This window comes from Thermobia domestica, chromosome 8, assembly GCF_964235325.1.
Source record: "Thermobia domestica chromosome 8, izTheDome1.hap1.1, whole genome shotgun sequence".
Lineage (NCBI taxonomy): Eukaryota > Metazoa > Arthropoda > Insecta > Zygentoma > Lepismatidae > Thermobia > Thermobia domestica.
In genome coordinates this window covers 46,196,320-46,268,408 of record NC_137461.1, presented here as the reverse complement: position 1 = coordinate 46,268,408, position 72,089 = coordinate 46,196,320, and the positions used below count along the sequence as shown (strand labels likewise).

The window sequence follows — 72,089 nt, the reverse complement described above, 5'->3', positions numbered from 1 at the left end:
AGCTTGTTATTGTGAAATTGCAGAATCTGCTTTTACTACATCAGCATTTTTTCTCAGCTGACGGACTTTTAAAGCTCAACTTTACATTTATGTCAAAGACAGTTTCGTAACATATCGATGAGTGTTACATTTTTTCAATCAAGTTTAAGGAAAATGAATCACATTTTAGATGTGTTAATTTGAATGTCGTAAGAAACTAACGAGTCAACGGTATGATGTCATTATCAAAATTGCGATACTAGATGTCGTAACGATTGATGTGTAAGGAGAAAAACGTGAATAATGTCACAACCAATCAGATTGCTTCTTACATCACGTTTCGGCTCATGATGAAAGCTGTGTTTTCATTGGTTCTCCGTGATGTCATTGATTCATTTTCCTCGTTTCTGATTGGCTGATAGTGATGTCACTTTATAGTTGAACACGTTTTAGACCTAAACAAATTTCTTAATTTCATTTTCAAATCCTACTTCCACGAAGATCTTGAATGAACGTAGGTGTACCTCTAGTGACAGCGTGACTTTACTCCGTTCCTTGAATTTGAGGTAAGTATCGACTGCGTTTTCTTAACATCAATGGAGTGTTTTTTTGCATGAGGATAACATTGTTATCATTGTTTTATTTTAACACGAAATATTTAGCAAATGGAAGAATAACCCTCACTTACTTGACCGGGGATCGAATTAGGAATCCCACACATTAGAAGTAAGCACGAGAAAATTGTTGATTTTGGTTTAGCGTCCCTTCAGTAGTGGGGTGCTAGGAATACAGCTTAATGTTGAATTTGAGCGCATACTGGGTGTTGAACCCGGGCCACATCCCACACATTAGAAGTAGGCACGAGAAAATTGTTGATTTTGGTTTTAGCGTCCCTTCAGTAGTGGGGCTAGGAATACAGCTTAATGTTGAATCTGATCGCATACTGGGTGTTGAACCCGTGCCAGAGGAACGTAACGCTAACCACTTAGCTCAGTTTCTGAAAGTAAACAAAGAAACTACGCACGATTTTGTTCCCTACAACGTGAGACGTGGACCTACAGTTTAATGTGGGATCTGATCTCCCGCCGAGAAACGAATTCGAGTCTTTCTTGTCTTAGCTCGAAAAAAAAAAAAAAAGCAAGCGCATGAGATTTTGTTTTCGTTTCATGTTCGTCATATGTTTTAAAGTTCAGTGTCAGAGGAAAAATGCTTACTACTACAATGATTCTTTCAGCACAGTTAGAAAAACAATTTCATTCATTCTTTTTATCACTACAGAAACTTAGGTCATTTACATGTTGGTCCCGGGTTTGATTTCCAGTATGACGACAATAAAACGTTTCAGTAGTAGAACTATTTGAGATATGATCATTCTTTTAGGATTGATCGTGTAGTCATTTTGATAATGTAGTGATCTCTGAATTCAATTTTAATTCGTGCTTTTTTTTTCTCTTTTCGTTTTAGATATTTGTTTTTCTTTGCCTATTCCTTTTTTGCTTACCTTACCTTTTTCCTATTTGAATATGGCTACTTCTGGCTTTACTGTCTTGCGAGAAATCAATAGACATTATCGGCGTTTTAATCTTGAAGGACGAATGCTGGAAATTCAAATTAATGCTCCGACCAGTGGCACCGATATTGTGGAGTGGGTTCAGACCTCCTTTCAACAGATGTTGGATTACTTATTGGAAAACGTCGACGAATCATCGATGGTTGGATTATCGATTTTATCCCACGATGAGAAGAACAAACCGTTTTATCTATCTTTCCGGCATGCAAGTAATTTGACACTGGAGACTTTATGGGCTTCCTTTGATCGCATCCTTCAAAGTAACGATAGTTTTCTCATGAACGAACCGTTCATTGTCCATTTTCATCATGTGGATGTGCCCCGTGGATTTGGAAGAATGCGTCGAGGTCTTTTATCAAACGACGAATTATTAAAGTGCAAGAAAGGCATTCTACGAGTAAAAAACACCGACAAGAAATGTTTAGCGTATGCAATTGTGATTGCTATTGGCCTAAAGAAATATAAGGATACGAACAAGAAACTGTACAGACAATATCACAACCAGAGCAAGTGTGTTGTTATTCCAGCCGTACATGAACTTTTGTCCAGATCATCAGTGAATTTAGATCATGGGGGATCCGTGGAAGAATTACGACAATTGCAACGCTACTTGACAAATTATAAACTTACCGTATACACCAGCTTTTCCGGAGAAGATATTCTGTATGAAGGACCGGGTGGCGAAGACAAGATTCCAATCAATTTAATGTGCATCAATTCACATTATGACATCATCACGTCATTAACAGCCGTTTTTTCTACTGTGTATTATTGTGCTGCATGCCACAAAAAATATGATCATCTTAATAGACACGTCAAGAACTGTTCGGCCATGTGCGAGAAATGTTTGCAGAAACCGCCATGCAGTAAGATCAATACGGAGAAGCAGTGCCTAGAATGCAATCGTGAATTTTATGGTGAAACATGTTATACAAATCATCTAACTGTACCATATCATAAAGGCCAGCCAATATGCAAGATGGTGAAACAGTGTGCCAAATGTCTACGCATTTATTCGTTTGTCCGTACAGGGGAAAGAAAACATGATTGTACAGATTATTTTTGTAATGTGTGCCGTAAACACGTTACGTCTACCCACCAATGCTACATGAAGCCTGATACGACTCAATTAAAACCTGGAGTTCCATCAGTGTTACATGCCAAGAAAGCTATGATTGTCTTCTATGATATCGAAGCCACACAGGATACTTTCTTCGATGAAGACACGTTCATTCATAAGCCCAATTTACTGGTGGCCCAACAAGTATGTTACAACTGTGTTCAAGATGAAGATATACATCATCCGTGTGAAGTTTGTGGACAGCGAGAACATATTTTTCAAGATGATCCGATCAATGCCTTTCTTGCGTATTTACGTCAACCACGACCCAACATCAAACTTATTGTATCTTTGGCACATAACTGTAAGGGATATGATGGTCATTTTATTCTTAAATCTTTAGTGGAAGAACATGAATTGAAACCTACTTTGATCTTGAACGGAGCAAAAATTTTAAGCATGAAAGTGAATCACTTATCGTTTATTGACTCCTTAAATTTCATGCCAATGGCTTTAAGTAAATTATCCAAGGCATTTCATTTACCAGCGACCAAAGGATATTTTCCACACTTTTTTAATACTGCTGCAAATCAAACGTATGTGGGAAAATTACCGGACATCCATTATTATGGTGCAGATGAAATGAAAGTGGATGAACGAGAGAAATTCATGACATGGTACAACGAACACCAGAACGATACGTTTATTTTCCAAGAAGAATTGGTAAACTATTGTGTCCAGGACGTCAACGTACTTCGATTGGCTTGTATATCTTTCATGACCACTTTTGAACAAGAAACTCACGTCAATCCTTTCCTGGAGGCTATCACTTTGGCGAGTGCGTGCAATTTAGTATTTCGACGAAATTTCTTAAAACCCAATACTATTAGCATTCTTCCTGCACGAGGATACCGTCACAGAAACAATCAGTCACGGATTGCTTTGCAGTGGCTTGCCTACATGGAGGAAAAAGAGGGCCATCCAATTCTACATGCTGCGAGAGGAAAAGAAGTTTATGTTGCTGGTTTTCATCTGGACGGTTACTACAAAGATCCTGACACTAAAGAGAAACACGTGTATGAATTTGAAGGGTGCAGATTCCACGGCTGTCCTCTATGTGTCCCTACAGGCCGTGATCAGCCCATTTATGACAACTCCGAAGAAACAATGAACTATCGCTACGAGAGAACACAGCGTAAAATGAAGTTATTACGATCCATGGGATACAAAGTACATGAAATGTGGGAATGTGAATTTCGTCAAGTGTTAAAATCCAATCCAGCATTGGCCTCTTCTTTAAGCACACATCCTTATACTAATAAGACACCATTAAATCCAAGAGACAGCTTCTATGGTGGTCGTGTTAATGCCATTAAATTGTATCACGTCGCAAATGAAAATGAAGGCGAAGAAATAAAATTCTTGGATATCGTTTCCCTGTATCCTTATGTCAATAAATGTGGACGGTATCCAATAGGGCATCCACGAATATATCTACAGGGAGATCCAGAAATGCCCGACATTCAAGATGTCAACGGATTGGTCAAGTTGAAGATTTTGCCTAGCAGAAATGTGTTTCATCCAGTGCTGCCATTTCGCTCAAATAAGAAGTTGTTGTTTCCACTTTGTGCTGCCTGTGCCACAGCATTAAATCAAGATTCTGAATGTACACATTCGGACAGTGAACGAAGTCTAACAGGAACATGGGTGTCCTATGAAATTCAAAAAGCCATTGAACTTGGGTATCAAGTCATTGAAATTTATGAAATTTGGGATTACGACATCACCGTATATGATCCAGAAACCAAGACTGGTGGATTATTCAGCGAATACATTAATACATTTTTGAAATCTAAGCTGGAAGCTTCTGGATGGCCTGCCAATTGCGTCACCGAAGAAGAAAAGCTGCAGTATATCCAAGTGGTACAACAACGGGAAGGCATAACTTTAGATGCAGCAAATATAATGACAAATTCAGCACGTCGTAGTCTTGCAAAACTCTGTTTGAATGCCTTCTGGGGACGACTCGCTATAAGAGACAATTTCAGCGAAACGACCATCATTAACGACCCCAAAGAACTGTATCAAAAATTAACTGCTCCAGACATAAAAGTCAACCAAATTTTACCTGTTAACGATTCGATGTTATACCTTTATTGGCAGTATGAAGATGATGTTCCAGTACAAAATCACAATGCTAATGTTGTCCTTGGAGCATTTACAACGTGTCAAGCTCGTCTGGAACTCTACAAATATTTAGAACTTCTGCAAGAAAGAGTGTTATATTTCGATACAGATTCCGTGATATTCACGCAGCGACCATCAGAGCCCACAATAGAACCAGAAGTATTTCTTGGTTCAATGTCAAATGAACTTGAATCAATTGGACCAAAAGCATACATTAAAAAATTCGTGTCTGGTGGCCCAAAACAGTACGCCTTGGAAATCTACAACCCCGACACGAAATCAACCAGTTATGTATGCAAAATTCGTGGATTCACACTCAATTATACTGCAAGTCAAAAGCTAAATTTTAACAGTCTGGAGCAAATGATCATAAATCAATCGAATGAAAAAATCTCCATTAGCACGCCGCACAAAATTTACAGAACCCACGATCATCATCTTGTCACAAAACCTGAAGAAAAGAAGTACAGTTTCAACTATAAAAAACGCCGATTAATACCAGACACATACGAGACATTGCCCTATGGGTATAAAAAAGCCAGAACAGAATAACAGCCATATTTTTCCCTAATCCCACCAACATCACCTCCCAAAGACGGGGCAAAGAATCAACGCAACCCGGGACATGCTTCAACGAGGCCACAGCGGAAACAAAACTCAGATGACATCACCTTGCAGAAACCCGTGAAGAAAAAAAAAAGGAATTCAGGTACGTCACATTTGCGTTTCTTTTCTCACCTCACTCTCTCTTGATCAGTTTGTTCGATGTTAATAATCTGTTTTTCTTCTTTCACAGGAAACAAAATAAATATTACCATGTATATTCATATGTTTTATTTTCTCTTTACAGAATTTGTACCCGTCACGGACACGTCTTCCTTTGAAGAAAAAAGAAATTCTGTATTCATTTTCACATGCTAAAAATAAATGTACAAAAACATGATTCTGTGTTTTATTTCCTGTACTGCGATTTCAATTTCTTTTTTTCTGAATCAGTTTACCGGTAAAATAAATCAATGTTTTACGAAAAAAAAATCAAACTAAATTTTTGTTTCAGAAAATTTTTAGTGTACGAAAAAAAAATTGATTCAGAAAATTTTTGTGTACGAAAAAAAAAATGTTTTCAGAAAAAATTTTTGTGTACGAAAACAAAATTCTGTTTCAGAAATTTTTTTGTGTGTACAAAACAAAAACTGTTTCAGAAAAATTTTTATGTACAAACAAAATTCTGTTTCAGAAAAATTTTTATGTACAAACAAAATTCTGTTTCAGAAAAATTTTTGTGTGCAAAACAAAAATCAGTTTTCGTCAGAAACTGCTCCGACTAAATGAATCGATTCATTCTGATAGTGTTGGCAACACTGGAAAAATTTCGGTAAGTATCGCTCAGACCCTGAGTTACAGCGAACACAACTAGATTCGAACCAGCAACCTTAAATGTCTGATTCATCTCTAAATACAGCCAACTAAACAATAAGATTATGTGTATACGTCAATGCTTTGCACTGAGTCAACAAGGTTTTCTTCAAGGTCAAAGTTGCACACGAAGTAAAAAAGATGACAACGCAGATCTTCTATCTTTCTATATGAAACATAAACCTAGTATAAACTGCTCGCACTGAAATGTGTAATGTAACATAATCTGCTCGTCTTCTTTTCATACGCGAAACTGTTCGCACTGAATGGAGTACGGCGGCTCAGCGCTTCAATCCACAACCAAGTAAGTTCATGTTTCCTCCTATCATTTTTTCATCATCGTTTCAAGGGGACGTTAAACTCAACATTTCTTAAACTAACACAAAAAATCGAACTCGGGACCATGACATAGTAATCAACAAACTGAACTTCTCAATGGGCCATGGTGACTCAGCTCTTATTTCTGATGTGTGAGGTCTCTGCTTCAATCCGCAAGCAAGTAAGTTTATGATGTTTTCTCATTTCTCATCATCGTTTCAAGTGGGACGATAACATTTCCTGAAACTAACACCAAGAATCAAACTCGGGACCATTGCATAGTAATCAACACACGTGTACGATGGCTCAGCGATTGTCTCTAGTGTATGAGGTCACTGCTTCAATCCTCAGTCAAGTAAGTTCATGTTTCGTCCTATCATTTCTCACCGTTTTCGCGGGGACGTTAAACTCAACATTTCCAAGAATCAAACTCGGGACGATTGCAAGGTTCACTCCTAAAGCGGAACAAAATGCCCCCTAAAAGGGAACGAGGTGGACCACCCAAATTTTGTAGTAATATATATATATATATTAGGGTCCAGTACTATGATACCAAATGTTTAAATTTGGCAATTTCTAAAACTTAAGGGGCGGGCCAAGGTACCATTCCCGGGGTTGCACATATGTACTCATGTTTCATAATAGGGAATGGACTCCTATACATGGCCATATAACCATATAAGGTAATAGGATCTCATCCAAGGAAATGAATTAGGTCAAAACCCAAACACGTGATACAACGTATTGCTTACGTTTATATTTTGGCAATTTTGTACCCCTGGAAGGAAACGAGATAGACCACCGAAATTTTGTAGTAATATATATTAGGGTTTTATACTATTATACCAAATGTTTAAATTGGGCAATTTCCAAAATTTAAGGGGTGGGCCAAGGCACTCCTGCCGGGGTGCACAAATGTACCTATGTCTTACAATAGAAAATAAACACCTGTATACACCCATATAACTATATAAGGTAATAGGACCTCATCCAAGGGAATAAAATGAGCCAAAAACCCAAACATGTGGTTGTACTAAAATTTTGACAATTTTGTACCCCTAAAAGGGAACGAAGTGGACCACCGAAATTTATAGTGATCTATATTAGGGTTTTATACTATTATACCAAATGTTTAAATTGGGCAATTTCCAAAATTTAAGGGGTGGGCCAAGGCACTCCTGCCGGGGTGCACAAATGTACCTATGTCTTACAATAGAAAATAAACACCTGTATACACCCATATAACTATATAAGGTAATAGGACCTCATCCAAGGGAATAAAATGAGCCAAAAACCCAAACATGTGGTTGTACTAAAATTTTGGCAATTTTGTACCCCTAAAAGGGAACGAAGTGGACCACCCAAATTTACAGTAATACATACTAGGGTTCTATACTATTGTACCAAAATGTTTAAATTGGGCAATTTCCAAAAATTGAAGGGGTGGGCCAAGGTACACCTCCCAAAAATTTCAAGGGGTGCACCAATATACCCATGTCTTATGAAAGGTAATGAATCCCTGTATATGCCCATATAACCATATAGGATAATAATACCTCATCAAAGGGGATAAATTAGGTCAAAAACCCCCGAAATTTGAATTTTTGGCAATTTTTTACTCATAAAAGGGAACGACATAGACACCCAATACTGATAGAGGTACATACTGTGGTCCTAGGCTACCACACCCAATTTTTAGATTTGGCAATTTCCAAAATTTAAGGGGTGGTCCTATGTACCCCTGCCAAAATCTAGAGGGGTGGTCCTAAGTACCCCTAGGTCATTGACACGGGCCAGGGACCATGGGTCCTGGGGGGTGGTCCTATGTACCCCTGCCAAAATTTAGGGGGTGGTCATAGGTACCCCTAGGTCATTGACCCCGGCCAGGGACCATGGGTCCTGAGGCAGGGACCCAGGGGCCAAAAAGTTAGGCAAAGTGCAGCCCATACTACTCATACACACAGTATATTTTTCTCAACAACTTTGTCGAACAATACACGTTTAAAATATAAATTATCTCTACATACTGGATACTTACGTAATTATCTGAATTATCCACTTGTTTTAATTTTTCACACACTTCGCACCTACTACAAATGGCGGCCTGGCGGGAGATTTCTAAGATTAGAATTTTGTGCCACATGTTGGTAGAAACTAGAACTGACAGACTTGCTACAAAGTTGTAGCAAGCCTACGAGGCAAGTAAAATCTAGCAAGTGAAAATTAAATTACGACAATTGTGGGTAACTCTTTCTAAAGGCCTGCAGCAGGTGTACAGTGCACGGAAAGTCTAGCAAGTTAAAATTAAATATAGTGAAAGACTTGCTGCAAACCAACATGTTATTAGGGATAAAACTTTCCTGGGGGATTTCTCGGTACTGGTACTGTCATAATATAACGAATGAGCAAATCAACCAGAAAATTTTGTATAACTTGTTTTCAATAGGAAATTAAAAGCAAACTTTCACTCAAAGTCATAGTCGTACTTCCAAGAATATCTATTATTATAAACCCTGTGAAAACTAAAAAAATACATATTTCCTCTGCTGCTATTTGATGAATGAAGATGAAATTTTCAGTTTGAGTTCAACACAAAATAGGACACATAAATACATTTTATTATTCACCTAGTTTGCAGTGTTGCTACGTAATAAATAAAAGAATTGCGTGAAGGGACTTTTTTGTTAGGGAAATTTACTTAATTATCTCTCAATTATGTTTTCTTTGTTAGCGGAAATGTCGCGTTCATTACGTAAACCGAAAGCCTTACCCTCTTACAAATCGATCGACCTATAACTTGTTCCAGTGTTGCACTAGCGGTCAGATCTATGGTCATTTAAACAGATCCCATGTAAATATACACGGGTGCTAAAGGGTTAAGGGCCCCAGGACTCAGGTGTTGCATTTATATGCTGATCAACAATATATATTTTTTTTTTGATTCTACGGACTCTAAGGAACATTACTAATATAGTGGCAAAAATTCCCTAGTGGGGAGGGGGAGTTATGCCTTTGGCCCACTTTCTATTGAGGTTTATCAGGAAGAAATAACACACAAAATTACGAAGTTGATTTCCTGGCTATTATAAGATATGGTCAGTGGCGTATTTAGGGGGGTGGCTTCCGGGCTTAAGCCCCCCCGAAATCTTACTTAGTATAGTAAAGTAACTGAAATATCTTGCAGAATTTTCACATTTCCAGGCAAAGCCACCCCCGAAAGTTAGCAAAGCCCCTCCCGAAACAAAATCGTAAATACGCCACTGGATATGGTTATTGGTTTTCGGCACGTAGACAAGGGTAAAGCAGTAGAACGGTTTTCGAATTTTATTTCGCCACCAAAGTAAGATGCTGAAATATTAGCTCCTTATTTGCTTTCAGAATTGCAAAATAAATAAAATAGTTAGGTCTTCATAAAAATTCACCGAAATTAATTGTACTAACTTGTGACGGAGCTTCTGTTTTGTCTGGTTCTATTCGGGGAAGTGCAAGCAATAATGAAATAAACTTTTCCTAATGCCGAATATATATGTATACATTATTATGCTCATCAAGTTAATTTGGTTATGAGCAGAGCTCCACAAATAGAGATGTAAGGATTTTCTTTTCTAATTTGCAAGGTATTTGCACATTTTCTTTTATCTGGTAGTCCACAGAGAATCTTGGGTTCAGTAGTTCAGAAATGGTTCAGAAACGCAAGTAATACTCGTTGGAATTTTATATCTAGAAGTGTGAATATCGTGCCTGATCATGAAAAAGACATCATCCAGTACATGCATAAGATACTAACTATGGATGAGACAAAAAAAAAAAAAAAAAAAAAAAAAAAAAAATCAAATACAATCCATCAGGCTGATGCCATAAAAAAATCTTATCTTTCAGCACCTTCAATTTTAGGTTATCTTTCTTCGGTAAAACAATGTTGTTTGTACAAACTCTGTGCGGGCAGCTTCAAAAGAGAATTTTTTTCGTCTTTTGCACAACAGCGAATTTAAACTTTGAAAGGAACGTTAATGCAATAAGAAATTAAATTGATGACGAGAGAATCAATGAAATGGAATCTACAAAAAGAGATTCAAAAGAGAGAAAGAGTGACAGCACAGGGAAACAGAAAAATAAAAGAAGCATGCGATGCCATACTTTGCAAAGCAAAAACCCGATTTAAATTCACAGGACATCTCATGTCAACAATGTTCGCAACAGATACACAGGGTGACGCCGAGTCGCTGGCACATTTCAATTTTGAATATTGCACAAGTGTAATAACTTACATTGGTTGGCGAGATGGAAACAGGAAGAGGGAAGAACGCCACATTATATGTTCAATCGCAATGCAGCATTGGAGCACAGAACATCGTGTTACCTCAGTTCGTACTTATTACGAAACTAATTGTAAGTCTGTAACAGAAATGCAATGTTTTTTCTACACGAAACTTTAATGTTGGTCTCTGTACGTTCTCAGGAGTTCGCACTATTCCTGAAGCTCTATGTTTTTCATCCAGCACACTAGCAATCTCTTAAAACTTCTGCAGCCAAGCCAATATAGTACAAGACGGACCTTACAATGTCGACCAACATTAAATTTTCGTACAAAAAAAGTTGCACTTCTGGCACCAACTTAGTTTCGTAATAACTATGAACTGAGGTAACACAATGCTCTGTGCTTCAAAGTCCCATCGCGATTGACCATATAACGTTGCATTCTTTCCTCCTTCGACTCCCAACCATGCGATCCAATATGCCTATAAGGTGTTACGCCTGCGCAATATTCAAGTTTGAAGTGTGTCAGTCGTCTCGGCGCCACCCTATATTTCCAAAGTTTACCGTATTTTTAATTTTCCTAGATAAACTGTGAATAAAGTGTGCTAAATTTTAAATGGGTTAAAAGGATAAATTTTATTCAGAGAATGTCTAAACCTTTCTATTATCTATCATGTTGCTCTACATCCTTAACTATTTCGCAAGTGGAGTTTCTAAATTATCCGCTCCAGTGGTTAAGCAACGCTCCCTATTCCATGATGGAGCATTATATTACTCAACATCATTCAAAAGCTATACTCATTTACACGGATGCCTCTAAACAGATAAAAGTAAGACGATCCCAAGTTGGGATTGGGATTTACATCGGTTATTACAAGCTGAGCATTACGCAAGTGTTGCTTGGCTACACTTCTATATATATGGTGGAAGCTGAGGCAATAAGAGCTGCGCCACAATGTGTGCCATATTTAAAACCACCAATTAGCTGTATTTGTAGTGTTCTACGTCACCTTCTTACTATCACAACTTGCTTATTCTAACTTAATCATAGTCAACATTCAATAATAGGTATGTGGAATACAAAGCATAGGACTTTAGATAACTTTATATACTGCTCTTGACACATAAAAGATTTCTTGTAACGTGGAGGCCGACCGATTGAGTAAACAAGTAGTGTTTTCGTCGTCTATTCAACTGAAGTTACCGGTCACTACCTTTATCCCATATTTGGTTGAGTTGAGTTGATTTTTAGTTTAGCGTCCCGTTCAGCAGCGAGGCTATATGAGACGTGGACCTACTGATTAACGTGGAATCCGAACCACATGAGCTCCCGCCGGGAAATCCCATATTTGGGAGGTCAACAGTAGAGAGAATGGAGAAATTGTCAACATCAGGCTAGAGATAGACCAGGCAAGTAGAACTAACCCCACAACATATTTCTGGACCTACCGTCCAACTTGACCTTATACTCACCATGTTTTAGACTGTAGTCTTCGGCTTAACATCGTCAATTTTTTTTGTACAAAATTATCTCTAGGAAACTGAGATATTCCCATGTGTTATTGCCAATAGGGAAATACAAAGTAGAAACTGGATCCAATTGGCTAAGGATAGAAGTCAATGGAGAGCTTTTCTGAACGCGGCATTGAATTTCCGTGTTCCATAGGCCATAGAGTTAGTTTTTATTGTCAATAAGAAGTTGGTACTTCTAATCACCTAATGTATATCTATCTATATACACATTACTATCGACCTGTATTTCTTTACTTCCTTGCATCCTTTGCTTATATATGGTCTAATTACATTATGCAACATTCTCTAACTTAAAAAAACACCACTGTATGCTATTATGTACTTAAGCTTTTTCTACTTAATAATCTTGATCTGTAGTCATCTACAGCAGCACCATTCTCTTTACCTGTGTCTTATAATTTTTTAATCTAAGCTAACTAAACTCCTGAGCAAATTTCCTATACACCTCTTTTCTTATGGTTTTTGTACACCGTCAAAGAAAGCTTGAACAAGACCATTCAATACCTCAAATTTACACGTTCAAAGGAATATTGTTACAGACATTTGAACAAGAATCTCGAATGAACTTGAAACAATTTTTACACGATCATAGAGTATTGAATCATGTTTTGTATACTTGTTGATAAGTGGCAATCCAAAACAAGTTACCGAAACTATGAAAAGAAATGAAAGCAAAACTGCGTACTGATTTTGCTCAGACCAGCGCTTGAATAGCTATAATATTAGCATTTCTTTCCGAACTTTCTGTAAGTTCTTGGAATTTAATAGATTATTAAATCGTTCAGAAACTAAGTCAATTAATTTTGTAGCAACGAAATCGTATTTTCACTATGTATTTACTCCCTTTCACATTAAATGCGGGTTAGGTTATCTTACGGTAAAAGAGTAAAGTGCTATCTAAGTATAAAATCATTCCCTGTACTAAGCTTTTTTAAAAATCTGATTTTTCACATGACGTACTGATGACAGAATAACACCAAAGAAAAATAGAGAACTGTTTCCCAAAATTGTTTGTATCACGAGCAATGACGACCTTTTTATGTTATTTATGCTATGACATCGAAGATAGTTTGAAGAAAAGGCTGAAAACACTGGAAACCGATCGAAGCAATGATAATACTTTTTTTTCCAGCTATTGGACTTACCGCCCATATCTGCATCAGACTTTCTTCACAATACAATAAGATAATATATAATCATTTCCAGGGTACTTCAGTTTGCGAGCATATTATCAATCTTTACGCTATTATTTGATAATATCCCAGATTAATAACAGTACAAAACGTCATATTAAATCTAGAAAAATCAGCTATTAATTTTTTATTTGACGGGCTCTGTTTTTTTTAAATCTACACCCGATATTCTTGTATATTAAATTCTCATATTAATACTTATATTTCTCATTGCTGAAACTTTAACAATAGTTATGGGCATGCAAGCACAGTAACAAACTTTGGCGTGGGAGACCCGGGTTCGATTCCCGGCGGGAGGTCATGTGGTTCGGATTCCACGTTAATCAGTAGGTCCACGTCTCACATAGCATCGCTGCTGAAAGGGACGCTAAACTAAAAATCAACTCAACTCACAGTAACAAAGTAAATCGTGTATATTAAAAACAAAAAAATAGTAACAATATCTTCTAGCGAGTTGTTAGCTTTTGTTTTACTGCTTGTAGACGATCCAAGAAAGCTTGAACAGTACTCTTGCTCCAAACAATTTAAGATTATTTGATGAAAAAGACGACAGCACTGCCGTCATTTTTGTCTTGAATTCAATAGTTTCGTCCAAGAAATTATAAAATACAAAACATTTGTTATCTGATATCTGTTTGAGCGGCAGTTGTTATCTGATATTTCAAATGTGCACTATAATAATAAACAAAAGCTAATATCTGCGGTGGAAGATATTGTTAGTATTTTTGTTGATAATATACACGATTTGTGTAGTTATAGTGGTTGCATGCCTATAATTATTGTTAAATTTTGAGGCAATGATATTTATAAGTATTAATTTTAGGATTTAATGTACACGAATATCGGGTGTAGATTAAGAAAGAAGACAGCAAACTGTCTTTTTTCTCTTTGTTTGAAGCAATAAAACTTTATCAAAAACACAATATAATAAAGCATCAACATATATTTCCATTTTTATTTTTATTTTTATTTTTTTAAATCACCGCAGCGCTCAATTCCTCTGTAGACGACCCTCCATTCTTTCGAATTCGGACGTTCAATCCCAGTACGTTAGGATCGTTCGCATTCGCATTTTTTCGTCGCTTCTCGCAATTCGCAGATTGGAACTAGTCGAGCACAGACAAAGGATATATATATGCTTTCCTTTGTCTGTGTAATCGGGGAACTTTGTCTGTGTAATCGGGGAACTCCAATTTATTTGCATGTGCTGGGTAATTCGCTTTTGGTACATTGGAAGCGCAGCCTTAGATGTTTCAATCTCCTTGGTTTTATGACTTTGTAGGCAGGAACATAAATAGGGGAGGGTTCCCTTCTGCCAGCAGCAAAGTGAAAGTGAGGGAATTGACGGCGTTTTAAATTGTAGCTATAGGAATAGGTTTTCCAATATTATTTGTAATTTTGGAAGTGATAGCTAGTATTGCTTTTATATCTGGTATTTAGTTCTAAGATTTATGTAAAAATGGCAGTGACATTAAGTGAAGGCGCATTGCAGGTAATGGACTACTATTGTGTGAAATCTTGTTTCAAACGATTAAGAACAAAGAGAATTGATTGGGTTTGTTTGATTTGATTAGTTACGAGTTCACTAATTTTGCAATAATTTCTTTAGTTAGGTATAGATTTAGTATAAGAGTCCGTTGAATAAATACTTCATGTATAATAAAAAAAAAATGACATAATTTGCGTGTAACATTTTACATTCATTTTATGGTGTAGCCCAAAGTTACACGCACCACATTTTGCAAAATTTACAAGTACAAATTTGTTCAGATAGAGATTATGGGTGCCACATTATAACATTGTCCATCAATTATTAGATTTTAAATAATGGGTGAAGTTTTACTTTGGTCATTTCATTCCATGAATTTATTCTACGAAGCTTATTCCGTGCAGTTTTACTATACGGGTCCATAGTATAAGTAGTAGTACAACTAGGGGTAGCAATAGGAGTAGGAACGGGTTAGAAGCCCCGTAGGGGTTCGTTGGATTCTGTTCTCGACATAAAATGGGCAAATTAAAGATTTCCCCATATTTTTCTGCCCATTTTACAATTTATAGGTCCGTATAGTAAAACTGCACCGTGAAGTTTGTGCAATTATTTTAAACATTCCCAGATTCAAATGCTGATAGATTTAGAACTATGGTAACTTGCCAGGCCGGTAGTCAGCCCAAAAATATAGGAGGGGGGGGGGATCCAACCATAGTATAGTCCATCACTATATTATAACTCATTTGGAAGCCTGCCATGAGAATTTTAGGGGGAGTAGTAAAAAGTTAGGGGGTTCGGCCCCACTAGACCCCTGGAAACGGGTCTGTAATTTGCCCATCCTAATCCAAGGTTGTAAATTACTGGTCCACCTTCACTGGATGCGGGTCAGTGATATAGATGATCCAGAAGAGCCGAAAATCTATTATTAGATGATCAGAAGAAAATGATACACGTTTTCGGATCTTCCGGGTCACCTATACCACTAACCCGCATCTCCTTAGCCCCTCCGACAAAATCACAATTTTCTATATAAATATAGCAGGACAATCTTCGACTATTTCAAAAAACCTAAAGTGTTATTATTTTACAAAAAGTTAAATACTTCTTCAAAACGTGGGGGGCAAGTCCCCCTAACCCCCCGACAGCAATAAACATTTCTACACACGTATGGCGCAAAACCCTCTAACCCAAAAAATTAACATATTCTTATTTTAAAAACGTAATATGTTCTCCAAGAAGAGGGTTAAAATATTCTTGAAAAATATAGGGAGGCAAGCCCCCAACCCCCACAATAATAAAATGTTCATTTAAAAAGCAAACAAAAAATACTTTTAAAAAATCACATGACAATGACGTATATACTCAGCCAATAACAATATTACGAACTAACACATAATTGCCCACAGAAAACTGAAGACATACCCAACTCATTCACAAAATAGTCAGTGCTAATAACACAATGGATTACATCGAAGGTCTAACATTTGTGAACTTCGGGGAAAAAATTCGAAACAGATAGCAAATGCATAGAGTTCTCCAAAACATAGGATTAATACCGAGTGAAAATCAAACATTCGAATGTGAAAAGTGCGTAAACTTAATGAAATCTGTAAAAGACAAAACTGTAACGCTAAGCTACCGATATAAATGCACCAACCGAAAGCTTAAACACAACGAAGAAGGGTGCACAAATTCTATAAACCCAACATGTAATACCTGGCTGTACACACGAAACTAAAAGGGACCATTAATCTTGAACCTACCTTAATACACGTCTAAACTTAATCACATTTGAAATGTGTAGTGATAAAATAAGAACAAAAAGCTACAGTAAGAACCACCATATTTCTCTTCCGGCACAAAGAGCACAAATAAACAATAAGGAAACCGAACCAATTTATTAAAGCCAAAGTAAACATAAAAGTGAATGAGTGAAAATAGGAACCACGTATTAGACTATACACAAAGGTTGGCAGTCAGGGTGGAAAAAAGTGATTTTTTAAAAGAAATCATTTTTGATGATTTTTTTGATTAAATCAAATCTTTCTCCTCGTATAATACAAGTCGCGAACTGAAGAAAAAGCATTACGAATTAGTATTAAATGCCAATTATACCATTGAAGTGAAAGTATTGGGGTTGAATTTTGAATTAATCCCCAATCGTTAACCTATATCAATACCAAACAATGTTTCTTAACAATTTTAAATTATGGCTTTTTTTTTGGGGGGGGGGGGGGGTAAATTATAGACTTTCAGTCAAGCATCATCCCTATTTATCCTAGGATCATTGTTCATACCTTCTTCTCTTCAGAACAAAACAACCTTTAAAACGGTAACATTCACATTTTCCCTATCATGTCCCTGAAGCGGAAAATTTTGAGAGAAGTCGGGATTTTTTCTGATTTTTTTTCTTTATTTATTTATTTATTTTGATCCCTTCTGGTCTCACCAATGTTAACACACAGATCTCAAAATCAACTGGGAAATACTAAGGGTGTACTAAATATATGTACAAAATTTCAAGCTTCTATCTTGAATAGTAAGTGTGGGAAAAATATTTAACAATGAGCTACGAACATCCCCACAATACCCCAGATGACCTGGATGTAATATAAAAATTTCCTCAGACATCCTTATTTATCCTAGAATCATAATTTGTACATTATTCTGTTCAGAATAAAACAGAGTTTCAAACGGTACCATTCAAATGTCTCCATCCTGTAGGCTATCTGGGGCTGGAAAATCACGAAAAAAGGGATTTTCTTTTAAGAAACATCTTTTTTTATATATATATATTTTTACCCCTCTGTACCGCCTCTGTTTAAAGGCAAGGATCTGAAACAAATCTGAAAAAATACTAAGGGGTGCAGTGAATGATTGTTCAAAATTTCAAACTTCTAGATGCAAAAGTAAGCCCGCGAAAAATAATATCCCCAAATATCCCAGATTCTCGCATAAAACAGGATCTCAGGTAACAGTTTCCTGATACATCCCTATTTATCCTGAGATCATGGTTCATACATCATTCTAGGGGCTGCGGTGGCTCAGTGGTTGAGCGTTCACCTCTAGTGCTTGGGGTCCCGGGTTCGATCCCAGCCCCGCCAAGTGGACTTTGTGGTGGACAAACACCGTATGCGTGGGTTTCCTCGGTGTTCCCCCGTTTCCTCCCACTTTCTTCATTCCGCCATTTCACTCATCTCTTATCATCACCGTCTCCTTTAGCCTAACCGGCATAACCGTGGGACGTAAAACTCAAAAGATTTCATTACACTTTCATACATCATTCTCTTCAGAATAGAACAGCATTTCCCAATCGGTGTGCCGCGGTGAAATCGAAACAAAATTATTAATTCTATAGCAATCAGATTGCAAGACATAAGGGAAAGTGTATATTTGTATTTCACATTACTATGAACCTCTACTATGAATCTACAATTTTAAGTTTCATACCGTGTACAATTTTAATGTTGAAAAAAGTATTTGTTATCATTGTTATGACCATTGTTGCTTCTTTATTGTTGCAGACTATTTCGTAGCTTGAAATTTTAAAATATCATTCAATGCTTTCGACAAAGCAAACATGCATACAAATTGCCTACATTTGTGTCTTAAAAGTAAAAGAGATATATTTGTCCGTTCGTTATTTAATGATCTATCTTCTTAATGAAAGGTTGGATACAGTTTTTGAAAAAAAAAAAAAAAAAAAAAAAAAAAAAAAGCGTAGTTTTGCAAACCAGAATCCAATGTTTCATTGAATTGTTTTCTGTTTTTAAGTTAGAATGAAAAGTAAGCATAATATTTAGCCATGGGGGAAAACCAGTGATTGAGCTTTCTTCTCTGTGAGAAAGATCATTAATCACAGAAAAAAATACCACGGTATTTTATATTTACAAATAATATCTATGAGTGTGCCCTGAGAATTCGTTACAATCGTAGTGTGCCGCAAGTTGAAAAAGGTTGGGAAACGCTGGAATAGAACAACCTTTCAGATGGTACCATTCATTTGTCTCCATCTTAGGCGGCAAAATCACGAAGAAAGCTATTTTTTGTTAAAAATAACTTTTCTTTTTCATTTTTGCCCTTCTGGACCCCCTGTTTCCGCGTAAAGATCTGAAATCATCTGAAAAATACTAAGGGTGCACTGAACGAGTGTGCAGAATTTCAGTCTTCTGAATGCAGGATGTAGGCCCGCCAAAAATAGTAAAAATAGGCACAACAAAAAATATTTTGTAAATTTATGACGTCATCACATCCTATGTCTCGACGCAGAGAGGCGTGAAAGCATATGTAACGTGCTCTACAATGCCTTCAGTCCTGAAAAAACGAAGTGAAAAGCTTTATTGGTACTTCTTTAATCGAATAATGGAGATTTTATCCTATCACCTAAAAATAGGTGATATAATTTAAAAGGTTAAGCGTTAAGAGTGGACTGGAGCTTTGCGAGGATGCCGTGAAAAATGGGATAAATTTAACATAGGATTTTTTCAATTTTGCATGATATCACGACCTACACTGCTCGTTTGGAGAAAATCGTAAAGCAGGGTTATACATTTAACAATATTATTCAAATTCATGAAGTATTCATAAAGTATGTGTGTGTAATTTGCTCAAAATTATTAATTTCATTTTTTAATTCCCCATAAGGAAATGAAGATTTACCACTAAACCCGATACCGCTTTTTAGAGAAAGTAATGAGAATTAGCAATTGAGGTGCATACCTTCATAATCTTTGATTCGTCTTTATTGACCCTAAAATTTTCTTATTTCTTATTAATCATTATCTACAGAGAAAATGCTAATTAAATTAAAGAGTGCACATTCTCTTAGTAATTAATGTTTAAAAAGTTCGGCATTTTCCCGTTAGATGACTCTGTTCAAAAATGTAGCCGGAGGAAGCAGGCTTGCGTTCGTCTTCCGCGACCGGGTATTTACAATTGCTGTCCGATGCCGACACACCGCGGGTGGTGGAGGATGTCACCAAACACAGTATGAGCGGTTATTTATTGCTGGTCGAAGGAAAGTGGGTGAGAGTGACAGATCTGTAGTTGCCACATTTTTTTCTTTTTGTGTTATTTCTAAAGTTTTTTTTTTTTTTTTAAAAAAAGCGCTGTATTAAAACAGAATACCTAAGAATTTTGTATACGAGGAAACGATTGCAAAATTGCTAATATATATAAAAAAAGTGATCAGTAAGTGATAATAATAATAAAACCTAAGTAGGTTTTAAATGACCACATTTGATTTTTTTTTAATTAACTACTGAATCCGTAATGATTTAAAGAAACAAGCAATTGGAATTGTGCAGCCCAAAAAATCATGATTATGACAAAAACACAATAATAAATTCACGCAATGTTCATTTGTAATTTGTACTTGAGCAAATTAAGCCTAATTTATTGTTAGTATATATAGTATTAGATTAGTGTTGCCTCCGAGATGGTAAGTATTTTGTAAATTCGAGATGAGATTAGAAAAAATGACAATTCTCGTCTCATTTTCGAGACTAGAATCGAGACGAGAGATAAATTTCACGAGTCTGACAGGCAACTCTAGTTTATCCCAGTCTTAGTTCTCAAATTTTGTTTATTGATACATGAATCATAGTATAAAAGTCATAAATTGATCAAATGATTGTACTAACACAATGTAGAATATTTATCATTTTTTAAAAAAGATACGCAAGTCATTAAACCATATACTCCAATGTTAAATATGGTTTGAATGTTATATCACTCCCTTCATGAACCTCTCGTTACGCTCAAGGATTCTGATAACTTCTAGATGAAATTAATACAAGTGAATTTTAAAACTACGGAAGACTCCCAAACCATCTGAATACAATACTCAAACTTCGAAGTAGTCTACATCTACAACTGGTTGTAATAGAGGAATAGTATCAAAGAAAGAACCTGTTCCTGAGTTCATATTAGATCTATATTTATTTATCTATCTATCTATCTATCTATCTATCTATCTATCTATCTATCTATCTATCTATCTATCTATCTATCTATCTATCTATCTATCTATCTATCTATCTATCTATCTATCTATCTATCTATCTATCTATCTATCTATCTATCTATCTATCTATCTATCTATCTATCTATCTATCTATCTATCTATCTATCTATCTATCTATCTATCTATCTATCTATCTATCTATCTATCTATCTATCTATCTATCTATCTATCTATCTATCTATCTATCTATCTATCTATCTATCTATCTATCTATCTATCTATCTATCTATCTATCTATCTATCTATCTATCTATCTATCTATCTATCTATCTATCTATCTATCTATCTATCTATCTATCTATCTATAGATAGACAGATAGATAGATAGATAGATAGATAGATAGATAGATAGATAGATATAGATAGATAGATAGATAGATATAGATAGATAGATAGATAGATAGATAGCGATACAGCATCGAAAACAAGAGAGCATAGATGAAAGGATAAAAATCTGAGGAAAGATACTATCAATTCGCCAATGCATATTTTTGGCAGCCATGAGAATTGTGCAGATTACTTCTACACAAGAAAACAATGCCCAAATGAAAAGTGCATTGTTCCTGAGTTGAAAGGGAAAAAAATGAAATGAAATCTTTGAGTTTTACGTCCCACGGTTATGCCGGTGAGGCTAAAGAAGACGGTGATGATGAGTCATGAATGAAATGGTGGAATGAAGAAAGTGGGAGGAAACGGGAGAACCCCGAGAAAACCCACGCACACGGTGTTTGTCCACCACTAAGTTCACTTGGCGGGAGCTGGGATCGAACCCGATACCCCAAGCACCAGAGGTGAACGCTCTACCACTGCGCCACCGCGCCCCCCTGAGTTGAAAGAATGTGGGCTACTTGAAAAAACTAATAATGTAGTAAGGCAGCTGAGTTTACACAGCAGAAGCCTTATTCAAGATGTCGACAGTAACCCAGTAGAGCACTACTACTCTGCAGTGGCAAAGTTCCTTGGAGGGAAACGAATTAATTACTCTGCTGGTCGTTCGCATGCTGGTAGATGTGCTGGTGCAGTAGTACGTCATAATACTGGATTTGCCTTAAGCTTCACAAGAAAATGTATAACAGTAGCCCCAGTGAAACCTCAAAGAAGTGCGAGACCACTAGAAAGAGGAAGATAGAAGCCAGGATTGATTCAGTGGAAAAAAGTGTTGGAAGTCTCTATTTCATGAAAAGAAACCGGATCATGATGCACATTATGGAGCACAAGCTCAAAAACCTGATTTGCCTTCTGCAGATTTCGAGAGAATACAGGGAATTCTTACATAATCTTAGGAAGTCAGATGATGAACGTAAAAGAATAGAGAGGATGACAGTAGCTCAATATCAAAGTGGCGAATGGCTGGAGCAACGTAGGAAACTTCTTACAGCTTCGTACTTCGGTCGGGTATGTAAGATGTTACCCACAACGAGTTGCAAGTCTTTAGTTAAGGAAATTCTCTACTCTAATTTTGACTGTGACGCTATGGCGTATGGAAGAATGAGCGAAGAAAGAGCGAAAAAGGATTTAGGAAGAAGGTTGGACGTTAGTATTGCTGAATGTGGACTCTTCATCGATGCTGCAGTACCTTTTCTTGGTGGAACTCCTGATGGCCTTATTGGAGAAAATAGTATCGTCGAAGTCAAGAACACTTCAACAGCAGCTTCCTTGACACCCGATGAAGCTACTCGTGCAAAAAAAAAATGTACAGTGTGGAATGTATCGAAAGATGGCCAAATTTGTGGCATTAATAAAAGTCATAATCATTATTATCAAATTCAGGGTCAATTGCATATTACCCAAAGAGATTATTGCATCTACGTAATGTGAACCCCTCTCGGGTTGAAAAATGAAACTATTGAGCGAGACAGCACATTCTGGAAAGAAAACATGCTTCCTCAGCTTGAGCGCTTTTATATGAACTGCCTTCTTCCAGAATTAGTAGATCCTCGCCATAGTAGATCCATGCCAATTAGGCACCCTTCTTACATATTAGAAGCCCAGGAAAGAAAGCAGTTGGCCCGTAAGAGACCATCAGAAACAGAGCCATCAACGTTTCAGACTGATTTCAAGACGGTGGAAAATCTGTGGTTTGTGAATTGTAAATTTATGTAGCACAGGTAGTAGCTATTCACATTCTTATATGTCATTTTATTAGGATGAGAATTTTATCTCTTTGTGAGGATTTTGTCTAATTTCTCAATTCCCAGGGAATTCTTACATTTTATTTTCTAATTGAGATATAGAGCATCTTATACTTTACATCTTAAAATTCCGCACTTTATGTTGAACAGTAACTTCCATTTGTAAATTTCTTGCAAGAAATCATTAAAAAAAAAAAAAAAAAAAAAAAATTCCCTTCTTTTATAAGTAAGGTATTGACACACGGATAAATATTTACCGCAGGATGTAAAGTATAACCTGCTCTATACAAACGATAAGCTTATGTTATTTAGCATTTTACAATTACAATTCAGGAGTTGCCAGCAAAACCTCCAAAACTAGGAACTATACAAGTGTGCGGAAATGAGAAAAAGCATTTTAGAATTGTATACTTTTAGAATTGTATACAGGACAAAATATTCAGTGTTCTAACATGAAATTTTGATGGCAGAAGCACAAGATACTCTAAATTTACTGTGTAATTTCTGCGGCGATCCGATGTAGTTTCAAAATGGCGGCGATTTTAAAAAATGATCGCCGTATTTTCAGAGGCTTATACATCATGACCTGTGGTGCTTTTTTACAGAATCGCTAGTCTAATTACGTGCGTTTTTTTTTTCTTCAGATTTTGGGGTTTTGCCGGCAATCCCTTAATTGTACATTTGAAAAAAAAAATCCTGTATAAAGTATGTTTTATTTATATATTGCACTATACAGTATTTTCTCTATTGTTGCAGTTTCTCAGATACTTCATTTTTTTTAAATATGTACTGTATTTTTTGAAACCATGTGTTATCACTCAGCATGTACCGTGGTATTCAAAAATATGTCGCTTGTCTTATGGACTATGCATAAGAAATGAGATTTTTTGATCACCACTGTACAATGTAGCCATGTATTAGTTATTTCCTTTTGTGTAACTGTATTTATTTGGAACAGAAATGAGTTTTTACGTAATTTATATATTGATTTTCTATAAGTGCTGGGTGGTACGAGCTTTCTTAAATAACGTGGTGAGATTTGACACAGTAAAAGCTGCTTGCTTTACAAGTTCGTTTGGTGCATTATTTAGTCTATTTTGTTTGCCTTTTTGCATTAAACATTATATATCACATGTTTTGCTAACGTGTGCAATACCTCAGAATTACTAACAAATTAAATCCGAAATAAGAGTAGATACCAAATTCTATATTGGGATAGGTTATACAAAAAAGCCCTTGGATACTTATGTATAACATGAATTTTTAATGAAAATGATCATTTCATAGATGCGGTATGATTACCAATTATTCGTTCTGTTAATATTGTGATGTGTACAAATAATAGGAAATTTATTGGCTTTGCTGTTTTTTTTTTTTTTTTTTTTTTTTTTTAACGATGCTGCTCATTTCATTCAGTAAAGTTTATGTGATGATTTCAGTGTCATAAAGACTTTAAGCTGTAGATGTGAATATTTTATTGTGTTATTTTAGATGGTGAATGAAAACTAAGATAACTTTCTTCTGAAAGAAAAAGGAAAGAAAGAAAAAGAAGTAGATCCTCCCAACTAAGCTTTTGTGAATTGAGAAAATGCATAGCAAAATTGGTCGGGATTCGACCCACCCACCTCCTGATTACCGGTAATCAGAAGGTACGTGGTTCGAAACCCGTTCAAGACAGAAATGTTCTAAATGTATTTTCTCAATTCACTATCTACATAAGGTTTCTATGGAAGAAAACATAATGTTTTGTGGTTGAAATATTCCAAGTTCTGAAGGTAGATATAATGTAGTTGACCACCGTAATCTTGCTTTTATTACTCATATCATGTAAATAATATGATAACAACTGTATACTCTCATTAAATTGGAACTTGCACGAGAAAAAAAAAACTCAAACTATTTAATGAAATCTAAATCTTTGTAATAATGGAGGACCAACTCTGTAAATCAAATTCATATATAAGTTTATTGTCACGTGAAAATTTGTAAAAAGGAGCACAAGGATATAGATTTTGAAAACGATTATAAATAAATTGTAACATCTTTTAAGCTCATTCTTAGGTCCATATCAGACAAAAAGTGAGCGAGCGATGTTGTAGATTGGTTGCTATTTTTCAAGCTCCAAATTTTGTTACTGAGAAGAACACATACACAAACTACCCCCAGTAATCCGTGAGGTTTTATTTATTTTTTTTTTAATGTTTTATCTGTAATGGCATAAAAGGAAATATGTAATGATATATTTTTTTTATTTTTTTTTTAATATTGTTTTTCAGGCTGAAATCATATCTTTAAAATGATTTGTCGCTCTGTTGCACGTTCCAGACCTCCAGAGTGGCATAGTTGTCACTTTGTCTTTGTCAATCACGCGCTTTCTCGTTTTGTCTGACATTCGCCTTAGTCCTACGATTTAGTTTCGTGATCCATTTACATGGAGGAACAGATCTATAAAGAGAAGAAAACAAAGGGTGATTTTCAGTTTACTCTTACTATTGATTTGCAAATAATATGTGATTACACAAATCGTGCACATTAGGATAGCCACATGGATCAGGATTTGAAGTAAGGATGCACAGGTTCGAATTTGAGTTACGAAACAAGGTGCTGATTTTAATTTCGGAGTCTGGAGCGGTTCGATCTTGGTCGCGATCCAGGAATTCAAAGCATATTCAAAAAGTTATTTTAATAACTTGAACGTGTTTCTTTATTTTAGTAACATCGCGTTGCGAAGCCCGAATACTACTTCACTTCTACCAACCCTTTGTTGTTATATATAGTCTGGAGGAAATTCATCGAAACAAAAAAATTCAGTATGTCAGATTACTGGCGCAAATCCCGGGGGCATGTCCCCTCCAATCTTGGAACTGGGGGGGACTGTCGCCTCAATAATCCGATTTGAAATGTGGTTTTTGGGGAGAAATGTGATGATTTGTGTCCGATCGTCACAAAGGAAAGTGAGATGAAACTGATGTCCCCCCACAATAAGCCTCAAAATCGCTTAAAAAATAAACAAACAAACAAAAAAGGTTATGGGAACGGTCTTACCCTCCCCCCTGAATGTTGAAGACAGATTTGCGCTGCTGTGTCAATGTTTCTTGAGTGTTTCTTCCTAAATTGCGGGTGCTGAATCGGAATTTCCCTGTTATACAAATGTACACCTTGAGCATTTTCAGTAATTCAAGATGACGCCTGTAAAAGTGATGATAATGTTTCTGAAATATTTTATCAATATGGCTACCGATTTTTTTTTTTTTGGGGGGGGGGGGGATTCCAACAAGAATGTAAAAACGTATATGAAATTGATGAAAAACAAGATATCCAAAATGGAAAATTCAGATTCAGGACCCTCAAGCTAGGTACACTCATGTCTAAAATGATTGTCGCATATCTATAACTGTCTTCTTGTAAGAATAAAATTTGATAATGATTTTGGAGGCTACTTTTAATACTGATGCTATGTGAATAAGGGAAATGTATATTTGTGGTAAATTTCATAGGAAAAGAATTACAAGTACGATAATTGGAATGAGTAAAACAAAACGTTGCTAAATGGACAAGAAAGTTTTATTTTTGTTTTATTGTTTTTTTTGACATGAAATTTGCCACATACATGTCTTTGCCGATTATATACATACTAACATTATAAGAAATACCGGGCGAATTCGTTATCAAACTATATTCCTTCAACAATCAACAACAAATTTATAGATATGCGACAATATTTTGGACATGAGTGTACATACTTAGGTATAGTGTAATTTTGGGTTAGGTCTTGACGTTTTTTCCTGACACAACAGCTTAGTAGAACAGGCTTTCCGTGACGATTTGCAAGCATCAGAATCCCGGCCGTTTGCGCTTATAGGTCTCCTGATCCGAGGCTATACAGAGACGAGACCTACAGTTTGAAGTGGAACCGAACCATTACTTGGGTATTCATCCGAAGCGTTGGACTTCCAGCAGGGTTTAAACCTGCGACCACACACGTCGAAAGGAGGCGAGAGTTTCCGGTCTCAATCCGTGGATATAACGTCGAGGTAATGACCAAATATAGTGCTGAGACGCTGTTTATTTTCTCGCGCGGCTTGTGCTTGGAAGTCCTTGGTTTGATCCAGAGTAGCTCGTTGTGAGAATCATAGAGCCTGGTTTTAGTTACATTTCGTTAGTACAAGTGAAGAAAAAAAGTATTAAAATACTAAGTATTTATTTTTCACAGAGTATAGCGAAATAGTCGACTTGCACAGCATTTGTGTTTTTTGTTCTTACGATAACTGCCGCACACGAGTACCGATTCGAATTAAACTTTCACACATTCCTTATTATGGTTCAAAGTATAAGTCAAGTTTGTTGGGGAAGAGAATCGTACAAGGGTAGGAGGTGAAAACGCCTCTAGAAGTGCAAAGATGTAGAAAAATGAAGGTAACTCATATTAAAAATGAATTTAATGACTATTTTCTGTTATAAGAGCTTCATAAATGTGCAAACATACTATATATGGCTTCCGAAAATGGATTCCAGAACTATATATGGTTTCGGAAAAGAAATAATCACGTCTTTTAATTGCTGTTCAATCTCAAACGAGAAGCAGCATTTGTTGAAAGAAAAATAGTTGCACCAACATGAACGAGAAAAAAAAATTGGCGACGAGAATGAATTCAATCTTAAAATATGTAGAAATAATAACGGATCGCCATTCTTTTGAATTGATTTTGAACTTAACATCCTCTTTAGCAGCGAGGCTATATGAGACGTGGACCTACTGATTAACGTGTAATCCGAACCACATGAGCTCCCACCGGAAATCGAACCCGAGTCTCACACGCCAAATGCGCGTATGCTAACTTCTTAGCCACGAAGGAGTTCTCGCTACTCTTTGTACATGAGTGAAAAAAAGGATAAATGCACGTGGTTTATTCTTTGGTTTGGGTGTGACGTACTGAACATAAGAAATATGAAATACTGACGCGGAACTCTTTGAAATTGACGATTTATTACTTTTGTTTTCCACGAGCTGTCAACAAATTGGACAGTGAGGCATATAATTGACATGCGACATTTCTTTTCAAATGTAATGTAATGTGTTTTTATATGCCTGAAGATAACGAGATAAATTGATTGGGAAATCCATTAATGAGATATTGGATTTCAAAATTATTATTATTTTCATTTTCTAACATGAAATTGGCAAAACGAAACAAATACGCATTCTCTTCTGTGTTCAAATCGAAAGCAGGAAAAAAAAAAAAAAATACATGCCATCTTTCCAAAGCGAGCCCAAGTAAGTTTTTTTTTTTTCCGCATCGAAGCTTCCTGGTCACCAGTCACCACGGCCTTCTCTCTCTTTTGAGGGTCATGGCTCACCCCCGAAAGAATGGTTAGCAGATACTCCTCCTGTAAGGGCACCCTGCTGCGTTCAAGAAGGGGTGGAGAGAAACAGCCAAGACATATGCCATATACCTGGAGCTTCTGCCTTCCGCCACAAGGCGCTGTTTGACAGTTCCAAAAGAACAAGAAAGCTAGAATGTAGAATCTGAATCATGCTCCAGTCCACTCTTAAGGAAAAAGTACAGCAACGCTTATCAAAGTGACATTTTTTTTCCCACAAAAGTTACTGATATTTGGCAGGGGCATTTTTTAAAGGAAATTGTAACTAGCTTGCGGCATGAAATACATAAATTTTGCCTAAAGTTATAAAATCTTTAAAAAAAAAAAAAATTTAGAGGGGATAGGACACTTCTAAATACGCCCTATTATCTGAGAACAAATATATAGACGCGCACACAAAAGAATCTTCGTCTTAAATGTCGATGGTGATTTCCCCGTTGGAATAGTTAACGATTTACAATATAAACCCTATGTTACGAAGAGAAGAAACCAGGATTGTCCTGTTACCCGTTCAAAACGGGATTTTCCCTAATCCCTCTGCATGACACTTGTTTTCATACTATGCTGTACATACTGTACATTTGAGTCTCATTGTATTATGATTATCATCTTCCATAATCGAAATAACAGATCATACACAGGACTTTACTTATTTTCACTTTAAATTACTTCGAAATTTGATTTAAATCAACGATTTTTATTTAAAAAATCAAGTGATTTAAATCAGACTGATTTAAATCAATCCACTTCACTTTAAATTACTTCGAAATTTGATTTAAATCAACGATTTTTATTTAAAAAATCAAGTGATTTAAATCAGACTGATTTAAATCAATCCACCTTGTTGGCAAGTAGCTCAAACCAACCTGAACAAAAATTAAAATAAAAATACTTAAACTAATACGAATAGGTAATATGGAACAAGCCTTCGAACCCACCGAACAAAAGCAATATATATCTGAAAATAATGAAGAGCATAATAAATAAATGGACTATTTTTAGCTGAAGGGATTCAGAAGCACGTAAAGAAGAGAAGATTTACAGGAAAAATGAGTTGAAGTAACGGAATTGTAATTGATTTCTGTATTATTTAAGAAAGGAATCGTATTGCTTGTTGTAGCACTGAGAAATGCAAAATGCTGTCGAGACTATATCTACTTACTGGAAGCGCACATAAGGGAATATGAATACAAATGTGCAAGTAGTTAGCCCTAACCTAACATAATCAAACCTAACCTAAACTAACTTTATAATAATAGAAATAAGGGAAATTTTTATCATTTTTTCGAAAATAAAGCTGGACCTCTCTAACGATGAAACGATCGCCTAGATATTTATGTTATTATTCTCTTACGGCGCGGCATGTACTCTTGTTGCATGACAATATTGGGCTTGTATTTCATATGTTAAGTATTATACATTAATTGTTTGATAGCCCAGACGCATCGTGTTTTATATATTCGTGGCGAAGATCCAACCCAACCTTCGTCTTGTGTTTACCATACATATAGTATACGGTGAATTAAAGTTGCTAGGAGAAATTAATTTTGACATGTTACTGGATATTTTGTTGCGTTTTCGTGGGGGACCGAGATACTGCGGTACTAAGATTTTTCTTGTTAAGATATTGTACTTGATTGTTTTTGATTTTCCTCATTTATTGTTTGACAAAGTGCATCAGGAATTTTCCATTTTGTTTCGGGTCACCCTTGAGCCGTCCCTAAACGACATTCAGTTGTTTATTAATGGAATCTACGATTAAAAACAATAAACATTTCATTTTAATTTGCTTCAAACCAACATGTTCTGGAATTATGCATTTTCCCAACAAATTTTCTTCCTGTAATAACTCCCAAAATGGAATATTTCCGTACCCAGGTTGATTACTTTTTGGCTTACTGTGGTATCAGGAAATCATCTTCCAAACGCTGTTGGAGATGTTTACAAACACCTTGTAGATAAATGAATAAAACTTGTCGATTCCTAGCACTTGATCTACAGTACTCTAAACCAAAAGGGCTTTTTCATGTTCGGGGAAACTTTTTTTTAAATATTTATCTGAGTAAGCCACTGTAGTGGTTTTAATGGTAAAATTATTTATTCTCATCACTAGAGGCAGCATGATGAATCATATTGCTTTTCGTGATAGAATTTCAAAAAATCCATGGAATGTGTAGGATATGTCGCCTAGTATTCTGTACATTATTTATATTATATGTACACTCATATGATCTTTGATAAATTAGTTTTATTCTCTTTCAGACAATAAAGACTGGACTACGGTATACGGATCCTATTATTTTGCAGATTCTTGTAAGTATCTTTTTTTTTTCCTGCTAAGAATCTAGTAAACACAACTGTATTTCTGAAAATTAAAAAAATGAAATCTTTAATAAGTTTAACAGCCCACGGTAATGCCGGGTAGGCTAAAGGAGACGGTGATGAGAAATGAATTAAATGATGGAATGTGGTAGCAGCGATAATACGGGAGAGATTATCGTTGAATAAATGTAATACTCAATGTCCGAAAACGGAGAGATTTAATTTAAATAAATTAGAAGAGAGCCAGGTAAGAGAGGAATACCAGATTGAAGTTTCGAATAGATTCTCGGTTTTAGAAGACTCGGAGTGCACTAGTGTTGAGGATACTTGGATTGAAATTAGAGATAGCATTAAAAGTTCAGCAATAGAAAAATTGGGACACGCGGAAATACGTAGGAACAAACCATGGTTCGACCAAGAATGCATTAAACTAGTAGAGAAGAGAAAACAGGCAAAATTACGATGGCTACAAAATCCGAATGAAATAACTACACAAAATTTCGCAGATATCAGGCGGGAAACTTCCAAAACTTTTAGAACAATGAAACGGGATTTTTTGAAAGCGAAAATTAAGGAACTTGAAGATAATAGTAAAATTAAAAATATTCGGGACATGTATAAGGGGATCAGCGAATTTAAGAAAGGCTATCAACCTCGTGCTTATATATTAAAGAAATCTGACGGAACAGTTCTCACTGATACGGATAGCCTCTTAAATAGATGGAAAGATTTCTTTGACGATTTGCTGAACACGCAGCCAAAAACTAATGTGCGTGGAGAAAAGGAGATACACACCGCAGAACCGTATATTCCAGAACCCAATCGAATAGAAGTGAAAGCCGCTATAAAGAAATTAAAGAAACACAAATCTCCGGGTGTAGATGAAATTCCGGCTGAGTTAATTTTAGCTGGAGGCGAAAAATTGTGGAACAAGATACACAAACTCATTCTCCTTATCTGGAACAAGGAAGAATTACCACAAGAGTGGAAAGAGTCAATCATTGTTCCAATTCACAAGAAAGGCGACAAAACTGACTGTAATAATTATCGAGGCATTTCTCTTCTGTCAACATCCTATAAAATCCTTTCAAATATTCTGTTAGCAAGATTGACCCCATACGCAGATAAAATTATTGGAGACCAGTGCGGATTTAGACGAAATCGATCAACTATCGACCAAATATTTACCATTCGCCAAATACTCGAAAAGAAGTGGGAATACAATACCCCGGTACATCAACTATTTATTGATTTTAGAAAGGCTTACGACTCGGTTAGGAGAGAAACATTATACAACGTTCTTACAGAGCTTGGAATACCGAGAAAGCTAATTAGATTAATTAAGATATGTTTAAGTGAATCGCAAAGTAAAGTCCGGGTAGGAAAATTTTTGTCCACGAGCTTCCACGTCGAAAATGGCCTGAAACAAGGAGATGCGTTGTCGCCATTATTATTTAACTTTGTTCTGGAATACGCCATAAGGAAAATCAAAGATAGCAACCAGGACCTAGAGTTGAACGGCATTCACCAGGTTATGGCATATGCTGATGATGTAAATTTAATAGGGGATGATAGGAGAACAGTAGAAATAAATGCAGAGATCTTATTAAACGCTTGCAGGGACATGGGTTTAGAAGTAAATGCAGAGAAAACTAAATACATGGAAGTGCGTCGGGACCGTAATACGGCAAATTGTGAAGGCGTTAAAATATTAAATAATACTCTTGATAAAGTGGATACTTTCAAATATTTAGGATCAATATTAACAGACGAAAATCATATTCACGAAGAAATTAAATGTCGACTAAAAGCAGGGAATTCGTGTTACTATTCGGTTCAAAATCTCTTGTCGTCGCGAATTCTGTCGAGGAATTTGAAGCTTAAAATATATAAAACGATAATCATGCCTGTTGTTCTGTATGGTTGCGAAACATGGTCGCTTACTCTGAGGGAAGAACATAGACTGAAAGTATTTGAGAACAGGATCCTGAGAAGAATATTCGGACCCAAGAGGAACGAGAATGGGGAATGGCGGAAGCTTCATAACGAGGAACTACGTAGTTTATACGGTTTACCCAACATTGTTAGGGTCGTCAAGTCTAGGAGGCTTAGGTGGGCAGGTCATGTAGCTAGAATGGAAGAAAGTAGAAACGTTTTCAAAGTCTTGACTGGTAGACTCATAGGAAAACGACCATTAGGAAGACCTAGGCGCAGATGGGAGGATAATATTAAGATGGATCTCGCAGAGATAGGAATACAAAGTAGAAACTGGATCCAATTAGCTAAGGATAGAAGTCAGTGGAGAGCTTTTGTGAACGCGGCACTGAACCTCCGGGTTCCATAGGCCATAGAGTTAGTTAGTTAGTTAATGAAGAAAGTAAGAGGAAACGAGAGAACCCCGAGAAAAACCACACACACGGAGTTTGTCCACCACAAAGGTCACTTGGCGCGATCTGGGATCAAACCCAGGACCCCATGCACTAGAGGTGAACGTTCTACCTCGGAGCCACCGTCGACTGTATTTCTGTTCAGAGACTGTACTGTTGTGTGTAGGCGTAGATTTAAAATTCATTCTTGAAAACCTTTCATTCTTAAAGTGCCCTCTTGCCCACGATAGCCAAGGTGCTGTAAATTTCTATTTTGAGGTATCTGAGCAATATACATGAGTGTTAACAGCTATCATAATTCGTCAGGTGCTTGCAGAGGAAAGAATAAAAAACCTTCACGGCACCAAATCTCGTTCCACCAATTTTTTTGTAATTGTTTACTTTTATTAACGATCCAGTTCCGGCTAAAATGTATAGCCATGGAACGTAAAATTAAAGATTTCATTTTAAATCTGAACTATATGAAGGAATCGGATGCCATAGCAAATTGAAGCTCTATAATCACTGTGTCAACTTATGCGAAACCTGTCATAGAAACCGTTTGCTTTTTTTTTTTTTTTTTTTTTTTTTTTTTTATTTAAAGATAGAATTTTTACTATGTTTCTTAGTTACCAGCAATACTTGCAAAGTCGTCGATTGTCATGAAGTAAATGTATTTATTATTATGGTGATTATGTTAAATAATCACTGTTCTCTACCATCCAGCTTGTAGCATAGATGAGCCTCGATCCAACTACTGAGAGTCCATTCTAATTCAACCGCAGATCTATTCAGCTTGTGGATTACGAGGTGATTTGCACGTAGAATATTTAGATGGGGTTGCAATAAAACACAACTAGATTATGGTGGAGCAAACTACCATGGAATATACGAGGTGTGTTAAAGTAATGAGGCTGGCAACACTGCACGAACCACCAATGCTGCTGCCTCTGCCTTCACATGGCAGTTAAGTTAACCCTTGCCGTTGATTAAGTACAAGTTTGACCTTACTACAGTTGCTAAATATTGAGAGCATCTGAAGTGGTGTTTGTGAGGTGCAATACGAAAATGAACACACACGCAAACACAGAATTATATGAATGGTTCTGCTACATTTGTGGGGTGATCTGGATGGTTCCAGATTGTTCTAGAAAATTCTGTTCCATTGTGGAATTATATGAATGGTTCTAGATTGTTCTAGAAGTTTCTGTCACATTCTGGAATCTGGTATGGTCCAGATTGTTCTAGAAGGTTTGTAACATTCTGGAATAATCTGGTTGGTTCCACATTGTTTCAGATCTTTCATGATTTAGAAAGTTTTATGTAAAGAACGTAGAAAGTAATAAATACATTTCACTAGTTCCAGTTTTGTTAAATTTTTCGTTTTTATTCCATCACATTGAGCACATTAGTCAGAGGATGGATTTTTTTTTTTTTTTTTTTAAACAAAACCATTACGAAAAATTCCAGAACCAAAGTAGCATATTCCCCTTTTTGCTTTAGAGAAGCAGCTTCTGTATAATTCTGAGAATTTTTGGAATTGGTTTTTCTGTAATATTAAAGATAAAATGAACACATTAGCCACCGATGTTAAAACATAAGTACGGTATTGTTCATAAAAACCTGGTTACCTCAAAAATGGAATTTCTTTTCGAGAAATGTAGTACTGTATGGTACTAATCAACAGAAAAAAAGGGATTTTCATTTTTTTTTTTAAAAAAAATCGATTTAAAAATAGATCAGAAGGCTACAGCGCGAGAACTTGGACACATGTTTTCAAACGAAGGATATAATTTGAATAAGTAAATTATCTTTCAAATAAAACAAAAAGAGAGAACATTTCTTGAACTGTTCCAGAGGTAGAGCATTTTAATATTTTGTCGATATTCGCACGTGAGAAATGGAGCCGAGGCGGCATGTTTGGCGTCCTCTATCTCGGACTAAGATTTTATTTTTGGACAAAACAAACATTTAAGAAAGAAAAAAAAAAGTTTCTTTCTTTGTTCTGAATTTTAACATGTATTAAATTCAGTAACATCTGAGACTTTCAAAGTAACCTCCCTACCTGAATTAATATAGAATATGGCGTTCGCTTATCGCGTTTCATAAATAGGTATGACTAATTCGGAAGACAAATCTAGTTTTCTTTTCACGCCAGAATTCCGCTTTCGAAGAACAAAATGAAGCAAATAATGTATCCAGACAAGTTAACTGAATTAGCTTTAAAACAACTCAGAATAAATTCACTTTTCTTTCCGACTTGGGCCAAGAAATATGGCAAACGTAAAATTCCTTTCTGTTGTTTTGTCTTTGAACTTGCACACGCTTTAACAGGCAATCACTATCTTTTGACAGTTTCTTTTTGTAGATAGAATAGTAATTTTGTTAAACGATAGGATTAGTTAAACGAACTAAGTTAAAAGATAGGATTTGCCGGCCAAGCGGTTCTGATAACACAGAAAACTTCACTACTAGAGGGCAGAGGAGCAAAATCACATGATATGATGTAAATTTGAACTGTATTAGGCATACAGGAATGTGTTAAAATTACTTCAAGTGCATTTGTATCGAAAATTTTGAAGAAATAACTAATAATTACCAAAAAATCATAACAAAACAAGAAATAATAATGACCGTAAGATAATTCACGAACATTTCATAAGTAAATTATTAAATCTTTTAAGACTTTTTCTTTTGGAAATATTTATTTTAATTTTGAAGTACAGTCCGCGGCATAAAATTTGTTACAAAAATTCTAAGTCCAAATGAATAACAAACTCTTGCCCAGTTTTCTTATGCATTCCAGCAATACATGTATCAATCGATTAGTTGCTTCTAGTATTTATTCCAACTCCTCCCCGTCCTCCACCTCTCCTTGTCTAAAGCAGTGTGTGTGACGTAGTACACTCTTTCCATTCAGCTGAAAAAGAAACAGGAATCAAGTTTACAACGTTATAGCTTTAAAACAGTCTTTTCCATTCGTTTGTTCTGAAATATTTTTGAGAGCCTAAATTAAAGGAAAGTCACACAATCTTCCCAGAGCTTCATAAATATCTTTAGTTTCATTCTTTTCTTTCTTTAAAGAGTGCAAGCTAGTAAGATGCTCCCTAAGAAATCTATGGAAATTGCCAAGAGCTCTAAAATATCTACGGACAGAAACGAGTTTTATTCAATGATTCATTTAATTTCTTTTCAGTAAGTGCAAGCAAATGTTTCAGGGGCGTCATTTGGGCACGACAGGAGGGTGTAATTCCCCCTCTCTTGAGCTTCATAAATACGTATTTTTTGATCAGATGTATAGTAATACACTAATAAAAAGTGAAAAACTTATGTTGCCGGAGAATCTCTTACATTTGATAGAACCATGTGATAAAGTAGTGCCAAGCCCTGTGCGTCATTGTCTGTTAGGTGAATGGTTAATGTAAGTTACTCCTACGTGGATGGTCCGAGCTTCCAATCAAGACCATTCTTATTGATTATTTTATTTGAGCTACGCTCATACTGTATATTCCACAAGTTCAAGTTTGAAGTAATGTAGTCACAGCTAGTTTAATTCGAAATAATTTTCCAATATTATATTTGTTACTAAATTTACATGGCACTCCTCACTTGTTTATAGCCCTGCATAAATGCAAAATTGTTTTAAAAGTATATTTTCCTTTCAAGTATTACTGATTTTTTTTAAATTGTCCTTCAACTTTATTTTATAATTATTTTCTATTTCTTAATTATAACATATTTTCTATTTATATTGTATTCTATGTTACACGTTTATTATTTATATTTCATGTCTTACCTTTGAAGAGGAGCTTTTGACATTCAGAGCAGCAGGGACATACACAGGATGCAGGCCTTGGCAATCCACAGCTTTTGCCCCCACGAATTCACTACTTGTTTTGTATATATATCTAATTTTATAGATGGTGATAGCAGGGGCGGATCCAGGGGAGTGTGTTTGGGGTGATCGCATCCCCCAGAATAGGGAACCTTTTATACTTTTTATTTTAAAAATAAAAAATATCCTAAGTATTTTTCATCTTTGTATTATAAATGTAAATTAAAACCTAAAGTAGAGAGGCCTTACTTTCTTAAGAAAGTTAATTCTACAGAAGAGCTCTTTCTCATTTTCTATTTTTTTCTTTTCTTTCTTTTCTTTTCTTTTCTTTCTTTCTTTCTTTTTTCTTTTCTTTTTTGCAATCCGCTCTTACCTTGATTTGACTTCGAACGACCGCCCCTCCCAAACAATCATCCTGGATCCGCCCCTGGATGATAGACATTTTAGTAAAATATGCCCTCAATCGCTGAAATAAATTCCTGTCAAGCTTTCGATCGCTGAAATAAATTTCTGTCTACGGCCCTGCAAAACAGTGACGATTTTAGGGAGTGATCAGTTAGTAATGCCTCCCTGGAGCAACGACACTTTCCCAGAAGTCATATCTCCGATAATTCAGAATGTGATTTGTGCATTATCACTTTTCACTCTCAGTGTCTTGAAACGCACCAAAAAGGAACTGTTCTGAAGTATTTACTGGTTCTCCCTATGGCAACATTTCAATATGGCCAACCTTGGACATATACACATCTGAAATATCACCTTTTATGTCAGTGATCCCGAAAACTATCCATTCGACACAAATATAGGATATTTTCGATTCTTTATTCCTGTCACCCTCCCATTGTCAACTCGAAGCCAACCAAGGCTTATTTTGGACTTACGCAGCATCCACAGTATCACTTTTGATCTTTGCATATGAATTCGACACTAATTTCGTTCGTATTTGACTATTTTTACATGTCACCTTCACCTCTTGGTAGGGATTTTTTCAGTATCTCGCTCCCACAACTATGGAGAAATTTCAACCAACTAAGTATAATTATAAATTATCATCTGAAACAACAGTACGGGTGATCTTTTTCGCAGAGGAATTCGTTAACTACTGTTTCAATATCAATGTATTGGCGTTTTTTTCTCTCCATGCTGAAGATTGCCAAAGTGCTAAACTTCATCTGCACTATTGTGCAATGAATATATGTTTTAGTGGTTTAATTTACTGAATACTCGCTTAGATGTTTCTCTCGTCACAGAAAAAGTGATATACAGTTATAAAAGAAAAATGAAACGAAATATCTAATTTTTACGTCCCACGATTATGCCGACTATGCTAATGGAGAGAGTAATGGTGAGAAATAAATGAAATTGTTTAATGAAAAAAGTGGGAGGAAACGGGAGAAGCCACACGGTGTTTGTCCACTCATGCACACGGTGTTTGTCCATAATAAAGTTCATTCGGCGTGAGCTGGGATCGAACCAAGGACCCCATGCACCATAGGTAAAGTTATAAAAGAATAGGCGTCTAAACAAATACGGAACACTACTATCAATGAGAGTTATATAAGATTAGATTTTTATTTATTTCATTCTAAGTTAAAATTTCAATCAATCTTGTTCTTCATTACTGTTCGAAAACTTAAAGTTGTTGCTGCAAGGACGTGATAAATCTTTTCAGTAGACTTCGCAGTCGCCTCCACAGCTTCTTTTTCATGTAAGGCTAAAGTAGTCTCATTTTAGACATCGAGGAAAAATAGTGGAATTACGAATTTTCAATGGGCCCCGTTTTACTCTGGGCTCCCTCAACGCACTGCCGTTAGTTACGTCACTGTTCAGGATGCATGATGCAGCTTCTGCTTTTAGGAATACTTTCTAAGGCAGTACGAGTTGTTTTTTTTTTTTTTTTTTTTTTACTGCTGTGTGAATTAAGTTGTATTTGCTAGAAGTGTCGGTCAAAGGATACTAAAGATCCTACACTCAAACACAAATAATCTCTTTTGAAACTCTAATGGAAAACGAAACGAATCGTCCTAAACATGTTACGCTTTTGAAGAGAAAAACAGCAAAGCAGTAGTTGCACATACGCTTAATGGTGTTTCTTGGATACAAATTTGTAACTTACAAAAGTCATGTTCACGTCATGGTTTGATAGATGAAGGGTTAGTAAAAGGAATTCTTACGCTGGTGGTCGTGGGTTCGAATCTCTGCTCTTCTTGTTACTTTTTTCTCTTAGCTACACTTAGTTTGTGCATTCCAAACCTCGAAGTTTGGTTTGGATTATTTATGAAAGCAGGTAGAGAATTAATTGTAGTCGAAATTAGTTTCAAATATGAGATTATAATTACATATTTTGTCTTTAACTTATTACATATCAATTTTTATATCAATTTTTTCAGTCTTTATTTAATTCATACAATGAACATTTGCAGAGCGACGTCAGTCGGACGAAAGTACTATATTCCATTGTTACTCTAATATACCTAGGTATTTGTTCATATATTTATAAATTGTTTACTAAGTAAAAACTTATGGCGGTCCACATTATGTGTCATATAATAGACCGTACGAAGGCGGACATAGCAGAAGGCGTATTGCAAATATCCCTGATGATAAAAAGTAGGGGTCTTCTTCACTAGATTCGAACCACTGTTACAGGCGGTTTTGGTTTACATAGCAAGCATAATACCACTCGGCCACCAAGTCTCGCACGTTAGCCTCTTTATTAATGCAGAACATACTGAGACACTTACATTCACTGGTGTCGCGTAATGTATTTCATAACATTTTGTTAATAAGTGGGTCGAATTAGGTAGCCCTCGAAAGGACTGATGGTGTGTATAATTTATTAATAGTGTGTATAGTCCCCTTGGGACTCGATTACAGCTGCCATACGCCGTGGCATTGAATCCACCAGGCGAGAGATATAGCGTTTGGTGCAACAGATTGACCACGCATCTTCAACACGCTCCCAAAGATCATTAGATGTTCGTGGAGGATTGTTCGAACAGGTTTCCCGCAATGTTCTTGCAACAGAGGCACACATATTTTCAATAGGGTTCAGATCTGCTCCATGAGGAACCCAGTCAACTATTTCGACATCAGGTTGCCTCTGCAACCATGTCTGAACCACATTTGAATTATGTATCGAGCTATTGTCCTGTTGCAAATATAATATGCCGTCACCTACATGAGCTTTTATTTCCGGAAGCGTTTCATCCAGATGTTCCACATACTTGTGGGCGTTTAGGCGACCAGGAATCCTGTAGATTCCTCCGAAATTTGCAGCCTTGCATATCCATGCCCAACAGTGGACAGTTACATGCCCCCATTCGACCAGAACGGGAAACGTATTCAGAGGCAAACCTTTTTCCAGGGGGCAGTAAACACGCTTCGGCCCGAAGTGTGCACTGGAAAATATTTTTTCGTCTGTGAAAACGACCTCGTCCCACACACGTGCAATATTTAACTGTGCAAACGCCAGACGGTCAACCATGTTGTCTTCTGTTAGTCGCGCCTTAACAGCTGCCCTGTATGATCTCAAACCAAAGGATTTGAGTCTACGACGGACAGTCGTAACATCCCCTGGGAAATTGGTTTCCTCTCGTAACTGTCGGGCAGACATGAAAGGGTGCTCACGGCATTGGGCAATTAAACTCTGGTCTTCTTCGGCAGAGGAAACTCTTTGTCGCCCACTTCATCTTTTACGTCTTACATCTCCTGTTTCCTCATATCTCCTCCACCACCTCCGTGCTGTAGCACGTTTAACGCCATATCTCGCGCCTGCCTCGCTATAGTTCATGCCCGCATGCTCAATTAAAGCAATCACGCTGCTTTTAACAGACGCTTCGTAGTGAGCCATTTTCACACCAGAAGCAAAATGATAGCTTTGCTTAGGTGTTTGAACGGAGCGTGCTTCATGTGACGTCACGTAACAAGGCGGAGTTTCCTCTCATTGCTGTAGACGATATCGTACGCCCTCTGCTGGGTGTTTCGTGACGGAAAAATTGCTTTTAAGCAGTTCATGGCGACCGCTTTGAAATCAAATGTAAAGTATGAGAATTAAATTTGTCATATCTGTAGTTTGGTGTAGAGACAAAACAAAATTGGAAACCAAAGGTTTAAGAACAACTCGGATTATTAATATAAAACAAGTCAAAGATTATTAACTTGTATTATCATACAAGACATGCGAGAATTTTGAAACAAAGAGAAATAACTTAGAAATTTGCAACTGAAGACAAAAAAAAAAAAAAAAAAAAAAAAAAAAAAAAAAAAAAAAAACTTAAACACACTAAAGGGTATGAGTAGGGGGATTAATGGGGACATCAGCAATGAAGCTACATGTCCCCGTCTCGATTAACGCGAGGGATGGATTTTACCATTTCACTTTGACGGAATAACGTAGAGGATGGAGAGGAGGGGGAAGATACATAACAGCTATAAATATAGAAATAAAAGTGACAATGTTCGGTGGTGAATAACTCTTGAACTACCCGATCGTTCTCAATCACATTTTGAACATAGATGAAATTCGAACCTGGGAAGCTTTTTGTTATTTCATTTTGATACTAGAACTTGCGGAAGAGGAGGGGAGGGTAAATATATGAAAATGAATAAAACTTAATAACTCTTGAACAATCCGACTGATCCCAATCAATCAAACATTCAATATAGATAAGGTTCGGACCTGGGATGTTTTCATTTTTTGCCTTGACGGCACAATGTAGGAGAGGGGAAGGGGGGACTATGTAAAAAAATAAAAATGCTGTCTTGGTGACTTCATCACGCTTAAACCACCGAACTGATCTTATTCAAATTATCAACGTAGATGAGGTTCGGACCTGGCGTGGTTTTTATCATATCCCTTTGATGGTAGAACGTAGGATAGGAGGAGGGGAGGGGAGATATCTATAAAAATGAATAAAACTTAACAACTCTTGAACCAGCTGACCGATCTCGATCTAATTTTCAACATAGACGACGTTCGGGCCTAGAAACTTGTGTTTTAATATTTTCACTTTGACGGTAGAACATAGGAGAGGATAAGAGAAGGGGAGATTAATATATAAAAATTAAATAGAACAACTCTTGAACCATCCAACAGATTTCGATCAAATTTTCAACGTACATGACATTCGGGCCTGGGATAACTTTTGTCATACCGTGCCCCCAACATGGAGAGGGATACATAAGATCATCGAAAATGACCAATATCAAAGAGTGCTTTAGTAATAGTAAAACCATAACATATTACTATTTTTCTTTAATTTAGCCCAGCGAAATCGGGATGCGACTTAGATTCGAGGACGTCTTAAGTTCGAGTAGTTATCGAGAAATAATTAAAGATATTAACGTGTTATTGAATTACTTTGCTATTATTATTATTATTATTATTATTATTATTATTATTATTATTATTATTATTATTATTATTATTATTATTATTATTGAAGATTTCAAATATTGAAAGATCAAAATATTCAAATACCTTAAGACAAATAAACGTGTGTCATCGCCGACTAATGATCACCAAAACTTCTAAATTTAAACAAAATATTCACACATGGTTCCGACTTGAGAACCTCCAGATTATTAGCTAGCGCCTTGAGCACAGATCCACGCTCTATATGCGCTAAATGGTATGTTTTAGTATGTTTAAAGTAGATTTCCTTGCCTCCAGTTACAAAATTCTAAGTTAGTATTTTTCGTTCTTTCAAAATTTCTTTCCATTTTTTTAATCATGTAAGTCAATAATCTTTGGCATAGTTTATATTAATAATGTGGTTGTTCTTAAACCTTTCGTTCGCTATTTGGTTTCTTCTCCACACCAAACTACAGATATGATACGTTTAATTCTCATACTTGTCATTTGGTTTCAAAGCAGTCACCATTATCTGGTAAAGCAATTTTGTTCGCCACGATTCATGAGTTTTGTAACAAAACACGTCAAGAAATGAGTTAAATGAAGGCTGCAAGAGTTTATATCAAAGTTGAGTATTGTGAGCTAGTGACAAGCATGTAATAACGTCTCGTATTTGAAAATAATGTTAGCTACTTTTAATTCACTATCTGGTATTATATTTAATTCAAGCTTAAAGAATTGGAATGAACAAACTCAGTGTAGCTTAAAGAAAAAAAAGTAAGAAGAACGGACGAGATTCGAACCACCAGTACAAAAATCCTGTTCACTAACCCCTCACCTAACAAGCCATCAACTTCTATAAGTTTTAAATTTGCAAGCAAATGATACCATTATACGTTTGTGCAATCAATGTTTTGCTGTTTTCCTCTTCAAGAACGTAACATGTTTACGACGATTCGATTCGTTTCGTTTTCCATTAGAGCTTCTAGAGAGATGATTTGTGTTTGAGTATAGGATCTTTTGTTTCCTTTAACCGACAGTTCTAGCAAATACAACTCAATTGAAACAGCTGTAAAAAAAAAAAAAAAAAAAAAAAAAAAAAAAAAAAAAAACTAGTACTGTCTTAGAAAGTATTCCTAAAAGGGAGACTGAACCCATCGTGCACCCTGAACAGTGACAGGAGTGCGTTGAGCGAGGCCAACAGCAAAATGGGGTCCATTGAAGATTCGTAACTCCACTTTGAAGGGTTTTAATTAATTTCACACTTTTTCCTCAATGTTTAAAATGTAACTACTTAGCCTTAGATGAAAAGGAAGTTGTGAAGGAGGTATAGACTGTGTATTTGTTTCAACAAGTGTATAACTGATTAATTGTAGCAAAAGAACTGACAAACTCTAAGACAAGAAGAATGATCTTGTATTGTAGCACTGCAATTGGTGAGAAAAGCTTAAAAGTGGAAAAAATATTTTTATGTACTTATTCCCTTTTTCCAATCAGTGGTTCAATTATGAGCCTATATTTTTGAGGTGTTAAAAATAACAATAATAAGAAGAAAAGTTATTAACTGGTAGGTTACGCTGGACTCTTAATTGTGTATATGGAACGTGGGGTTATACAGAGGATTTTGGATTTCTGTTGGCGATCAATTAATATTTACCCTAGTAGGGAATACTGGTTGGTCCGTATTTCGAACAGTAATGAAGATCAAGATTGATTGAAATTTCAACTTAGAATGAAATAAATAAAAATCTAATCTTATACAACTCTCATTGATAGTAGTGTTCCGTATTTGTTTAGACGCCTATTCTTTTATAACTTTACCTATGGTGCATGGAGTTGTTGGTTAGATCCCAGATCGCGCTGAATGAACTTTATTATGGACAAACACCGTGTGCATGAGTTTTCTTGGGTTTCTCCAGTTTCCTCCCACTTTCTTCATTAAACGATTTCATTCGTTTCTCACCATCACTGTCTCCATTAGCGTAGTCGGCATAACGTGGGACGTAAAATTTCTCCACAGTTGTGGGGGCGAGATACTGAAAAAATCCCTACCAAGAGGTGAAGGTGACATGTAAAAGTAGTCAAATACGAACGAAATTAGTGTCGAATTCATGTGCAAAGATGAAAAGTGACACTGTGGATGCTGCGTAAGTCCAAAATAAGCCTTGGTTGGCTTCGAGTTGACAATGGGAGGGTGACAGGAATAAAGAATCGAAAATATCCTATATTTGTGTCGAATGGATAGTTTTCGGGATCACTGACATAAAAGGTGATATTTCAGATGTGTATATGTCCAAGGTTGGCCATATTGAAATGGGGTCATAGGGAGAACCAGTAAATACTTCAGAACAGTTCCTTTTTGGTGCGTTTCAAGACACTGAGAGTGAAAAGTGATAATGCACAAATCACATTCTGAATTATCGGAGATATGACTTCTGGGGAAGTGTCGTTGCTCCAGGGAGGCATTACTAACTGATCACTCCCTAAAATCGTCACTGTTTTGCAGGGCCGTAGACAGAAATTTATTTCAGCGATCGAGATAAGAGATTCTCCGGCGACATAAGATTTTCACTTTTTATTAGTGTATTACTATACATTTGATCAAAAAATACGTATTTATGAAGCTCAAGAGAGGGAGAATTACACCCTCCTGTCCTGCCCAAATGACGCCCCTGAAACATTTGCTTGCACTTACTGAAAAGAAATTAAATGAATCATTGAATAAAACTCGTTTCTGTCCGTAGATATTTTAAAGCTCTTGGCAATTTCCATAGATTTCTTAGGGAGCATCTTACTAGCTTGCACTCTTTAAAGAAAGAAAAGAATGAAACTAAAGATATTTATGAAGCTCTGGGAAGATTGTGTGACTTTCCTTTAATTTAGGCTCTTAAAAATATTTCAGAACAAACGAATGGAAAAGACTGTTTTAAAGCTATAACGTTGTAAACTTGATTCCTGTTTCTTTTTCAGCTGAATGGAAAGAGTGTACTACGTCACACACCTGCTTTAGACAAGGAGAGGTGGAGGACGGGGAGGAGTTGGAATAAATACTAGAAGCAACTAATCGATTGATACATGTATTGCGGGAATGCATAAGAAAACTGGGCAAGAGTTTGTTATTCATTTGGACTTAGAATTTTTGTAACAAATTTTCTGCCGCGGACTGTACCGGTATATACAGAGGTGCTTCGAAACCATGTAACGGTTCTGACACCGTTACAAGCCATGTTTGAAACTGTAAACTTAACTGTAGTAAAATATTTTTCATTCCATTAATTTGAAACAATTTGGGTAATGTGAAACACAGAAAGAGGACATAGCCTACTGGAACAATAAAACTATTCAGTACATTCCCGTCAGAGACAGAAAAATAAATATGGCGACCAATTTTCCATATGTATTATAGTATTTGCGTGGACTTTTTATTAGTCTTGAGTTTGATTGTATGTTTCTGTCAAATCCAGAAAAAATGGGAAAAAAAGAAGGAATGTCACAAAATTGCATTTTCGAGAAAACGGCGTTTTAATATTAAAAGCAGCTTACAAAGAATAGGGTTAGTCAAATTTTTTGCTCCTTTTTACATGGATATATCTGCATCTACGCATGCATGGCATATGCAGTCAAATAGTACCAAGAGTCACCAACGGATAGGACAAAGCACTCGAAGAAGCACGTACACGGACATTCCTTGTTTTTTCCCCTTACCCTTCAAATATAATTGCGACAATTGTTGTTAATTACCGCGTAAGTATTCTGGCTATCTTAATGTTTCATATTTACCATTTTGGTTGTCCTTTTATATGACATGGTATGAATATTGATATTACCTTTGTAGGGCAGTAAGAAAATCTCAGCAGGCAGAGGCTCACCCTCGCGATACAGACTATTACTATCAGATGGACGGCACGTGGACGGCTATGCTGTGTTGGCAACGAAGCTGAATAATAAAGTGAAGTCAGGGGAACTAAAAAACTATACAGTGATTAAGCTTACTAGACATGCAACCAGTAGTGTGGTCAGTGCCAGAAAAGGAGCAAAGTAAGTATTGTTCGATGAATCAAAAATCGTTTGTTTTAGGTGATTGTCATTCATTCAACAAAGAACTTTAAAAAAAGGTCTAGAGATGCAAAGAAAGAGAAACATTTTTTTGGCTGGAAAATTTTGGATTTTTTTTTCAAAGTTTGACTTTAAGTATCATTCTGTTCTGTTCTCCAATTTTAATCCGAAACAGCATTTAGTTACTGTATTCTTAAGAAATAAGGTGAGAAATATTTTGAGAATCAAAGAAAATCGACCCCTTCCGAAAAAAGAGAAAGAGCAAATAATAGGCACTAGGATACTCCACTTCCAACAAATGGTTTGTAGATTTACAATATTTTAGCAAAAGAATAAAGTGTTAGTAAGATGTAGAAATTAGATTTTGTATTTCAGAATTATCGTTACCAGTTTACGCATAAGTTAAACATCAGTTAGTCATGCGTTTTAGGAGCTCAAGTGTCATTTTATGAGAGAAGTTTAGTCACAGGTTTTAGGAGTTTAAGTCTCGTTTGAGGAGAGAATTTTAGTCATAGGAGTTTAAGTCATTTTGTGAGAAAGCATAGAACAAGCAGATATATACAGGGTGGACCACTTATCTGGATACGACCTTGTAACTTTTAAATTAATACATAAAAAAATGCTGATATTTTGTATAATGCAAATGTCAACAGGGTAACATACCTCACGTTATTTCATATTTCAAATCTACATATTGAATGGAAACATTAATATACCACATTTTTTGTGTTGCAAACTACGGATTATACACTATACAGTGTCAAAAGCATCCAAAAATAAACAAACATTTGAAGGCTTCTACAACAGTAGTAATACAAGTGAGATGGACGAAGCAATGTACGTCCACAGTCTCGAATAATATGATCATGATGTGATGTATCTATATATGTGAAAATAAATGTGACTATGTTTATGACTTAATAATTCTTGAACCACCAGATGGATTTCGACCAAAGTTTCAACATAGGTGAGGCTTGGGCCTGGGATGGTTTTTATCATTTCACTTTGACGGTACAACGTAGGGGAGGAAGGGAGATATATAAAAATAAATAGAACTTAAGTCTTGAACCACTAGACCGATCACGATCAAATTTGCCGCATAGATAAGGTTCGGGCCTGGGATGGATTTCATCATTTCACTTCGACGGTGCGACTTAGGGGTGTGAAAAGGCGAGGAGATATATAAAATGATCGAAAATAAACGATATTAGTGTCGAATCCGTAGTTTTCTGGGTTGCTGAAATGAATAGTGACACTTCGGATGCCATTTAAATGTAAATTCAGGCCCGCAACTTGGGGGAGGGGGAGATATATAAAAATGATCGAAAATGACCGATATCAGAGACCGCTTCAGTAATAGTATAAAGTGACTAACTAACGGAACATATTATTTATTTTTCTTATTTTTAACTCAGCGAAGGAGGTAATTGACGCTAGTCTGAAATATCTCATATCATGATCGCAGTACTTGACACTAAAAATATTTTCGATGTGCGTTGTTCCATCCGTCTCACTTGCGTTCTTACTGTTGTAGAGGCCTCCAAAATTTGGACGTTTGTAATACTATAATGTAGTTTGCAACACTGAACAATAATCGTGGTATTGTATGTTTAATGTGTGTGATTTAATATGGAATCTGACGTAGTGGCATTTGAAGAACACAAATTTATGTTTGGTTGGGTACACTGTTAATCCGGTGGCATTGCAGAGTATGTCAAATAGCGTCCCCTTGGCATGGTGCAAAATTTCAGCGTTTTCTATCCATTAGTTTAAAAGTTCCGAGGAGTGATCAGAAAGTTAGGTTACAAAGCCTGGAGTGAAATGTGTATATATTATTTCATACAACCAACAGATAATACAAACTTGGGTTATTATTCGACATAGTGTCCATAGCGGTTTAGGCACTTATCACTTCGTGGATAGATTTGAAGATTCCGTCCTGGTAAAATTCTTGTCCTTGCATTTTCAGCCACGTTGTCACGAAGTGTTTAACTTCCCAGGGTGTCTGTCTGTCACGAAATCAGAAAGCAGTCATAAAAGTCAAGAAATTTAGCTTTTGGGTCACGATTTTTCTTAACTGCACATATGTAAGTACGGATTGGAATATTTTGTTCTATAAAACGTCAAAATTCATCACCAAAAATGTCTATGGTCGGCTTTAGACGCTCCAAATCGCAAGCAAATCACGTGTCTACCGCATGGGTGGAAATTCGGCCTAATTCACAACCAAATTCGCTCTTGAGAATGTTACGAAATTTTATAACTTGGTAAAGAAAAGGTCACGAAAAAGTCACGAAATTTCATTTTGGAAGTTTAGTAGACACCCTGCTTCCTCATCTGAAGCGAAGTGACGGCCTCCTAGGTGCTCTTTCAAGTGCGAAAACAAGTGAAAGTCGCTTGAAGCGAGGTCCGGGCTGTATACGGTCTATGATGTCGCGGTGAAACTGCTTCAACAACGTGGTGGTCCTCTGGGTTGTATGCGGGCGTTTTCTCTACCAGCCGCAAACTTTCAATGCCATTGTGCGACATGCTGAGGAGACATTATAGTCTCATCGTAAACTCTTCCTGTTGCCGGTGAATTTTAGACGCACTTACATGTTTCGACCACAGAAGTTGAATAACTGAGCGTATTTCTTCGCGAGACCAGTTTTCCAAACGGGTCGCCATTTGTGTTAACCTACATCTAGCGCCTAGCTGGCTGAAACTATTGACAGTTGCCACTCCATATATTAAAATTACCGCACAGTCATTCCTCTGTAACAGACGGAAACTACCCTGTATATCGCATTTATAGGATTATTTATAGTTCTACGATGTTATATTTACGCTACTGCTGAGGTTTCTATTCCAAACTTGACAAGAAATAACAATAAAAAAGTAGTAGTTCATGTGAATAAAGAATTTTTAGTGGACTAGACTTACAACATAGAGCATATCTAAAATGGTAGTTCAATTTGTAATTTTGCTGTATCTAAAGTGGAATATTATGCAATTAAATTATTATTATTATTATTATTATTATTATTAAAATTAATTAAAAAGAAGAAGAAGGGAAAGAAAGCTGCGATTCCCGATAAAACCTATTGGTTTGTGTTCGGGTTAATCGATATCAAATCAACCAGTGATGGTTAGTGACAAAATTTGTTATTATTATTATTTTTTAAATTTTTGGACTCAAAATTGTACTATATTTAGAGACTGAAATCAAACATTTATAAATTTTGAGATATTTAGTTCTTTCTTGAGCTTCCATTTTGTAGAGATGTGTAAGCCTATTTTGCACTTGACAATAGTTTGCGGTAAATGTTGTAGCGCCATTATTTTTGAAGATATTGGTTTCAAACAAAAACTATTTGAAGGAGAGAGAAAAAATTAGAGCATTTAATGTCCAGTTTTGTTCATTAGTGTGTGATTGGGATTATGGCAAAATCTAAGTATAGAGGACTGAAACACTTATTAATCATTATGTGTTACCTTTCGTTTTTACAATTGTCGGTGTATATAGTAGCACAATTATGTTTAATTTTTACTGTTTGCTGTTTTAAAGATATTAATTTTGATGTAAGAGCAAGTTGTATAGCATTTTGTAACATAGATCTACGGTGAGTTTTATTTTTTTTTTCTTTCTTTAAAATTTTAGATTTTAAAAATGAGAATTTGCGTTTCTCACACTTTAACTTTTAACATTTTTCTTAAAAAGACATTTGCAGCGTAGTAGGCTTAAGTATGCACTGGACATAAAATGTTGAACTTGTGATTCTTTTTCAAATGGTTTTTGTTTGAAATTAATACCTTTAAACATGTCACAGCCGTACATCTTATTATTGTATTTTTCTTTTCTTTAATTGAATATTATGTGATTGCTATTGTTGGTTAATCATATTTAATTATGCTATGGGATGTTAAAAGGACGGCCGATCTCCCCTTCGTAATTGAGAAGTTACCATTTGTTTATATTGTATATATATGTATGTTTCGTTTATTTCATCTGTTCAATATGTGTGTTTTGTGTGTTCTTAAATCCAAATGATAGGATATTCTCAATGGAAAATTCCTATTAACAGTGAATATTGTAGGAGAAACTTCCAAGGGTGAGACAAAGTCAAAGGGGTAATTCAGAACAGGATATGAAAGAGATTTTTGGAGATGTTTGTTAAGAAATGGTCACCAGGCCTTACGCGTGATGAGGACGTAAGCACTGAATATCAATGTGTCATTTTTTTTTAATATAACAAAAAATGTGTACGAAAAGGGAAAATACTTAGAGTCTATGTGCGCACGCAGCTAAAGTGTTGGGTGCACAAAAGGGTGTATATGGAAAGTTAACATTGGTGACCAAAGTACAAAATAGTCATAAGATCTGACGTAAGTTGCAGAAACTTGTCACGTTTTAGTATTTAGTATAAAGGTGATGTGTCTCTAAAAAACTGTTGTAACTTCGTAGACACACCTCGTACTATGTAGCTCGGGAGTCCGTCGGTCAATCTCTTTTTCGGCAATTGTAACTCCAAATTAACCGACGGACTTCAACTGTAACTTTACTTTTTCTTTTTAATAATAAACTGTGCAAGACAATTCGTCTCTATTATTCAAAGTGTACTTGCACCCCCGGATCTGTCTGCAGCTAAAGATTAAGAGAGACTTCATATGTTTGTTGTTTATTCACGTCTGACCGCTCGCATACTGTTAATCCTGAAGTTGAAATTTTAAAGTACGTTCTGCTCGCGTACTGGAGCTGCGACAAACATAACGGAGCTACGTTTATCGCAAACTTTTGTAAAATGCAAAAGAGACTTACGCACCTATACAAAATGGACACTTAAAAAAATTAAACATCTGAAAAATGATTGAATACTTCTTTCGAACTCTCTAAATACAGTACAGCTTTTAAAACTTACAAACTTTGCCAGCAATCTTTTAATCTAAAGTTGAGTGATTTAAAATGGATTGACCTCTATGTCTCCTTATATTCTGCTCTTGAGCACCCAGTATTTTGATCCAACAACTACATTTTGGATGTACTGTTTTCACTTGCGACTTCAGTCTTTTTAAATGCATTAAGTAAGCACAATACGATAGAAAATCAATTGGTAAAGCAATTGCCCGATAAGCGAGTGGACAGGGTTTGATTTGTTGTGTATGGTCAGATTTTTGTTATTCCAGAGTAAAGTTCGATAATGTTACTATTTCATTTTGTTTCAGGAGGGTGATTATAGTACTCGACATGGAAGTTGTTACTCCTGGATCCCAAGTTGGCTATACAATTGGAAATCCCGTTCAGATCCCATTGGAATCTGATTCAGCTCCCATCAGAGGGCATGCTTAATGGAAACGAAAGCAAGGCTCCTCGATCAGCTGCTCCGACAATCCCATCTCTCACAGATGGTGAGTAAAAATTAACTACTTGATAATAAGTAACCAGGAACACCTGTCTTGACACATCGTTGGTTATATCTAAAGGACATAAATATGTGGCTATACAATCTATTGAGTAACGTGGTACAATGTATTGTGTTGTGAATTTATTTTAGTTTTCCTTCCAACAAATTATACGTTTTTCGGTGTTTATTCATAATACAGCCTAATATAGATCCAGGACACCTAAGGATATTTCTCCATTTTTTAGAATTTCTTTTTCCAGTTATTGATTTCAAACACAGTGTCTTTGAACACCATTTGAGGCAGTGATTTTTGTATCATCACAATGTCATTGAATTTGGAAGTCTATGTCATCTTATATACTTTTGTTTCTGGTTACTAGTGATAATATTGTTATATTCCGCACGTGTTCTGTATTGTAAACAAGATACGTGCTTCTTTACAACTAGCACTACGAACAAGCAGACGACAGGCGTCACGTAACCGAAGATGAACTCTAGCTCCGCCGATGTCCGTGAAGAGAATATAAAACACACTGCAGGACCTTCATCGGCATCAGGTTCGGTTGGTCATATCCTTCCCCTAGTTTGGCTGGAGCTCTGAGAGGTTCCTTGCCCACCTGGTTTGCGTGGAGCTCTTGGGACATTAACAGTTCCTCTTGCTTGCCTGCAGCTCTGTGGTTTCCCTAGCTGCTTAGCTTGCCTGGAGGTCTGCGGGAGTATAACCCCTCTCTACTTGCTTAGATCACTGGGAGGACCTAACCTCAACCACAGCTTGTCTGGAGCTCTGGAATCCTTCCCTTGGCTGTTTGAGGCTAGAGACATCCATTTACCCAATAAGAATTTACATAGAGAACATTAGGATTTAGATTTCTGGGCTTTCGTTATCTAAGGCCGTTTAGCCCTTCACATTTTTGAGGGATGACGTCCCTCGGCGAGCACACAATCCGGGGAAAGGGAAGGGGGAGGAAGGAAGCGACCTGGGACCTATAAGTTAGGTACCACCCCAGCATTTGCCTGGTGTGAATGAGGAAAACCTCATTCAAGGTGGCTGGTCTGAAAAAGCGTTTTACACTTTTTCGACCGAGTGGCCCCACCGGGAATCGAACCCGTGACCGCTCGCACCGAAGACGAGAGCGTTAACGACTACGCTACGCGGGGCCACATAGAGAACATTGTATTGATCTCCGGAGCTCTGTTTTAGGGAATTGTATTATATATGTATATAACAAAACTTATATAATAAAAGGTTGTGGGAGAAAGTCCAAATTCCCGTGTGCCAACTACTCAATCTACTGTCTTAACAAGGAAATTTTACAGTATGATCTTTACTCGGCAGATTTTTTTTTCTCATTTGTGATTCTTACTTTCATAGTAGTAGATTATTATTCTTCCTCTCCTTGTTCCTGGATTATCATATTTAAGGGTTTAATTTTTCAAATGATTCAGAATTTAATGAAAAAGCTCTTATTTTACATTTTTTTTTTTTTTTTTTTTTTTTTTTTTTTTTTTTTTTTGTTTTTACTTGAGTTAAAAGTATATAGCTACAGGGCACAAAATTTCGAAGTCATGCACTCGCCAATCCAAAAATGATGGTTGCCAGTATCTGTCACGTACAAATTATGAGAAGTCCCCCCCCCCCCTTCTGTTTTTGATTTGACAAAGAAAGAGAGGGCATAACAGACAATTAGATTCAGAATAATCAATTCTACATTGGACAATTCATATACATGTTTAAAAATATGTTACCTTACGACTTCACGTTTGTGCAAAGCTCTCTGCACAGAAGTACCAGTTGTTGATTGCAGTTTTCGAATCAAAGTAAGATAATTCTCACTCAGTGACAATTATTTTCGTGCGAAACAAACTGCGCAGCCCTGTGAGTTTAGGCAGAAACCATTCCCACGGAACACTGGTCGCCAGCTCTAAATTTCTAGATGGCGACCGGAAATTTTGCGCCATGATATAGCACATGCTTTTTCGGTACACCACTCAGAAATTGTACAATATAGGTATCTTTACAATACTCTTGCAACTCGTTCGTTACATTTTGTAAATAATCGCATGTTTCAGTCGTACATTCACCCAAGTTTTTGTGTAAAAATTATTGAATCTGTATCAAAATATAATACTCTCTCCTAGATAATCTAAATAATTATACATCTGAAAGTTTAAATCAGTGGTTGTATAAGCGACAATAACTACATTTACTGTTGCGAGGGAAACGCAGTGTTTCTCTTTGTACTTTCAGTATACATACAATATGTCATTATTTACTGGAACTATCTGATGCACTTTAACAACCTATGATGCTAATTTACGAGGCGCATACAGAAAGAAACTTTCCCACGCGTCCCATAGCTAGAATGTGTATGATGATGAGCACAGAGGGAGGTCAACCGTCATCATAGACGACCTTGTGGACCTTGTTCGTGAAAGCATCATGCAGAATCGTCGCTTCACAATAACGGAACTCAGTGGTCAGTTCCCGTAGATTTCCCGCTCCTTATTACACACTCTTGTCACTGGTCGCACTTCACACGCAGCGGGAGTACTATTTTTCTATTGTAAAAATTTGTTTTGTCTGTTCAAAAAGTACATATTTCAAACAACAGTGTAGCAAACCACCTGCTTACGTCATCAAATTATATATTCATAATAAAATCTGAAGTCCAAAAATTTGTTTGCAGTGTTTCTAGTGCGTTTATTATTATTTAGCAATGTGCTGTATTTTTTTTTTTTTTTTTAAAAAGGCCTAAAAATCCCAGGATACTGGAACAAACAAGGTCAGGTTAGCCCAGGAACGAAAATGTTAATATACGATCCGATTCACAGGAGCTCTCACCGGAAATCGAACTGGGTGGTTATTCTGCATCCATAAGACAGTATGGTACATGACAATTTATCTTCCTTATAATGAACTTCATTCTTCACAATCGAAGCCACTCATGTATATGGTTAGCAGTTATAGCGTAAGATTATAGTTATTATATAACTTTACCAATACCACCTCGTGCTATGACGTCAGATAAACAATCAATTACCAACTATTTTCTTTTTTTTAAAAAAAATCACCATGTACGGATCTATGACGGAGTCATACGAGGGGTAAGTGGGTGATGTAAAAAAAAAAAAAAGCTTGAAACGCTACGAAAAAACTAAATGAAATTTAACACCCTATATTCTTTTCAAGACTAAATGTTTTAATTCTACTGAGCACGTATAACATTTGTAGCTTATTAATATTTTTGTCAATTATTATTCTTTCATTAACATTTCATACTCTTTATTTGTAGGTAATGTGACTACCTCGATTACATCTACTGGACTTACCTGGATCTAGGAAAGTTGCAAAGTACTACTCTTTATGCATTTCCATGTATGTCACTTTTTATGATTATTTGTAACGTTTTTATGCAATTAATAAAAAGGTATAGTACTGTTAATTACTGTTTCATTTGTATTCTTAGATCCTTTTAGGTACTCATGTAGAACATAGTTATCACGCTTACTATTTAGATATTTTACTGACGTAACATCTAGTTCTTTAAATCAGCATGATTAGGGACAGTAGTTTGTGAAATGAAGACAGAAATCATTCGAAAGAGAAAACTTTCTCAATCATAATTTTTACAAATTCAATTGTCAACTTGCTTTATGCTTGTCAGTTTTGTAGTGCAGAATGAAGGCTATTTTTCTACCTGTAAATTAAATTGTGTCATCTGCTGTGACCTCCTTTAACAAGATTAATATAGATATACTTAACATGGGGTTAAACATATGCCATCAGACAACAAATAATAAATGAAACAAGAATTTTAGGAACGATCCAGAAAAAATGCATCAGAAGATTACAATCTTGGCCAATAATTAGTTTTTGGGTCAGGGGCCATAAAATTTTTGAACGGCCGCTAAATCGAGTTTTTGTATTTTCTACGGAATAAGCACAACATACTGAGTTAATTGATAATTTGGGTTTGGCTACACTGTATGTAGTTCTCCAGATATAAGACTACAAGAAAAAAGTTGATTGAAAGATATTGGCTCTTTCGATCTAACAAAGAAATGATGCAAACAACAAAAATGTCTTACTCTTACATAATTACCTTGTAATGACCTTTCTCATAGTATCTTTCATTTGCCCTACGTTACCTTGCAACTTGCACATAGAAAGAACTGTGACGAAAATTAACTAAAATACTTCACAGTACTTGTCTTATAAATGGTTGCATCGTTACACCATTCGTTTATTATAATAATTCTCAAGAATTACTTACCTTACAGGTACGTCGCTGCATAAATTAGTTGCCAATGTAGTACTCTTTTGTTTTGATATCACATATTTCAACTATAAATTCTGGAAGTACAAAAAACGCTAATTTTCACATAAAAAAATCCTCCAAGGACAAATCAAAAGAAAAAAATATGGAAAATTACATCGTCCACGGTGTTTATTTGGTCGTAATTTTTTAACTGTTATTTCACAAGTTCGTCACCAGTGTAAATTACTATGAATACTCTTTCGTTGTAATATAATACATATTTCTTGTAATTATTGCAAATACTTGGGCTTATAGTCTTCATCGTTACCAATTTTTTACTGTAACAATTAACAATGGAAAACTTGAAGGGACTTTTGGAAGTGAGTCAGAGACTATGTTTGTAAGATTTCCAACATTTAGCGAAACTGGTAAGCTTCATGATGGTAGAGGGATTGAAACTCCGGATCCTCGATTGTTAGGCTTGAAATAAAATTAACTTTCCAATTAGTATTCGCTGATTTGTTATTCTATTCCGAGTTTTTTCTAAGCAGTGCTTATAAAAACGAACAATGAAGAGCGGAACATGTCAGTAGCATCATTGGAACGTTCTGCTTTCCCCTCAGAGCCCTGGGAGTCACCAGAAATTTGTAAATGGAAAGGAGAGCCATCTGATATACATTAAAAAAAAAAACTTGTAAGAAAACGTCTTTCGTGCTGGAAGCCTAGCCATTTCAGATTTTATGAATAATCACCCAGGCCTCCATTCGGCAAGCAGCAGGTTCCATTTGATGCACACTCTTACAACTTCTTTTCTCATGTTTTTGTCTCCATCCGTTCGATTTGCTATTTGTAACCACATGACATCTTATCGGAAACACCAAATATACTAAACTACGATATGATACCAAGACTCAACTCAAAAAACAGAATTTCTCCCCTAGAGAGAGAGAGAGAGAAAAAAAAAGCAAACTGTTTTGCCTGTGCAGTACCAAATTTCCTTTGATGATTTGCTGAAAAAATAATAATAATAATAATAATAATAAGCACAGTCAAAGTAAGTTTGTGGTGGACAGCATTGTGTCCGTGTAAGTGTATTTCCAATATCGATGAAATCGTGTCGCTGTTTCCTTACAGTACAGTGTTCGTAGCAATCCCGTGCTTTTTGCTACTGGGTTCGACTCCTCCGCATACTATGTATGGTATTCAAGCACAATGTGCACACCACTACACTGGGTACATCCTCAGTGCGACCTCTACTTTAAGTCAGAACCACCCTCACGAACAACTAGGCAATGGAACAACTACGCTGACGTAACCATTGGATAACAACATTCAACGATAACAAACCATTGGTAGTCATGCTGCATTTACTATTTTTTAGAATGACACATCACGAATTTTCACTGTAATACTTCCTAGTATTTCATGCATCATGGCACAGCGCAATGCTCCCAAGTCTGATCACAGAGTTAAGGTATGGTAAAAGTGATACAGATAGAAATGTTCATTAAAAGTCACTTCTTTTCACATTTTACCATTCAACTTACCATTCCCCGCCCCCTCTGACGGCTGCCGTGTTGACACATGAACCAAGTGGCCTTTACTACATTCGTAAAGGATGACGACGTCGTTTTCTTTCTACGGATCATGCAAGTTTATCTGAAACAGGACCCATTTTTGGAGGCCATTTTGAAAAGCACTTTTCTCTTTCCAAAGTCGTCTCGTTTCCCAAAATGTATCGAACGAAGTATACTTGACCCATGTTGCCATTTGTTCCAACGAGCATTTCCACGAGAGCCTTAGGGAAACTTGCTTTTATCAGCCTTTGTGCTCTGTTCATTTTAGGCCTTTTATAATTTTGCTCCCTAGATGCACGGGAAATTGGTTTGTAACATTCAATTTGACTCACTAAGGGAAATTTTCTGTCACGGGCATTTCTTCAAACTACTACTAGAAAGAATCACCTCATTTTTATTTTGTTTGGTAGTAACCGTCACAAAGTAGGTATGCCATGTATAACAGTTTGCAAATATAACACGAACCATACGTAAAAAAATAATTATTACCCAATTTCTCAACACCGTGGGCTGTCACAGACTACAGTTGACTGATTTTAATCAATAAATTACATCTGAAGTCGCAAATCAAATATCATTTAAAGGTAATTAAATGGAAGAGAACACTTCAATGTTTCGGTTTCGTGGAAAGTAAACCTTTATAACGATTACTTTCGAAAGCTTGACTATGCTTCGTTTCTGTCACCTCTATTTCGTCTCAACTCCATGGCAATAGAAAAAATTATCATTGCTCTCAACAGATAGCATGGTCGTCCACATTGGCAACACCCACAAGAAGACAAGGTAGACATGTTTGACTGAAGAGCAGAAAAAGTCGTGTGCATATGTTAAAAGCTATAGGAAAAATATTTTTGTGTGTGGCAAGCAGGTGCGTATATTAATTGATACTCAACACCATGGTATTTATTACTGAATGTATTTGTATGGTACATACTTTCTTTTCCTTGAGGAATCTACGCCTTAACGTAGAAAATTCGTACACGATTACTCGCATGAACTGGTTAAAAAGTGGACCGGTAAAGATAAATTATATTCGATTTTCTCAACTCCATGTCCATCTGAAAACTAAGGAATCCACGGTGTTGAGACAAGTTCACGGAGTTGATAATCCTATAGTGTTTGTTATGCTCATGCTCTTCCAAATATTTGTTCTGTCAATATATTGATAGAAATAAAGCTCGTTTATGGTCTAGTGACTAGTATGCTCGCCTTTCGTATGTGGTTCTGGGTTTGTTTCCCGGTGGGAGCTCAAAAATTAATGGTGTTTACTTTGCACAGTGAGGCAATTGAAAAACTCATTTGAGTAGAGATGTACTGAAACCTGATCGCGCAGACCATCGCAACGGTCGTAGGAACCGACACGTGACCACGTGTCATTCACATTCAAAGGCCGGCTGCTGGGTCCTAGCCCATTTAAGGAGTGTTTCGCTGAAGTTCAGATTTGGGGCTGTCAGGTAGCCGGAGGTAAAACTTCAGTCAAGTCAAGATGGATGGTATCTGTTTTTAACCTATTGAAGTCTCAATCTTATGATCAACTAATTGTTTTCTTTTCAGGGATTGTCGAAGAGTCTGAGGGCAATATACGGACAGTCAATTTTATGACGCGGATCGGGAGGAATTTCTCCTGGCCTGCTAAACCTGACGTTTAAAAAGCGTTGGCAGTTGTCATTCTGTGTAGACTGGAACAGCCCTTCCCTGTTTCCTCAAGACATTTCCTTCATTGGAGTGGAAAATGAGGGCTACTTAACAAAGAACATCGAATTATCCAAAGAAAACAGAAATGATGAGTTCCTTACACTGTCATTTAGTGTGCATTATACAGGGCGTTTCAAAACAATACCGACAACGTTTGGGAGGTGATTCCTAACACCAAGATAAGATAAGAAGTATAGACCAATCTGGGTGCACAAATGCTTCCTTTCGCAGTTATAGGCTGCCGAAAACATGGAAAAAAAATGAACTTTAAAGGTCCATAGCATAAAACTATGGGACCTACCGTAGTCGGGTCAGAGTTCACTTAGGAATTAGTATGTGCGCTATCCAAATATCCATGTTTCAGAATCTTGCGGTACTTCCACAACAACTTTTATAGAAGTAGTTGGTGAGTACTTCAGATTATACGCCCGTAGTCAAACTCCCTCTATAAAAATTGCTTCGTGAGTACCTCAGGATTCTGAAACATATTTTTGGATAGTGCACATATTAGTTCCTAAGTGAAGTCGTGACCCGACTACGGCAGGTCTCATAGTTTTGGAGCTATGGACCTTTAAAGTTCATTTTTTTCATGTTTTCGGCAGCCTATAACTCCGAAAGGAAGCATTTGTGCACCCAGTTGTCTATACTTTTCGTCTTATCTTGGTGTCAGGAATCAGCTCCCAAACGATGTGTGTATTGTTTTGAGACACCTTGCATATATATCAAATATACAAATACACTTACCAAATGTTGAAAAAGTATTGCACTTTCGTCGTGTTGACTTGATCACGCAGAGAAGACAGACGGTGTACTTAAGCTCAGAAAACAAATGAAGTAGACAATAGACAGTTTAGTGACTACTTCATCTGTTTCGTATGATAGTCAACATATTGAAAGCGCAATAATTTTTCAATATTCGATAAGTGTATGTGTATTTCTTTTTTCTTATTTACGTCACATATTCATATATATATACTCAATTTTGGAACCTTCATTAGATATATTTTCATATGTTTGCAGTATTTTCTGGAGTATTTTTGTATAACAAATTACGTGTCATCTAGTTTGTTAGAATTTTATTCAACATAAGGAGAATAATTCTAACTTACAAAAACTATTGGTAAATTATTTCAATTTTTATGTAAATTATAAGCATAATCACTATAAACCAAAACTTATCACCCAGATGTATCACGTTTCTCAACTCCACAGCAATTTTCAACTCCGTGTTAACTAATCTCAACTCCGTGACCTATGGTCTCAACTCCGTGGGTGCTGAAAAGTTTATTATTTTTTATTTACTAAATCAATAACGATTCAGCTCTGCTGAACACCTAATTAACATGTACTTAGTAGTAGTAAGTGCATGTGATATTTTTATCGAAATTGGCGACCATCAACGGAACAAAAATTTTCCTAGTGAAAATTTCCCTTTTTCGTGGAATCACCCATATATATATATATATATATATATATATAGTGAACCTCTACTAACGGACACCTCCCATAACGGACATATTTTGTAATCCCCAAACACTGTAATAGGAAAAAACATATTGACAAACCTCTCTAAAGCGGACACACTGTAGTACGGACATGGACAGTCTTTTCTATCTTTTATAGGTATTATTTACCTCCGTATTACGAACACTTTCTCTAGAAACAAGTTGAAAAGTACAGTAAAAATACATTTTTAGTAATTCATACATGTCACCAAGGAAGTATTATGACAGAATTTTGCCTTCTCAACTGTCTGCTTGCAATCCAGACGAAGCGCCTATGTTTAACAACACTCGCATGTCTTTTGCTTGCATCCCACTCCCACCCAAGCTGTTTTAGACACAAAAGTGATTGATAATTGTCCGCCGTTTGGAATGAAATGTTATTCTACTGTCCCGCTGGAATCTCTAACCAAGCAAAAGATAATTTTGGTATCTTTTGCCCGCGGGCACACATATTGTCCCAAAAAAGACACTACTGGACTGTAATTAACCACAAATTAAAGCAACATACTGAAAATGTAGTAAAGTGATGTGTAAAGTGCAGAGAACTATAACATCTTATTTCTATGTTATCCCTCGAACATAGAGTATTGGATGGGGGAGGATAATGTGGGTACAGTAACATTTTGGCAACATTCGTAAATATATATGATTCATGCAAAAAATATTTGTTTCGAATTGCATATTACCTTATATACTCATTTACGTAAGAAAATATTGAAATCTTCCTAAGGCGGACACCTCTCTATAGCGGGCAATTTTTTATTCCCCACTGCTGCCCGTTTGAGAGAGGTTTCACTGTATATATATATATCAGGTGTTCTAAAAATGGCGCCCCCGCACCACAGAGCGCTATTCTACACACCAAAATAAAACGAAAATGTTATATGATGGAATGCCCTCTGGGGCCGCCTTCAGCCGCTAAGGGGAATCAAAATTTCACAATGTGACAACGTCGAGATTAATTTGGATCCATTAGCATTACTCTACGAATACAACAAGCAGTTGAATCGATTGCTACACTAACAAATGATGCTAGTGTCAATCAATATCGACTTTAGCTGCCATCTGGAAAGAATCAATGTAACTATTTGAAAGATTGGTAAGTCTAATCTATGGTTCTTTTTTTTTTTTTTTTTTTTTTGCGACGTTGCCACATAGTGCAATTTCAGACGAGGGCTCGAAAGGTATAAAAATATATTTTTTTCTGCTTTATTTTGACTTGTAGAATAATGGTCTGTGGTCCGTGAGCGCTATTTTTAGAACACCCGATATATACGAGAGCTATCCAGAAAGTAGATTACGTTTTCGTCTGTGTCCGCTAGGGGCGGGGCTAGCGCGGCCATCTTGGGGTCAGAGCGTTGCGCAGCTCAGTCGGCATCTAGCCGTGCTAGTGAGAGGTTCGTGCTGTGCTCCGTTAAGATACTGTGACGGTTTGAAATGTCTGCGTTAATTGAAAATCCCGCGAGCTGCGAGGTGCGTGCAGTAATAAGGTTTCTGACAGCAAAAAACTGTAAACCGATAGAAATCTATCGGCAGCTGTGTGAAGTGTATGGGGACAACATTATCACTGAAGGTGGAGTGCGACAGTGGGTCATAAGATTTAAAAATGGCCGAACCAATGTTCACGACGAAGATCGAAGTGGGAGACCCAGCAAAGTGACTGCCGAACTTGTCGAAAAAGTCGATGTTAAAGTCCGTGGAAATCGAAAGTTCATAATAACGGAACTTTCTTTGAGTTTTCCACAAATTTCGCTTATGATTGCACGAAATCATCAGCGAAAAGCTTGGTTACCACAAGTTTTGTGCAAGATGGATTCCAAAAATCTTGACAGAGGACCACAAAAATCAGCGAATGGCTGCAGCGTTGCACTTTTTGGACGCCTACAATAAGGATGGTGACTCTTTACTCGATCGCATCGTTACTGGTGACGAAACATGGGTGAAACACGTGAACTGTGAAACGAAATTGCAATCAATGCAGTGGGGGCACACAGGTTCTCCCCAAAAACCCAAGAAATGCATGCAAACAATGTCGGCAAGGAAGATGATGGCGACTGTTTTTTGGGACAGAAAAGGTTTGATTTTGGTGGACTTCCTGGAAAGAGGCACTACAATAAACGCTCAAAGGTATTGCCAAACTCTGCAAAACCTCAGAAGAGCAATTCAAAACAAGCGCAGAGGAATGTTGAGCTCTAAGATCTTGTTGATTCACGACAACGCCCGGCCCCACACGGCAAATGTCACGCGTGAAGTTCTTGAATCTTTTCAGTGGGAGTTGTTTCCTCATCCGCCGTACAGTCCCGACCTGGCACCGAGCGACTTCCACCTATTCCCAGCAATGAAGAAGGGCTGGCTATGCAGCGTTTTGATGACGACGAACAGCTGCAAGAAGAGGTAACGAAGTGGTTGAAGTCGCAGGCGGCCGAATTTTTCGACGAAGGAATTTCCAAGCTCGTACATCGCTACGATAAATGCCTTAATTTGAATGGTGACTATGTCGAAAAGTAGTATTTGTGTGTGGCTTTCATCTGTATATAATAAAATTTGTTTCCTATACTTTGTTGATTTTTTATTCCAAAACGTAATCTACTTTCTGGATAGCCCTCGTATATATATATATATATATATATATATATATATATATATATATATATATATCTGTGGCTTGGTTCTAAAAGGGTTGGCAAAAATGAGATACTCTTCAATTTTAACGTCTATAAATGGATGTTTTCTTGTGCAAGAAGAGCAAATGTCAACACGAAATAGTTCGGAATATATACCATTCATATTAACTGCAATTTCAGAAACACCACAACTGATATAATTAATAATTTATAGTAGATCAAGTATTTTGAGTTAAACAAAGATCCAACTCAATCAATGTGTATACCTATTATAAGCAGGCTTAAGATCTTAAAAACTACACAAACTCTGAAAGTATTTTGAGCTTCCTCTAGATATATGGCTAGGATACGCCTTCGGCGCGGAAGACCCAGGCTCGATTCTCATGTTAAGCTGTAGGTCCACGTCTCATATAGCCTCGGTGCTGAGTAGAATGTTAAAGTTCAATCTAACCAACCTCAACATTAGGGTCCTTTATCGATTTCAGCTCACGTCAAATGCACTTTGTGGTGGACAAACACTGTGTGGGTGGGCTTTCTCGTGGTTCTGCCGTTTCCTCCCACTGTTTTCATTTCTCATCATCACAGTCTCCTTTAGCCTAGCCGCCATAAACGTGGGACAATAAAATTGAAAGATTTTATTTCATTCCTTTTCCAACCTCATCATATTAGGTTAGATACTATCAAAGTTCTAAGTGAACAGGTCCTGGTCTCATAACGATTCCAATATTATGGTCTATCTGTACGCTTACGCAAACTTAAGCTATGTATTTCTCTCTTTCGCCATATTATACATACATATATATATATATATATTCGTCTCACTTCTCTTTGGTATGAATTAGGGGCGTAAAACTACTTATTTTCAATACCAATGAGACAGCGATTTCCACCCACACTTCGTTGTGAGTAGTAAGTCCAAATCAGCCTAAACTCCTTGTAGTTCGCTGTGTGATATGTAAATGAAAACATGAATGCATTTGATTCTAATAAGTTTAATGTGATTCTAAATTCTTTAGAAATGTTTGAGAAGTGTGTGTGTGTGTGTGTTTTGAAGTGTCTTAGTAGATTGCACGATTTGCCATGGAATGTAACATCACATAATGGGCAAGACTGACCTTATATTTCCAACTGGTTCTGGAGCACCTCCGCCGTCTTCTTCTTTGTCTCTGGATAGGTAGACCTGGTACTCCAAATCTGTGGCGATGAGCCTGACGAAGGTGGTGTTCTTCTACCTTCCTCTTTAAGTCGTCTCGATCTGATTAAGAATTCTCTATTGGTATCTGACTACAGTTTTGAACTTAGACTAACTAACAGTTAGTATCTGTTTCTGAATTAGTTTTCAAGACAAGAAACTGAGTTGTACTGTCGGAGTGGCAGCCAACAGCCAACGTCACATCATTAGAATGTTGAAGATGAAATTCTAAAGGCGGAAACCACGTCTATCAGACTTCTAGCCAAGATCGAGTAAAAAGACCACGAAATCTCTCAATCATAAAGTTTTATAAGACTTAACACTTCCGCGTTTTCATTGTTCTTTTTCGTCCTGAATTGGGTTCTTTATTATTAACATCAGACGTTTGCCACCTTATGTCTTGCTTAATATGTGTACGTAAGAATATTTTCTTGACAACTCGTGATCCTACCAAGCATTTCTTGGAAACACACAGGAAATTACAAAATTAGTTTTTCTCGCAGTTTGGGTCATGCTTTTGCATTTACATTCTATTTGAATATAAAGCCTTCGTATTGTTATATCTTTTTAAGCTTTCCTTTCTTGTTCCCGGTGCATTGGCCCGGTGAACTTTATAATTTAGAATAATTTTTACAAATACCGAAAATCTAAGTGATACAACATCCCCCTCAAGAAAATAAACTCATCTACCGTATTGAATGAATCACCCTGTATAACAAAATACAGCAAACAATAAGAGAGATAATAATACATAAGCAAAACAAATAAATACGATGAAATAAATTGAATAACTAAATCCCTCCACCATGACATCAAATATATATATATATTATCAAACTTATGACTTTTAACTGGGTGAAGCAGAAAAATAATATCTGTCTTTATACAGTTAACATAACATTTGTCCTCAGTTTAGTTTTTGTGTCGCAGCCGAGCTAAACGAACACAAGCATAGTTGTGAGAATGCTGACTCTCCTACAAGAAGATTGTTCGTTAGACTGTTCCTGGAATGTAATCTCTCACATGTTATTACTGAACAGTCGACGAATTCATCATGTCCAACTGATTGTGTAGAAACAAAACAACACTTGTAATTAATGTCAGTAAATTACTACTAATAATGTAACAAAAGCACTGTATATGTACCATATATATATATATATATATATCACTACACTGCACAATCACTATAAAATAAGCCGGTAATTAATAAATATATGTAGCGCAAAATATATAAATAGTTTGCAAGTCTGATTCTTGGGAAGACAAGTGGATCAGTGAGTTTTTTGTTTTGTCATATTCGAGCAGTAACTTACTGGAACAGTATTCTGATTATACAGCATATCTCTTTGAAATATCACACAATAAGTGAAGGAAGCGAATAGACGCTGATCGGCTTCGAAGACATGTAGTGCGTCTTTTTCATATGTATGTTACCTTCCAGTGGCAATGATGAAATTTCGGACATGATTAGTGCCTTAGTTACTATGGTATGTGTTGCAATTGATTATGTATTTGTTACATTGTTATGGGTGCTGAAGTTTTCTTGCAACGATACATCAATCGAGTTTTGTGGTGTTAATTATTAGGTCGATTAATAACTCAATCGATTCATTTTCTATATCTAAGTCTTCCTTCCTTTCCCTTCTACATAAAATATAACATGTTACTATCAATAATAAGAAACATGTCGCGACGCCTACTGTTAATGACAATAAAATGACAGTGTCGTACATTGTCTGAAATAATAATAAAAATAAAAAAATAAAATAGAATTGGTGTGTGTGTGTGTGTAGGTGATTGGAATACTGCAATTAAAATCTATAAATGACATAACTAGTTCCTCTCTTTGAGCGGAATTATGCAGTATTTTGCCATTGTAATTTCTCATATTTGATATGACATACTATATTTGTCTTTGATAAATTTTATACTACAGTGAAACCTCTACTAACGGACACCTCTATAAAGCGGACATATTTTGTAATTCCCAAACACTGTAATAGGATAAAACGTATTGGCAAACCTCTCTAAAACGGACACGGACAGTCTTTTCTGTCCTTTATAGTTATTATTTACCTCCGTATTACGGACACTTTCTCTATAAATAAGTTGAAAAGTATTGTAAAAATACATTTTTAGTAATTCATACGTGTGTCACCAAGAAAGCATTGTGACATTTTGTCTCCTCAACAATCCAGACGAAGAGTCTCTGTTTAACAACACTCTCATGTCCTTTGCTTGCATTCTACTCCCACCCAAGCTGTTTTAGACACAAAAGTGATTAACAGTTGCCCGCCATTTGGAATAACACGTGTTGGAATCTCTACTGTCCTGCTGGAATCTCTAACCAAGCAGAAGACAAGTTCGGTAGTTTTTACACGCGGGTACGCGTATTCTCACAAAAAAAGACACTACTGGACTGCAATTAATCCACAATTTAAAGCGACATACTGAAAACGTAAGTGTTAAGTGCAGAGAACTATAGCATCTTATTTCCATCTTATGCCTCGAACATAGAGTATTGGACAGCAGAGGACAACAAAGGTACAGTAACATTTTGGTAATATTCGTGAATACATGATTGTTACTATTTGTTACTAACTGCATATTACCTTCTTTACTAATTTACGTAAGAAAATATCAAGACCTCTCTAAGGCGGACAATTATAGATTCCCCACGGCTGTCCGCTTTAGATAGGTTTCACTGTATCATATCTGCTTGACTTACTCACGCTTATGTTGTAACGCAAACTGCGAGAAAATACTGACTTTGTAATTTAGAATAATTTTTACAAATACCGGAAATCAAAATGATACAACAATATAAAAATACCAAAAATTTAAAACCATGCTTTTTGAAAGAAAGAAAAAAAAAAAGCAAAATTTCGTCAATTTACGTTAAAAGACAAAAATTAATGACCACTAACCCCATAAAACATTGAAATTTAGTATTTTTCCAACTTAGCATGATATTTTAAAGGGAAAAGAATTAAAATTTGATTGATATATTGAAAAAGAGTGTATTAACTTGATACGGAATGTTCATGATGGAAGTTACACAGAAGCACCTTTCAAGGAATTCTGACCAAAAGATTGCTTACAATCTTACACAGACAAATAGGTATTATTACATGCCCAAGCTCATATTTGAATTCTGTACGAATTCCCACATATTCTGGTACGATACTCCTCCGTTCAACGGAATTTACATATTGCTTACATGAGTGTGATTTCTTGACATGTCAGGTAGTCTAAAAAGTAGTAAGTATAAGATGGAGTTAATTTCCAAATCTCAGAGTATAAGAGTCGCAGCGGGTCAGGCTTAACATCATTCGACAGTTGACAATTGAAGCAAGTAAATGTACAAAAAGTGTTGGAATTCTTATAATCAGACGTAAAGTACTGAGTCATGAAGGTGAGAAACTTTCCGCGAAACTGCGCTACATTTTGAAATTTTACGAGGGAGGATCAGAAACTAAGGTTACAAGGCCGATATTTCTGAAGTTCCGTCTGTTATAGACGAATGAGGAGTTTGCGGTAATTTTGATACATGGAGTTGGCAACTGTGCAGTTTCAGCCACTCGTCACCTACGGCGCTAGTTGTAGATAACCGCAAATGACGATTCGTTTGGAAAAGCGGTCTCGCGAAGAAGTACGCTCAGTCATTTGATTTCTGTGGGTGAAACATGTAACCGCGGCTGAAATCCACCGGCAGCATGTAATGGTTTACGGAGAGACTGTAATGTCTCGTTAGCATATCGCAGAGTAGTGTCCAATGTTTGCGGCTGGCAGAGAGAAAACGTTACCGACGAGGAGCGCAATGGCCAACCAAGTACGGCATCAATAAATCTGAACACAACTCGCGTGAAGGAGTTGATTCTGGACAACAGGAAGATCACGTTACAGCATAAGACTTCGTGACAACTTGGCTGAACACTGAAGGACACGATTTTTACCAGAATATACAACTCATCCCACGATGCTACAAGTGCCGCAATTGATATGGAGACTATGTCGAAAAATAACCTAATGTATGTACTATCTGTTGGCTTTATACTTGTTTCACTGAAGGCTTTGTAACCTTACTTTCTGGTCACCCCTCGTATTTCGATAAGGGTGCAAATGTTACCCAATTCTGTGAAGAAATTAGGTGTTCATGGGCAAGATAGTTATCAAAAAGCAACAGACAAAAAGATGGTTTAGTCGCTTTCGCTTCTTGAAATTTCGATATTCAAGATGTTCCTGGCAGTGGGCAGCTAATCTGAAGTAATCTTCTGACAAATATTGAGCAAGACCGGCATATGACATCGCCATTCACTTAAACATCCATTACCAGAGTTAAACCATTTGGAGAAAGCTGGCTACAAAATAAGCTGGATGTTTCGGTGCCAGATGATCTGACGAAAATATTTACTCGATCAAGCGAATCTCTTCTGGAACGTAACGAACTCGAACCATTTCTGAAGCTGTCGATCACGAATAATAAAAATTAGATAACCTATAACAACAATGAGTGAAAAAGCCCGTACTCGAAGCGAGGAGTAGCTTCACAGTCTCTAGCAAAGCTCACACTAATACACAGTAATGTTAAACTGTGTGTTTGATAGAATTGGAAGGTCACTATACATCACGAATTGCTGCCGCCGGACAGAACGATAGACTCGAACCTGTACTGCCCAAAATTAGCGTGCGTGCACCTAGCAATTCAAAAGAAACAGCTGAAAGTGATCAGCAGAAAGTGTGTCGTATATCACACTGACAATGTCAGACCGCATATGTATTTAACAACCTGTCAGAAAGTGAGAAATTGGGTGGGAGGTTTTAATATATTCACCATATAGTCCGGGCCTGGCACCGTCTGATTACCATTTGTTTCGGTCTCTGCAGAATTCCCTGAATGGTGTCAAGTCAGTTTCAAAAGAGGTCCATGGAATACATATGTTACAATTTTTTGACCATGCATCACAGAAGTTATATAGTGTCGGAATTATGGTGTTTGCGAAAAAATGATAGAAGGTCGTAGAACAAAATGTGGTTTCATACTGTTATCTTCAAATAACAATAAATGTAGTCACAATTTTAACCCCCAAAGGATAAATACTTTTTAAACAACTTCATATTAAATTCTGGAAGACATTACACACCTCACGAGAATACGATCTCGTGAACTATCAAGTACTTTTTCAAATAGCTCACTACTGAAGGAGCTACTATTCTTGAAACAATTAAAGTTTTACACTTTAATGTTAGAACATGTGTCTCCTTGAATGTCTTCAATTAATCTTTAAGCTTTCCAACTGAACTTCCGCATCTTTCACAACACAATGTTTCCGCATTTGAATAAATTAACACACAAACAAAAGTCTCGTTTTTTTTTTGTTTTTTTTTTAAAATTAAATTCCTGAGAAGAATAAAGTCTTCAAAGAATCAAGAACTGCCACACCTTACACACACCAATGCTTTAAAACAGTTTCACGAGTTTCCATCTAGTTTCCTGGATTTGTAATTCAGATGAATACACGCCACAAAGTTCATCATACATATTTCATCCACAATACATTGAAAAGCATGCCTGTCCTCCTTCAACGTTACTTCTCCTGGAAAATAAATAAACGAAAACACCTGTTATTAAACAAACAATATATATATATATATATATATATATATATATATATATATATATATATATATATATATATCATTCTTTTCCTTTAATGTTTAAAAAATTAAACATTTATATTGAGAATATTTCTTTCTCCGTTTTGAAATTGATCTTAGTTTAAGTACATGTTTACATGGAGAAACAACTACAAAGTCACACTGTATTCATTGGCTGTTCATTACAGTAGAAAAGTTTTTTTAAAAAACAAAAAAGAAAAGAAATTGACCAAGTAGTTGATGGTAAGAAATTATATGAATGAAGCACTATTTTCATGATGACTCAGTCAATAAAAGAAGTTTAAGTAAAAATCCACAGAGTTAAGTCATAATAAATAGCAATACTCAAGGTATATTAATATGTAAGATATTTATTATTACTTTTTTTTTAAATGGTCAAAATCTATAGGAAGCCTAATGCGTGAAACTTTGCTCATTTCTACATCATAAAGTCAAACGTTTGGATAAATTTCCTTTTTTAGAGTTTACATTGTAGTATTTTACACACAAATACACAAGATGAAACAAATATGAAAGTAGACGCTAAAAATGACTATGGTAAATCAATGTTAGATATATGGGAATAACAGGCTTTATTCCCATATTATAGATGACAGTAATTATTTACAAACTAAAAAAAAAAGTATAAATTCAAAACAAAAATGGTTTTCTTTCCGATAATGGCCAGGTCTACTGTTTAAACTGGAGAAAACTGCGCATAGAATATAGATGGAAACTCACATTTAAATCCCCACGATAACACTAAATTTCATTAACAGGTTACAAAAATTGCTACGTGGATGAGGGAGAAACTCAGGTAAATACGACAATCTATATGACTGCAATCAAACAAATACCAATATGAAAAAAAAAAAATAAAATAAAATAAAATAAAAATAAAAAAAAAATTACAGAAAATATGAGGGATGCCAAAGAATCAAGTAGTAGATTCCACCCAAGACGTATACAGCACATACCTAAGACATTATTATTAGCGCAAAGATCAGAATACGTAACTTAGAACGAAGGATCCAAGAATTTAATTTAGTCAAAGGCGACAGACAAACAATGGTATTTTATAATAAAGACTATAAAAAGTTTGATAAAAATTTTCGTAAATATAATTTCGCACCGATATATACACAGAAATAAATTTTAGTAACTAACAAACAGTAATCACTAGAAAATTCTTACAAATCAGCGTAAAGTGGAATTCGAACCACCATTATGGTTCAAAATTCAAGGGTCTCCCACTAGGAATCAAACCTGGGACCTCGTGCACCCAAGGAAAGTTTTGATACAGTTATACAAGTTAATTTTACGTACTCTACAAATAAAAAGTATACTTCGTGGCTCAGGAAAGGAAGATATATTATAGTATATCAACTTCTGGGAAAATGGACCTTAGATGGTTGTAGATTTGTTCAACCGAACCCATCGCCGAAGAGAAATTGAACTTATACGACACAAGTGATCTTTTATTCTTTATCATAGAATGCACGTAAAATCGAAATAATAATAATATTAAGGCCGCGCCTCCATTGCATCCGAATGCGACTGCGAACGCGAATGCGAATGCGAACTGCGAATTCATGTGCCTCTACTACATCCGAAGTTTTGTGAATGCGAATCAAGTTGTAATATCTCTTTCAAACCTTCAATGTGAAATATTTTTGCTTGAAAATTCATATCTTAAAGTTTTCAGAGCAATAATAATAA

The 72,089-nt window shown here is 36.2% G+C and overlaps 2 protein-coding genes across 2 annotated transcripts in view; one reads left to right on the top strand and one right to left on the bottom strand.

Moving 5' to 3' along the window:
• The first annotated feature begins 14,796 nt into the window (after positions 1–14,796).
• Positions 14,797–55,300, top strand: LOC145692871 (replication protein A 70 kDa DNA-binding subunit-like). The gene is made up of 5 exons (XM_081768400.1): positions 14,797–15,005; positions 30,804–30,854; positions 46,256–46,458; positions 51,679–51,861; positions 55,151–55,300. The coding sequence occupies exons 1-4, from the start codon at positions 14,973–14,975 to the stop codon at positions 51,800–51,802; spliced, it is 411 nt and encodes a 136-aa protein (XP_081624526.1). The 5' UTR covers positions 14,797–14,972; the 3' UTR covers positions 51,803–51,861; positions 55,151–55,300.
• A 12,407-nt stretch (positions 55,301–67,707) lies between these two features.
• LOC145692870 (uncharacterized) overlaps positions 67,708–72,089 on the bottom strand; it is an 8,395-nt gene continuing 4,013 nt past the window's right edge. Inside the window, exon 2 of the mRNA XM_081768399.1 lies at positions 67,708–70,309. The gene's annotated coding sequence lies outside the window, so the exon portion shown is untranslated. The remainder of the gene's footprint in view (positions 70,310–72,089) is intronic.

What these genes read in the sequence shown, in the direction of transcription:
- LOC145692871 (XM_081768400.1), top strand. Translation starts at nt 14,973, where the DNA reads ATGGCAGTGACATTAAGTGAAGGCGCATTGCAG. An exon ending in CTATTATTTTGCAGATTCTT is followed by an intron (nt 30,855 to 46,255) that starts GTAAGTATCTTT and finishes TTACCTTTGTAG; the next exon opens with GGCAGTAAGAAAATCTCAGC. An exon ending in AGTGCCAGAAAAGGAGCAAA is followed by an intron (nt 46,459 to 51,678) that starts GTAAGTATTGTT and finishes ATTTTGTTTCAG; the next exon opens with GAGGGTGATTATAGTACTCG.